This window comes from Astatotilapia calliptera, chromosome 3 (assembly GCF_964374335.1).
Source record: "Astatotilapia calliptera chromosome 3, fAstCal68.1, whole genome shotgun sequence".
Taxonomy (NCBI): domain Eukaryota; kingdom Metazoa; phylum Chordata; class Actinopteri; order Cichliformes; family Cichlidae; genus Astatotilapia; species Astatotilapia calliptera.
Window position 1 is genome coordinate 7,670,801 of NC_137424.1, and position 72,089 is coordinate 7,742,889.

At 42.7% G+C, this 72,089-nt stretch overlaps 1 protein-coding gene and 2 long non-coding RNA genes across 3 annotated transcripts; 2 read left to right on the forward strand and 1 right to left on the reverse strand.

Annotated features, from left to right (window-relative positions):
- The first annotated feature begins 8,055 nt into the window (after positions 1-8,055).
- Positions 8,056-41,363, forward strand: LOC145422825 (protein NLRC3-like). Its single transcript, XM_080294650.1, has 11 exons — positions 8,056-8,124; positions 9,113-9,238; positions 9,323-9,421; positions 9,491-9,604; positions 10,800-10,873; positions 14,256-16,053; positions 17,634-17,807; positions 17,984-18,157; positions 23,488-23,661; positions 40,333-40,379; positions 40,528-41,363. The coding sequence occupies exons 2-11, from the start codon at positions 9,150-9,152 to the stop codon at positions 41,061-41,063; spliced, it is 3,279 nt and encodes a 1,092-aa protein (XP_080150776.1). The 5' UTR covers positions 8,056-8,124; positions 9,113-9,149; the 3' UTR covers positions 41,064-41,363.
- An 11,737-nt stretch (positions 41,364-53,100) lies between these two features.
- LOC145424572 (uncharacterized) lies at positions 53,101-59,412 on the reverse strand. The gene is made up of 2 exons (XR_013905652.1): positions 58,539-59,412; positions 53,101-53,674 (listed from the first exon to the last, which is right to left on the reverse strand). It is a non-coding gene; the product is annotated as an uncharacterized LOC145424572 (long non-coding RNA).
- On the forward strand, positions 57,590-58,714 carry LOC145425053 (uncharacterized). Its single transcript, XR_013905748.1, has 2 exons — positions 57,590-58,386; positions 58,480-58,714. It is a non-coding gene; the product is annotated as an uncharacterized LOC145425053 (long non-coding RNA).
- Positions 59,413-72,089: the final 12,677 nt, after the last annotated feature.

The following is a 72,089-nucleotide window of genomic DNA, read 5'->3' on the forward strand; positions in this document are numbered from 1 at the left end:
CCGTTCTTTGGTGGTAATTAACAGTTTGTTCTTGTTAGCTAATTATGTCATTAAAGGTAGCAGCAGAAGCCTTGTGTTGAAAGCCCATTCACTCACACATTCACACAGTATGTGTGTGTCTGTGTTACACTGTGGACATCCCTTCTGTTGGAGCGCCATCTTGTGGCAGGTTTAAGAAATGTTCTTCTTGTAAATCCAAACTGATGCACCTCCATAGCAGACTGTGGAGGCTTTCAGTGACATGAAGACTTGATTTATACTGTCATATTCTCCTGTTACACAAAGCACAGCACGCTGAACATGGATGAACTGAAACTCCCAGCATCTGACTGAGGAAAAGCACAAATCATTCTCACACTGACTCCTGCTTGATTTTAGATTTGCTTTCAAATCCTCACACTTTCATATGAAGCACTAAATGGGCTCCAGACTGTTTATCTCAGCTTCCTGTCAAACACACTGCTGCTCACACCGAGGCTCAGTTTACTCCTCCAGCCTGGCTTAACCTGCTGTCTGTTAAAAACAGTCCCACACTCCTCTGTTTAATCCTTCTGATCAGACTCTTTGATTTTGTATTGTTTTTACCTGAAGTTGTGTTTTTGACATGGTTCTGTCTGTGAAATAAAGCTCACACACACACTGCTACAGTCCTTCATACACTTAGAAACGAAGCTGCTCCTTTCCTCAGTGCTGACACATAAAGAAGAGTTGCTTTTATATCCAACACGTCTCTGTTCCAGAAAACAGCTTCAGCAGCCTCTGAGTCTGAACTTGGAGTTGGTTATAAGCCACAGGCCTGTGTGCACAGCAATGAGGAAATATAATGCAGTAAGTGAAACATGGATGTGTGGAACAGATTATCCCAAAGGTTGATTCTGTTCATCTGGACGTTCTCAGTGAAACATTTGGTCTCTCGGTCAGGTGACTCCTTTAGTCTCAGCTGACTGCAGCTTTCCAAACCTTTGTCACTGGATCACTCACTTCATCTCCAACGTGTCCCTGACACAGACAGCTGGAGCCGTTACAGCAAAATCATTGATCATCGTTTTTAGAACATTAGCTGGTGTTGGTGGGCAGGCTAGCAGTGCTAATTGTTAGCACTAGTTCTGCTGCTCTCCTGGGCCCTGTTTCAGGAAGGGGTTAGGGTTTAGTGCAAACTTTGAGTAAGTATACCCTGAGTTAACGAAAACTCTGGGTTTTCGGTTTCACAAAGCGAGTTTAGATTAATCCTGAGTGAGTTACTATGACGACACACGCCGTGAAGCTAACCTGCCCCCTAGCAGGTTTACTTCAACTAACCCTGACCTTCTCCGCCTCTGTGTCGGAAACCTGACAGTAGGAACTGTCGGACATGGCGTGCCACTTCCTTGAAGAGCCAGTAGATGTTGAAGCCCAAATTCTCCGCAGAGCTCTCCACCGGGAGAGAGTGATCAGAGCGCGTTTGGACATTTTATCATTTCCTGATGATTTTCTGTGTGAACGTTACTGTTTCTCAGCACAATCTATAATTTATTTGAATAACATCCTCAGGCCTAATATTGCTCATGTGACACATCGTGGACATTCTCTCAGTTCATTACATATTATTTGTATTGCACTTCGGTTTTTTGCAAACGGGAGCTTTCTGTATAATATTGGTGACGCTGAGCACGTTTCCAAGGCTACCGTCTGTCGGGCAGTCAGGAATGTTACAGTTGCACTGAAACGTCTCCTGTACTCGTCTGTGGTGTTCCCCAGTCACAGACCCACAAGATTTATCAAAGAGGGATTCCACAAAATTGCAGGTATCAGTCTTTCCACAGCATTAATGTACAGGTACATAGTTCCCTGTAGCATTTCAAACTAACAAATTATTTCATTATAGTAATGGATGCTAATTTGTGTTCTCTGCACTGTGAAGATCATATGTGATGCTGCCAACATTATCACAAATGTGGAAGCCAACTGCTCAGCCTCTGTGAGTGGTGGTGGCGGAGGACCCCCACCTGTTTTTCGGGCCTGGTGGTGGTCAGAGGGCCCAGTGGCACCAGTGTCCGGCAGCCTCGCCTCTGTCGATGCGCCCCAGGGTGGCTGTGGCTACAAGCTTGCCATCACCAGTGTGTGAATGGGTGGATGACTGGATGTGTAAAGCACTTTGGGGTCCTTAGGGACGAGTAAAGCGCTCTACAAATACAGGCCATGTAATGGCAGAAACATTCTCTAGTGTAAATCCTGACTAGTTCATTAACTACAGATCAGTTTCAGTGAACATTATTCACAGAGGGATCTGAGTTCCTTATACCAGACTCTACAGAAACTGTAACACTGTACAGCTCTGCGACTCAACAATATGACAACAATGTAACACACACTAGAATCATCAAATAAAGCCCCACTAACCACTAGAACTAGAACTAACTAACTAGCACTGGACACTTGCATATTAGAGATTTCTACCACCATAGGAGGCGAGATATCATCCTTGAACCAGAGCATCCAGCCCTCAATTTCGGACATAAAAAGCGACGTGGCCAGGCATGATAACACTTTGACTGAACTGCAGGACTGTGCCTCGAACCACTCTGACACCATCGCCACTCTCCAGGCCACTGTGGAGCGTTTGTCTGCGGAGGTAAAGAAGTTAGATGAGAGATGTGGAGCTCTTGAGGCACTCCAGGAGGAATAATTTAAGAACTGCAGGAATACCAGAAGGCACAGAGGGACCCAAGATGACTGAGTTGGTTCACACCTGTTGACGGAGGCGCTATCTCTCGAGGAGAAGCCACTCATCGATCGAGCACATAGAGTGAATCGCCAGCGTCCCAAACAAAGTCATCTTCCTCGGCCCATCATCTTGAGATTGCACTACTACCACACTGGTGAGGAAATTCTGCTGAAAGCTGCAGAGAACAAGAACCTGATGTATAAGGGTTTTTAAAATAAACATCCTCCCAGATTTCCCTCCCTCTGTTGGAAACGCAGAGCCGCATTTGCAAATATGAGAGGAAGACTACGTGGGATGACCGGCGTCAGGTACAGACTGCTATACCCTGCAAAGCTGTTAGTGACCCATGGTGATGTGAGGAAAAGCTTTACCCATCCCAAAGAGACCGTAGACTACGCGGAGAAGCACCTCTCCCACCCACCTTCAAATGTATTAAAAGCAAGGATATATCTATATGTCTAACGCTGACACAGCACTGTGTTTCTTCTTTTCCCTTTATATTCCATGTAAAGGTGAATATGGAGCGTTTATGGCGATTTTCTGAATCTCGGGCAGATGAACTTCCCTGAAGTGTTTCTTGCTGGGTGTCGAGTGTTTGACCGACGCATGAAACGACACGTTTGTGAGTCTTTGTGAGTATTTATCACACGGCGTGCTGCGGGGAAAAGCCTGTTGTAACATTCATGTTTTAGCCCCTGACGGCTCTTTTTGGCTTTTCATCCCTAAACTCTCTGCATGCTCTTTCATGTGATTCCTTTTATTTTGAAAAGTCTCAATAGGATCTTGAGCTTTATTGTGAAAGGTTTATGTGGAAAATAAAGAAGCGGACGGCGGAGCCACGCGATGGTTTTGCCGGCGTTGTTGCTAACGAGCGTCCGTAGTGTGGTTATATTAAATATAAGAGAAAGAGAGAACTTTAATACAGACACTACAGTGAGCATCACAACCATGCAACATATTTTACACCATGAAACAAACGATGTTTCATATCATCATCTGATATATATGTTATATGGAACAGGCCCAGCTCAGGCTGCCTGTGATGCAGCACAGCGCCACCCTGTGGTCATCACTGCACTGGTGACACTACAAACAACAAGTACACAGGATGGACGGTGGCCCTGAGAGCTCACACACACTGCTGCTTCTAAAACACCATGAAACAGGAAAATGCTGTGAAAGCACAAAATAATCACAGTTCAAAGAGACAATAGTGACAGAAACAGAGGCTTCACTGGTGCTGAGGGAGAAATCCCAGAGAAGCTTCCTTCCTGCCAGTATACGAGCCCACCAACAGAGACAGGACCAGTTCATCCTCCATCACTTACTGTGGCTCACGTTCTCTTCTGTTGCTTTGCATCACAGACGCGTCTTTACTGGCTTCTTCTTCTAATTGCACTTAGAAACATGTTGTCTTTAACCTGTCACAGCTGCCCATGTGGAGCTGATTCATGTAGTCATGTGTCTGTGAACAGCCAATCACAGGAAGACTTTCAGAAGAAACTCAGAGGAACAGCTGAGATGTGCTGAGTGACACAAGAACTGACAACAAATGTTAAAGTTCAAATGGTGGTTTTGTTTGCAGGGACTGTGAGTGGATGGAGATCCTGGTCCTCCTCAGCTGTGAGTTCTTCCTCTGTCATGAGAACCTCAGGGGGAGAACATGTGCTCACTCTCAGCTGCTTTAACAGGAAAGAAGCTCTTTTAGATCAAAGCTGAGAAACTGTTTGTAACAGCGAACTCTGTCACCTTTCTCTCCTCAGCCTGCTGCTGGACAGGCCCATGAAGCTCTGCTGTAAAGGCTTCCATGTCCCAGGCTTCACCTTTACCTGCTGACCAAAACAGCGATGGGGAGTGGAGCAGCAGGTAGCAGAGGTGAGCCTCTTGTATGCAGCCTGTTATCTGTGGGACCAGGGAGCACGTGACACAGATGTTGCTGATTCAACATCTGTGTGACAGCTGGAGGAGCACAGTCTGCAGGAAACATCTGTGCATGTAGGAGACACCAAGGTTTACATGGTGGAAGCAGACGACTGACTCAAGCAGCCTCACATCACAGGCTGCTGGCTACAAGCACATGACCACAGTGACTGGTTTCACTGGTGTCTGTCCCAGTCTGTGGCAGAGATACAGGAAGTCACAGACAGCCTGCACACAGCGTTTCCTCTGGAGTGTGTTTCACACCCTGTTTGTGTTTCTCACTAACATGTTGTAGTTCTTCCTGCACACAGCAGCACTTTGATCATTTCTCCTGCTTTTCTTCCTTTTCTAGCTTTTATACACTGACAGTAACACAAAACTCCAAAGTCATCATTTGAGGAGCTTCTTAAGAGTTTCTGTGAGTTTAGTGAAGTCAGCCTCTCAACAATAAGTGTGTGTGTGTTGATTATCTAATGTTCAGAGAGGACTGCACTGATGTAGCATCCAGGTGAGCAGCTTATGAGCCAACAGGGGAAATTTAGCTGTATTATTGTTGTTTAAATGTAATAATTTATGATTTCATGTTCCAATATTTCACTTTTCCCAACGTTTTGTTATCATTTGGTCTGAAAACCATGACAAACAGCAGTGTTACAGTTGTTAGCATTAGCTGCTATAGAGCACTCAGTCACTGTATTGGTGTTAGCGACATGAACATATCTGAGCTAACTGTGTGTTCCAGATGTGCAGCAAACCCAACTGTCCCTGTGTTTTCCTGCTGTAGACATTATCCCCATGATGCTGACGTCCTCTGGTGGGACGAGCTCACACGTTTATGGATTCAGATGCTAACTGGACCAGACTGGTGTCAACCTTTGTGCTATAGAAGCAAATCAAAGAAGAACCAGTTGAACCTGAGCTGTCTGTAGTGGTGACACCAACACCATGTCACCTGCACATGCTGACCCAATCAGAAACCAGCGTTGACGCTGAGCCTCGGCTCTGTCTCAGGAATACCATGAACAGGCAGACCCTCTGCAGCAGGCTGACCTGTGACCTCTGAGACAGAGGGAGGAGTTTGTGTCAGCAGGGGGCGCTGCAGCATCGCCTGAGAGCTTTAAGAACAACAGCAATAAACAGGAAGTGAAAGTCACACTTCTGTTGTTGTGCGTCATCAGCAGACCTCCACCCTCTGCAGGAAGCTGAGATAAGAAGCAGCCAATCACAGAGCAGAGAGCATGTGACTTCCTGTTCCTGCTGTTACTGTGACAACAGCTCCTGGGACAGAGAGCAGCTTTCTAAAGAGGAAAGATGCTGCTGTCACCCCCGGGTGTCATGTGACCCACCTGATGTACCGATTTAAGACTGTAAGAACAATAATAACATGTTTTAGTCAGGTGATCCATGCAGAGCAGATCCATGTGACCAAACACAGCTGGATCACATGTTTCCTCTCCTGGAAACAGAAAGCCTTCATGTATAAAGGCTCATGTACCCACTGAGCCCTGCTCTCAGATCTGTGAGGCTTTAACAAACAACAGTTTAAAGTCATGTTTAGCATCTTCTGTCAGTGTGGAAGGTCACACACTTTCCTGAGTGTTGAACCCTGAGTGATGTGTTTACTGTCAGCTAGTTTAAATGCTGTAGGCTGCAGCCGTTGCTCTAACACTATAACTGTAACAGGGCTCAGTGCTGGTTCTAACAGGTTTATGCTACAAACCTATCAACCATCAATTTCACACCGAGCCTCGACTCTCACGGCCCGGTACCAAACGACTCACGGACCGGTCCGTGACCCAGGGGTTGGGAACCGCTGAGTTAACGCATGAGTAGTTCAGGGCTGCACGTCATTTTCATTGTTAATATCTTTGTGAAAAGCACATTGATGTGAAAATCTTCATGAGAGTCAGAGGCCCTACAACACGATTAAAGATTCATTCAAAAGAAAATCACAAGTTATTATCATCTTCAGAACATTTCATTAAACATTAGAGACAGACTGCTGAGTACATCTCATCTCTATCCAAACAACCTACAGTCCACAAACACATCATGAACCAGTGCTCTGGGCTGTGGTCTGTCCCCAGTTACATGGATCAGCTGGTTCCCTGGAGGTGACTGCTGCTGTGGTTTGGAGCGGATGAATAAACCTGAACTGAATCAGGTGTCCAGTTACTTTTGGTCCCTTTAAACCAGGCTGTCACATGTTCAGGATGTGAAACTCCTCCTCCTCAGTGAAAACGGGTGTGGGTCACAATCAGCCAAGGTCTTGGGTGAACCCATTGTGAGATCTAGCCCCACCCTATCATGTGATTTCCTGTGATCAAATGTCCCAGGATGTGAGTGGGCGTTAAGACGTCCATGTCCCTCTTCAAACAACTTAAAGAAGTCCAGACGCTTTTCTTTCCAAGCTCCTTCAACAACATCATTCATAGAACAGCTTCCAGCTTCTTTTGCTCGGCTACAGTTTGGATGGATTTGCATTTAAAGATGCAACAAGACTAAAATGGTTAGGGTCAGGAGGTCAAAGGTCAGAGCTCCTGTGGGTCTGAGGGCGGCCTCACGCTGGAGAAGGATGAAGGAGTCTGACCTGAGCCAGTGTTTGACATGAACACATCAGCACTGCTGTCAGTGAGCCTAACGACAGCCGTTAGCATCATTTCAGTGTTTCAGTCATAAAAACACTTCCTGTCTCTGTGGTGGTTACAGTGACATCATGCAGTTTGTGCTTTGACCTCCAGAGGGCGACAAATCAGCACAGACAGAGAGCTCCATTCAAACTTTGCTGCCATCAGGAATAATTCTTCAAATATAATCATCAGTGTTTGAGCAGCTATGATATCAGGGACAATCTAGACATGTGTGACAATACTGAACATGTCACATGACACACCTCAAACATCATGTGATCCACTCTCAGTCTGCACTTTCATTCATGACTTCAACAGGTTGAAATGAGCTTTGAAGAAACATTCAGTGAAATAAATCTTTCATGGATTCATGTGAGCAGCAGATGAACTTTGTACCAACAACATCTTCAATAACAGAGTCTGAATGAAGCTCAGGTGTTGATGCTGCTCACTGATTGGACGCTTGCTTTCAGCTCTGCTCTCAGTCTTTACTGCACAGGTGAAGGTAGAAAGTGTGACTGGATCTATAGACTGGAAACAGAGAAACATGCTGAACATTTGAAGCTTTGCAGCAGAAATGTTCATGTTACAAATACAGCAGAGCTGATCTGGGATCAGTGTGTTCACACCTGCAGCTACAACAAGGTTTCATGTCTCCACACGTCAGCATGTGAACTGTACTCTGACTCAGTCTGAGCAGTCAGACGGCATATTTTTAAAGTTAACACATCAGCACACACAGAGCTGAGCCCCTCCCACCTGTGCTGAGTTTCAGGTGGAGCCCCGCCTCCTTCCAGGAAGCAGCTCACCTGTGTGTCCGTGTTTAGTGTCCAGGTGTGGAGTGGAGCTTGTTGTTGGTGTGAAGAAACTGTAAGTTTGCTTTGTTTCCTCCTTTAACAGTTTGTCTTTAGGAACTTTACTGTTTGTTCAGCTCGTGTTTGATTTCTTCACACAACAAACTGTGTGTGTTTGTATTTCCGGTCTCTCCATTAAAGTCAGTGTGTAATGTTTCCTGGCTAACATCAGCTGTGTGCAGCTTAGTTCAGCACAAATCTGCCGCTCCATAGTTCACGGTAACGGACTCACAGCTGGACCAACGAGGCCGAGTGTGTCCGCCACTCTGAGCTACGTTCGTGTTTGTGTACTTGTAGTTTGTACTTTGAGTTCACTCAGAGCCCACAGAGGACGCAGCGTACGTGATGACGTCACAGCCCTTTACCTCCTTTACTGTCACTGTGATTAATATTTACACACGAGACACCTGCAGAGCTCTGACGCTAAGCTAGCACACAGCATGCTAACGCTAAGCTAACGCTAAGCTAACACTAAGCTAACACTAAGCTAACACTAAGCTAACGCTAAGAGTTCTTACAGACACGAGTTAAAAAGCTGCTTTTAGTTTGTGATCAGAGTCCAGGACTGAGAGCAGCAGCAGAGCTGATGGATGATGAATTACTGGATGGAAGAAGCTTCTCATTAGCAGTGAATCAGTGTGTGTGCAGTTCTCTGCAAACTCAGCAGGAAGAATTAGTGTGAAGCTTTAACTCTGCTGATCCTCTTTGAATCCTGGATCAGCTGAAAGGTTTAAAATGTTGTTCACACGTGTTGGACTGACTGAAGCTTCCAGTCACAGTGAATCAGTGTGTCAGTGAATGCATCGTGTGTGCTTCAGGCTCCATCTAGTGGACTGATAGCAGAGCAGCTGATGGCAGCTTCCTCTGCCTCACACTGCTGTCTGACTGCATCCAGCTGACACTGAGATGAAGCAGGAAAGAAGCAGCTGATATTTGGACAGCACACATGATGAAAGGAGGATTTCAGCTGATGTGCACATGAATGATTTGTGTTTCCTCTGCAGGTAGAAAGTGTGTGTGAGCTGATGTGAATTGAGCAGCATGGATCAGTGTGAGGACAGAGAGGAGGGAGTCCCTCCCTCTAAAAGCACTCTGTGTGGGGAACATGAGAGCCAGACCAAAGCTCAGAGGTGAGATGACCATCTCTAACTGTCCATGACTCTTCTCCATGTCACAGCTCAGCACTCACATCACTGCTGCATCATTATTCACAGGAACCTGCCTGGACCTCCACCCAGCTCTGTGTCCTGTGAAAGTAACTCAGTCAAAGATGCCATTAAGAGATTTGAGCAAAGACAGTCAGCTGAGAAAAGGTAAGCTAATACCAATAATATCAGCTGATATGTGATGAGAATTTTACTGAAGATTTATAACTTTTTCAGGATCCATCAGAGACTCAAAGCTGGACCTCCACCCAGCTCTGTGTCCTTACAGAGTGACCGGTCTAAAGGTCTTCCCATTGATTTTAAAGTCCAGCCTGTGTCTGCTGCAGAGAGGTGAGCTGTTAGCAACATGAACTCTTTGATTAAACTGCTTGATGTTGTTGGATATAAACTACAAACACGTCGTTCCCTCAGTCCCATTTAAACTGTCTTTTAAAACAAGCCTTTGGTTTCTAAACAACTGAAAACCCACTTCAGCAAACAGGAAGTGATCAGAGCGTCCGTCCACTTCCTGTCAGGCCCTGCAAACATTTCATATTGAAGAAAAGTAGCTGACATCTCACATTTTTACTCCACCACATTCAACCATTTTGACATTTTACAGCATGAAACTCTTGTCACATGACTCCTGTTATGTTATAGAGTCATGTGACCACCAGGGAGGGATTTGTATGGATGAAACACATTCAAATCAATCTGATTCATCAATGGAAACATTTTTGGTGTAAATGCAGCAACACTGAAAACGCTGAAGATAAAAACACAACAGATGAAATATGAACAAATCGAGGCTTTGAATACACGTGTGTGTGTTTGAGACACAGAGATAAATGGATTGTGTGTCTGTCCTATTGCTGCGTGAGGGTTTTATTGTAGATTTTGTGCGTGTACACTTTTGACCACGAAGGTGTTGAAAGGGCGTAAAACAGTTGGAGGCACCAGAGTGAACACTAGTGCTGTCAGTAGATTAAAACATGACTAATTAATGACACAATCTTCTGTCATTAATCCTGATTAATCACAATTACTTGATCAATAGCTGCAGTTACATTTTTCCAACTTTATATTTAAGCCTGTAACAGACGTTTACACCATATAATGAAGTCAATGCAGAATAAACACAAAGAATGTTAAACGCTTCAATTCAAAGAGACTTTGAATAGTTTTCAGTCTTTAACTCAGCTTCTCTGCTGTAAATACAACTTTGTAACAAACATATATACTAAAAGCTAAGTGTGCACTAATATATAATAATATATAATCTATATTACTGCTGTTAATGAAAATGTTTAATCAGACTCATCACAGGGTTACTGTGGATTCATTTGGATTAATCACCATTAAACATCATTTTTAATGTAAACGAATCAAATTTCATTTCATGAGCAAACAGACTCGAGAGAAAAGGGCAAATTTACACACTTAACATGTTTATTGAACATGTAAACATTGATTAACCTCCTGAATGAGCCGACCCCCCCAGGGACAGTCCTGCATGCTAATGATGGGCTCTGCTCTGTACCTGCAGGATTCTGTCAGCCACAAACTCCTCAGCTGATCCTGAATCTGAGCCCATCTGTCAAACCATCATTTTCTTCACAGGTCTGTGGAGGTGGCACTGATCCTGCAGCAGTCTAACACTCTCTGTCACTCTTCTTCAAGTCTTTGACACGAGGAACCAAAACTATGTCATTAACAACACTAACAGGTCTGCAGTTTGTCCACTTGGCAGTTGTGTCATCAGTGCTTTGCATTGTTGTGATATTTTAAGCTGGAAGTGCTTCGGTGAAAAGAAAATTCCTTCTGTCACGATGTGCAGAATCCTTCATGTTGGTCGGCTGGTCCGTCTTGTTATTTTTTTAATACTCAAACTTTCCATCGGGAGGTCAGTGTGTGTTTGTCATCTTCCATATTGAGCTGATTGGTTCAGCTGCCGTCACTAACAGATGTGCTGCACATCTGCACGTGTGCAAAGGTAACTCTACTCGGACAAACTGCTCGAAGTGCGTTGATAGAAACATTTCAGGGATTTTGAGTCGTTCTGCTCTCCAGATGTGTCGTGTTAAAGGTTTTTATCATGTTAATCATGATAACAGATGAACCCCTAACCCTAACCCTACATGTTAATTTTGACAGCACTGGTAACTCCTTTTTAATGTTCTTCTGTCAGATCATTGATTAGACTTGACTCCAAATACGAGACTCAGAAAACTCAAATGAAAACTCAAATCAAAGCAATGAGAAAAGGACTTCTTGTGTTAGAATGAAAACATATGGAAGTGGTCAGGTTTCAAACAGTCGTTGAATCTACTGCACAGTTACATTCAGGGACCTTTGGCCTCCTGAGAGCATTAGTTGATGGTTCATCACAGTTTTCTCAAAGTTTCCTCTGAGCTTCTGCAGCATCATCACTTCCATCACTGATGAAAGAAAGTTCATAGAAAACAGAAAATATATCTTCAGAATCTGAGAGTCTAAAACTTGACAGACTTGATTCAGATGAAGTTATTTGAGCAGAAACTCCTGGATCGTTATCCTGTGTTGATCTAATCCTTCATGGTTCCTCCACAGAGTGGAGCAGCAGAGCTCAGAGGTTCCCAGTGGTCAGTCTGCCCAGCAGCATCAAACACAGCTGGACTCCATATTTATGGTCTGTACATGTACAACAACTACTTTATTATTAATAATAATGCATTTATTTATAGGTCCCTTTCAGAACACCAAGGACTCTGTGGACTAAATGACCAAAAGAAACAAACTTTGAAATCAGATGGTGCAAATGTGATCACAGGGAAACGTTTTAAACATCGAGGCTTTAAACAGAAACCAAAGTGAAACAGTTTGTAGTCGAGATCAGTGGAGATGAAGCTGAATAACTGTTTCTTCAATAACTTTGAGCTCTTAAAAAAGAAAAACTAGCTGAAAGTCTGGCTGCTCTTATGAAAAGTACAGAGAAATTATGGGTCGCTCAACACTTGTGCACAATATAAGAGTTTAAATAAATCTAAAGAATAACTCAAAATCCTACAATCATACTGATAAAGTCATCTACAGCTAACTATCCAAGTGGATTTGTTTAAGACAGCTCCATCTGCTGGTGGCCCTCTGCAGGTGCATGAAAGGGGCGTGTTTATAGTGAAAGTAGTAGAGAAAGTAAACCCCACGGGAAGGAGGGAGGACTCTCAGCAGCTTCCAGCTCATATTCAGACATTTGACTTCTCACTGAAAGCAGCAAGTTTGAGTGTCTGTACCTTAGTTAGAAGAGATAACATGTCAGTAGTAATTAGAGTTGATTGAGCAATGCTGTCCTTGTAATGTAGTTTATGATTTTTATGGACAAGTCCAGTTTTTCTGTAGAGCCTCTCAACTTGGTGACAGCAGCAGTGGAAGTTCACGTGTAAACCAGAGCAGCAAATCAGGTCCAAATGTGTTGTTCACAGTGAGTGGGATCATCATTGGCTGCTATGTTAACCTCCTGCAGCAGGATGTCTTTGGTCAGAGAATGGATAGATCACTAAGTCATTGTTGAGTTTAGGGAGACAGTAGACAGTTGGAGGTTCAGCCAGTTGACACACAGTAGATAAAATAACTGAAGGCAGGAGCAGACACCTGTATGACTTTCCACCTCTCACATAGATTATTGTCCCTGGGCAGCGCCACAGGGCTGGTAGATGTAAACAAAGCTGGAGGAGAGGATTTATTCATCTGAGAAAAGTCACAGAGTTGTGTCTTGATGCTCAATCATCCAGGTACGTAAATCCCAAAAAGCTTGATTCTGTTCATCTGGATGTTTTCAGTGGGAGAAACGTTTCATCATCATCAGGTGACTTCTTCAGTCTCAGCTGACTGCAGGTTTCAATCTCATAAACAGGACATTTGTATGACTGAAACCAGCTCACTGAAGGAACAATGGGCTGGGAGGTCAGTTCATTGATCATTGGTACGCATATTGTCAGGACCATTGATCAATGGTTGTTGATCAATGGTCATGAGTCCAGTTCACAGAGAGCTGGGGAATGGCTGCAATCACAGCATGTAAGATGGTGACAGTTGTACCCTTAGGCCCCTCCTCCATTCAGAGATGGTCTTTCCTTTTCACATAAATGGCCTCCTTGACTCCGCCCTCAAACCAGCGTTCACATTTACTCAGGACCTTCTTGATGTGAAGTTCTTCTGCTTCCCTGGCTGCTGTGTCTGTGGGGATGGTGTTTGTTCTGTGTTGTTGTGTCCTGATGACGCCCAGTTTGTGCTCCAGTGGATGATGAGAGTCAAACCTTAAATACTGATCTGTATGCGTAAACAGAGTGAACCTTTAAGACCAGTTGTCTGTACGATCAACTCAGTCACCTGAAACATCTCCAAGTTTCTGGCTTTGATCATCAACCTGTTGGTAGTTCAGCTCTGAACACCAGTGAAATGTTTCTCCCACTGAAATCGCTGCATTCATATGAACAGAATCAACGTTTTGGGATCATGGAGTTGTGGACAAAGTCTCAGTTAATCAGATAAAGTCAAACCTATAATTGGTAAAGAGTTCGCGGATGATATGCCCCTTGATCGTAAAGAAGTGGACGTTGTGTGGACTAAAGTTCAGAGTGGTGGGTCATTCATAAAGTATTCTGTTCCAGCTGCTGGAGGACAACATCATCACTTTTGTGAAGAACGAGCTGAAGAAGATCCAGAAGGCTCTGAATCCAAATAAGCCCCAGTGCTTGGGGTTTCAGAGGGAGGATGATGAGCAGAGGAGAAACAGCAGAGAGGCATTTGTGAAGATCACAGTGGACTTCCTGAGGAGAATGAAGCAGGAGGAGCTGGCTGACCGTCTGCAGAGACGTAAGAGGATTAATCTAAAGATTTAAGCTGCTGGATAAATGAGAGACTTGTGACACCAGTGTGTTCAGTCATTTCTCAGTGGGTCAGAAATTGTCATCAGCATTTTGTAAAATATGATTGTTAAAGTTGTATTTTTATTATTATTATTCAGAACTTCCAGCTGCTGCTTGGCATCGTAACCTTAAGTCTAAGCTGAAGAAGAAGTTCCAGTGTGTGTTTGAGGGCATCGCTAAAGCAGGAAACCCAACCCTCCTGAATCAGATCTACACAGAGCTCTACATCACAGAGGGAGGGACTGCAGAGGTCAATGATGAACATGAGGTCAGACAGATTGAAACAGCATCCAGGAAACCAGACAGACCAGAAACAACCATCAGACAAGAAGACATCTTTAAAGCCTCACCTGGAAGAGACGAACCAATCAGAACAGTGCTGACAAAGGGAGTGGCTGGCATTGGGAAAACAGTCTTAACACAGAAATACAGCCTGGACTGGGCTGAAGACAAAGCCAACCAGGACATCCAGTTCATATTTCCATTCACTTTCAGAGAGCTGAATGTGCTGAAAGAGGAAAAGTTCAGCTTGGTGGGACTTGTTCATCACTTCTTTACTGAAACCAAAGAAGCAGGAATCTGCAGCTTTGAAGACTTCCAGGTTGTGTTCATCTTTGATGGTCTGGATGAGTGTCGACTTCCTCTGGACTTCCACAAAACTACAATCCTAACTGACCCTAGAAAGTCCACCTCAGTGGATGTGCTGCTGATAAACCTCATCAGGGGGAAACTGCTTCCCTCTGCTCGCCTCTGGATAACCACACGACCTGCAGCAGCCAATCAGATCCCTCCTGACTGTGTTGGCATGGTGACAGAGGTCAGAGGGTTCACTGACCCACAGAAGGAGGAGTACTTCAGGAAGAGATTCAGAGATGAGGAGCAGGCCAGCAGGATCATCTCCCACATCAAGACATCACGAAGCCTCCACATCATGTGTCACATCCCAGTCTTCTGCTGGATCACTGCTACAGTTCTGGAGGATGTGCTGGAAACCAGAGAGGGAGGACAGCTGCCCAAGACCCTGACTGAGATGTACATCCACTTCCTGGTGGTTCAGGCCAAAGTGAAGAAGGTCAAGTATGATGGAGGAGCTGAGACAGATCCACACTGGAGTCCAGAGAGCAGGAAGATGATGGAGTCTCTGGGAAAACTGGCTTTTGATCAGCTGAAGAAAGGATACCTGATCTTCTATGAATCAGACCTGACAGAGTGTGGCATCGATATCAGAGCAGCCTCAGTGTACTCAGGAGTGTTCACACAGATCTTTAAAGAGGAGAGAGGACTGTACCAGGACAAGGTGTTCTGCTTCATCCATCTGAGTGTTCAGGAGTTTCTGGCTGCTCTTCATGTCCATCTGACCTTCATCAACTCTGGACTCAATCTGCTGGAACAACAACAAACAACATCCAAGAAGTCTGAAACAGGAGAATCTGCAAAGAAACACTTCTACCAGAGTGCTGTGGACAAGGCCTTACAGAGTCCAAATGGACACCTGGACTTGTTCCTCCGCTTCCTCCTGGGTCTTTCCCTGCAGACCAATCAGACTCTCCTACGAGCCCTGATGACACAAACAGGAAGTAACTCACAGACCAATCAGGAAACAGTCCAGTACATCAAGGAGAAGCTCAGTGAGAATCTGTCTGCAGAGAAAAGCATCAATCTGATCCACTGTCTGAATGAACTGAATGATCGTTCTCTAGTGGAGGAGATCCAACAATACAGGACTTCAGGAAGTCTCTCCACAGGTAAACTGTCTCCTGCTCAGTGCTCAGCTCTGACCTTCATCTTACTGTCATCAGAAGAAGATCTGGATGAGTTTGACTTCAAGAAATACTCTGCTTCAGAGGAGGCTCTTCTGAGAATGCTGCCAGTGGTCAAAGCCTCCAACAAAGCTCTGTGAGTAAACATGTTGTCATCGCTTCATTGTTAAAATCATGGGAAATAAATCAGAAATGCTGAGTTCAAAGAGCACTGTAACATTTTTTTAAAATAGTAAATTAAATGATCATCAGTCACTCGGTAAATATATGGTAGTTTTAATGTTTCACTCCAGCATTTCTAAAACACACTTTGTTCTGTAACTCTTATCAAAGGACAATCCAGACCCAGCCTATAAGAACATGAGCTCTGATGCTTCAGCCCCTCTGACAGGTTTATTATCCTCAGCTTGTTCATTTGTCTCCAACTCCAGGAGTTTGGTTGTTTTATTCTAAAGCACAAACTTCACCTGCCAGACTTCACCTACATCTTTTTCTGATGTTCATAATTTAAGTTCAAGTTTGTATCTCACTTTCAGTGCACACTCTCCCTTTTTAAATATAAATCTCTGCTGTGCTGTCATGTTTTCATCCTGTATGGAGGGAGAAACTCGGTCTTCATTACTGAAATTGCCTCTAAGGTCGTGTTTCTTGTCAGTAACCATATGTAACTGTAAGGCTTCCATAACCAGTGTTATCACAGAATTACAGTGGGTTCACTCTGGGTCCTCTACAGTTTCTTCCCACTGTCCACAGACATGCAGTTAGGTTACCTGGTGATCTAAACTTCATGCAGGTGTGAGTGAGAGTGGTTGTCTGTCCCTCTGTGGGCTTAGTGGAAGAGACTGGATGGATCTCTGCTTTGTCTTTGATATATGCTGACAGCAAACATTCTCCATGAAGTCTGCATTTCAGCTCATCTCCTTTATACACACCTTTAACAGGAAGAGTTTTATACAGCTAGTGTTTAAAATCCAGTGTTATTCACAATACACAGGTAATGAGCATGATTATTGAATTACTAAAATTTTCTAAAATAATTGTTTTAGTTAATATTGTATGACTGTGTACACAGAATTATTAGCTCAGTAGGCAGAGTGGTCGCCCCATGATCATAAGGTCAGGGGTCGAATCCACCGAATAGTTACCTTGTGGTACCCCTGAGCAAGGTACCATCAAGGTACCAATCATGTGCACTGGACTGGTAGCACTCATAGTCTCATAGGTTTAAATACATTTTTAAAAAAAAGGGTTCAACATATAAACAAATTTAATTTGATCACATATATTGTTTTTTTTTTTTTGTTTTTGTTTTTTTCCTTTCTCTCACAGACTGAGCAGCTGTAACGTCTCAGAGGAAGGCTGTGAAAATCTGTTGTCAGTGGTCAGCTCCCAGTCCTGTAGTCTGAGAGAGCTGGACCTGAGTACCAACAGCCTGAAGGCTTCAGCAGTAAAGCTTCTGTCTGCTGCAGTGGAGAGTCCACATGCCAAACTGAATGTTCTGAGGTCAGATCAATTTGTATTATGTTTAGTTCTGTTCGTTTATGTGTTTGATGTTTGTTTTTGTTTATGTCTTTATCCAGTTATCCTTGTTTCATAGCATTTTTATTCATTTCAAAGTTAAACAGAAGTTTTACTAACCTGCTCAGCACAAGACAATAAGCTATTGCACCTTGATTACACTTTAACAACAATCTTTATTCATGTTTTTATCTTCAGACTTAACATCTGTGAACTCTCAGAGGAAAACTGTGAAGCTCTGTCCTCAGTTCTCAGCTCGCAGTCCTCTAGTCTGACAGAGCTGGACCTGAGTATCAGAAAGCTGCAGGATTCAGGAGTGAAGCTTCTGTCTGCTGGACTACAACGTTTAAACTGTAAACTGAATACTCTGAGGTCAGATCAGGGAACAGTTTGTTTTTAGAATTATTAATTAAAGTTCATACATATGATGTTGTATCTTAGTATGTTTATGTTTCCTTTAAAAATAGAAAGTCAACATTTAATGTTGTGAAATGTATTAACAAACTCTACATGAGTACTTGTTTTATAGATTGTCTTTTATTTTTCAGACTGAGTGGCTGTAACCTGTCAGAGAGAAGCTGTGAAGCTCTGTCCTCAGTCCTCAGCTCCCAGTCCTCCAGTCTGAGAGAGCTGGACCTGAGTAACTCTGACCTGCAGGATTCAGGAGTGAAGCTTCTGTCCGCTGGACTAAAGAGTTCACAGTGTGCAGTGGAAACTCTCAGGTCAGGATTCAAACTTTTCCACAGATGATCATTTGAAATGTGATTTATATTATTGTATAAACAGGTAACTTTTACAGCTGTCAAGTGAACTTTTATTTACATTTGAGTGGATAATTGGACTCTTAATTACTAAAAGTTGTTATAGTCATGTCTCTGTTTATTTAAAAAAATACTTCATGCACTGCCTAATTTAAAGATTTAGGCTCCTTTGGGCCCATAATATATATATTTGATTTCTTTGTGAATGAAATTAGGAGGATATTGGCGACTGCTGATTGGCTCGCTGTTTGTTTTTTATTCACAGTACTTAATTTTAAAGGCTGATTTCTCAAAATGAGATGTTTATCTTTTCTTCTACAACACGTGGAGCCACCAAATCTTCTTGCTTGATTTATTCATTACAGTTTGATTTAAAGAATATTAGACTCGTAACATAATAAATATATTTATTTCACTTCTTCTTGAGAGAAAGAAAGGGATGACTGGGTGAGCTCCAGTGGTTCATCCCAGCAGAGAGAGCGGCACACTGGGCTGCAAATGATCACAGTAGTAATGGCCATAGTTTGATAAAACAGGCAGTCTTACCCTGTAGATAATACAGGGTTCTGGTGCCGATGTGGGGGAGGGGAGTCGCCCGGTACTAACTACATACTACTAACTACCTCATCCAGATGTCTTCCCTACTAAACCTGATAAGAAGTAACTGCAGTAGCCTTATAGGTCAAATCAGTTTCACCTGTTAAAGTTAGCTCCACTATTAATTAGGGGTGGGGGAAAAAATCGATACTGTGTAGTATCGTGATATTTTGTTTGCTAATAATGTATCGATACAGGGACAGCAGAAATCGATATTTTGTTACAAACAATTTTTTCTCTGAAGTCAACATGCTCTGGAGTCAGAGCATGTTGACTTCAGAGCATGTTGATCCTTTTTCTGAGCAACAATCCTGACATTCCTTCACTGTCCAAATGTGTTTAACTTTTTTTTTGGCAGCAATAAACATGACAGTTTACTTATTTTAATTTAAGACATGTTTAATTTTAATTAAGTTTGAAACTTTTTTATTTAATGTAAAATTATATATTTTTTTAAATTTACTTTCAAATTCTTCAGTTGCTGAAGGGGCTGCATAGTTTTCATAAATTGCATAGTTCAGAATAGCTATAATTGTACCAGATGGTTGCATTCAGTTAAGTTGGACTAGACTGTAATACAAACCGTTCAGTTTGTCAACAATAAAACTGACTGAAATGAGAGAAAGACTGAGTGTGAGACTTTGATATTAGATAAAATGAATATTGATAAAGTTTACCTTTATGTGCAGAATTTAAATATCGCAAAATATTTTAAAAAATCGCAATAATATCGTATCGTGCGTTAAGTATTGTGATAATATCGTATCGCGAGTTGTATGGTGATTCCCACCTCTACTATTAATGGTGTCACTTGTTATTTCTGGGATGAGTTTAGTAGCCTGAACAGCTGCTTAAAGGAAAGTAATTAAATAATAAAAATAACCTAAGTCCGGGGGAACCTGCAAGAGCTGTTTGCACAAAGAATAATGCTCAGACTTTGAGGTTTTATCGTTTTACACAAGGTTTAAAAATGAATGTCCACAATTGAATTGCAGAAATTGTTATTGAGCTAATACTGATGTAGTTGTTATCTTTGGTAAGGAGAGGTTGGAGGAAGGATGAGCACAGTCAGGCCTAAAGATGCTCTTAATAATAATAATGGATTGCATTTATATAGCGCTTTTCGAGACCCTCAAAGACCCTTTACAATCCCACTACAGGGAGTGCAGAATTATTAGGCAAGTTGTATTTTTGAGGAATAATTTTATTATTGAACAACAACCATGTTCTCAATGAACCCAAAAAACTCATTAATATCAAAGCTGAATGTTTTTGGAAGTAGTTTTTAGTTTGTTTTTAGTTTGAGCTATTTTAGGGGGATATCTGTGTGTGCAGGTGACTATTACTGTGCAGAATTATTAGGCAACTTAACAAAAAACAAATATATACCCATTTCATTTATTTATTTTTACCAGTGACACCAATATAACATCTCCACATTCACAAATATACATTTCTGACATTCAAAAACAAAACAAAAACAAATCAGCGACCAATATAGCCACCTTTCTTTGCAAGGACACTCAAAAGCCTGCCATCCATGGATTCTGTCAGTGTTTTGATCTGTTCACCATCAACATTGCGTGCAGCAGCAACCACAGCCTCCCAGACACTGTTCAGAGAGGTGTACTGTTTTCCCTCCTTGTAAATCTCACATTTGATGATGGACCACAGGTTCTCAATGGGGTTCAGATCAGGTGAACAAGGAGGCCATGTCATTAGTTTTTCTTCTTTTATACCCTTTCTTGCCAGCCACGCTGTGGAGTACTTGGACGCGTGTGATGGAGCATTGTCCTGCATGAAAATCATGTTTTTCTTGAAGGATGCAGACTTCTTCCTGTACCACTGCTTGAAGAAGGTGTCTTCCAGAAACTGGCAGTAGGACTGGGAGTTGAGCTTGACTCCATCCTCAACCCGAAAAGGCCCCACAAGCTCATCTTTGATGATACCAGCCCAAACCAGTACTCCACCTCCACCTTGCTGGCGTCTGAGTGGGACTGGAGCTCTCTGCCCTTTACCAATCCAGCCACGGGCCCATCCATCTGGCCCATCAAGACTCACTCTCATTTCATCAGTCCATAAAACCATAGAAAAATCAGTCTTGAGATATTTCTTGGCCCAGTCTTGACGTTTCAGCTTGTGTGTCTTGTTCAGTGGTGGTCGTCTTTCAGCCTTTCTTACCTTGGCCATGTCTCTGAGTATTGCACACCTTGTGCTCTTGGGCACTCCAGTGATGTTGCAGCTCTGAAATATGGCCAAACTGGTGGCAAGTGGCATCTTGGCAGCTGCACGCTTGACTTTTCTCAGTTCATGGGCAGTTATTTGGCGCCTTGGTTTTTCCACACGCTTCTTGCGACCCTGTTGACTATTTTGAATGAAACGCTTGATTGTTCGATGATCACGCTTCAGAAGCTTTGCAATTTTGAGACTGCTGCATCCCTCTGCAAGATATCTCACTATTTTTGACTTTTCTGAGCCTGTCAAGTCCTTCTTTTGACCCATTTTGCCAAAGGAAAGGACGTTGCCTAACAATTATGCACACCTGATATAGGGTGTTGATGTCATTAGACCACACCCCTTCTCATTACAGAGATGCACATCACCTAATATGCTTAATTGGTAGTAGGCTTTCGAGCCTATACAGCTTGGAGTAAGACAACATGCATGAAGAGGATGATGTGGACAAAATACTCATTTGCCTAATAATTCTGCACTCCCTGTATTCATTCACTCTCACATTCACACACTGGTGGAGGTAAGCTACAGTTGTAGTGGTAGGTTAGGTTTTGCCCAAGGACAAAATGACCAAGACAGAGAGAGCTGGCTCATCAGACAGACAAGCTCATCTTGTAACCTACTGGTTCGCTGGTCAGCACACCAGCTGACTAGCGAACCGGCTAACTAGCACACTGGCTAACTAGCACACCAGCTAACTAGCACACCGGCTAAATAGCAAATCAGCTAACTAGCAGACCAGCTAACGGCAGCCACAAGCTGAAGGACGATTAAATGTAGTGGAGATATCAGAGATGACACTGGTGTGTCCGATTCACTCTTTAGCACTCTGGTCACTCCGGTGTGTCAGCCAGAACACCACTGAAGGCCAAATGATCCCAGCATGTGGAATAAAGAGCTTAAGGTTTGGTTTAAGACACTTTATTCTTTCACTGATTGATTCTTGCGGCTGTGATCATGTGTGTGGTTTCTTACAAAAAGGAAGTACACAATACAAATACATGACAAATAAGATGAATAGATAAGATACATATCCAGTTATATGCATACGTCGGTATAGCTAACATAACCATTGATAAGGTCAAAGATCACAGCACTATAATGCAGTAATGTTAAACACAAAGGTGTATATCTACATAAATCTGTCCTATCAGTGATCAGGGTACTGTAGTATACTTCCACTACATAAACTATAGAAACTAAACGACATTAGTGTGACTTTAAGTTACCATCAGTACAGATGAACTGATGGTAGTTGTACAAAATAAAGGCATTGCAATTATTGTGAAGGGCTTCCGGTTAAACTAAGATCAGCTGATTACCTCATAACAAATTGTTTGCTATAGAACGCAGCTCCCACTCTTCATTAATATCATGTACTGTAACTCCCAAGTAACCATGGTTACCCAGCCACGCCCAGTAGTCTCCAGAGAGACCAACAGCTGGTGCACGTTGTAACGCCGTGGCTTTCATAGTCTCTCCTTTTTCTACAGCTCATGTGTTCTTCTTGTGATGGTGCGTCTTGAGGGAGGCTCATACATGCCGTCATTTGTTGATCCTAAGAACGTTCCTCAGACCGACTTCTTCAACAACACTAATCGGCCTGCAGTTTGTAGCTACTCACTTCACTGTGGTGTTTGTTAGCTTGTCTTTCTTTGGTTTTATCCTGACTCCTCCCACAAGCTGATCCTACGTAGTCTGTCCAAGCCTCCCACCTCTGTTTGTTTGGGTGGTTTGTTTGCTGCCATCAACAGCGTGTAATGCATTTAAATGATACTTCAGACATGAAGTACTCCGACGATAAAAAACTCAACTTTGCTTAAAAATAACTTTAGTTGTATCAACACTGCCCTCTGGAATAATTAGACTTTGGTGACAAACTGATGTGATCTCCATGTTTCCTTTGTTGGACTGTGGGCGAGTGTCAGAACTGAATGTACTGAGTAACATGTGGAGTTTAAATATGTGTCAGTTCCAGTTTTAGAGCTCTAAAGTGCAGCTATCATGTTAGGAATATGTTAGGAATAGACAGGAACACTGAGCACACTGAGGTCAAATCTTTATTTATCCAGTTCATCTGTAGGCTGAGCTCAGTCCATCCATTTAGTGAAATGATGTTTAAAGGTCTCCTTGTTCTGTGAGCGTGCACAGATCCTGAAGCAGAAAGCCTGGGTTAACAGAGAAATGATCATCACTGTGATGATGCTCACCATCTCTGACTGGGATTTGAGGTTTTGTCAAAGCAGCAAAGAAAGCCTGGCTATGTTGGACTGGGTGTGGAAGCAGCTCCCAGTTTGAGTTCAGGAGACAGACACCCTCTCTACTTTGACGATCAGCTTCAAACTTTCCTTTTTGATAAAGCTTATAGTTAGAGCTGGATCAGGTGACCCTGAACCATCACTTAGTTATGCTGCTATAGAGATGGATAACAGATGGATTGTTGTTTTGTGTGTCTGCAGTCTGTCAGGCTGTCTGATCACAGAGGAAGGCTGTACTTCTCTGGCCTCAGCTCTGACCTCCAACCCCTCCCATCTGAGAGAGCTGGACCTGAGCTACAATCATCCAGGTCCCTCAGGAATGAAGCTTCTGTCGGCTGGACTAAAGGATCCAGGCTGGAGACTGGACACTCTCAGGTATGGAGAGAATGTCTGATATAGGAGGAAGAGCTGGAATCATTTCCTGTGTCTTTCACTCACTTCCTGTTTGTTTCCTGCAGATGAGACATGAACAATCACACATGCAGGAATATTTTCAGGGACAGACACACTAGTCTAGCTGGATAGTACATGGATATTTATGTAGGGGGTCTTCAAGGAGTCTGTTTGCAGGAACATTAATGATAACTGATAAGTCATGTTGAGAGTTTCATTAAAAGTAGACTTACAGTTAGGTAATATTTGGACAGAGACAACATTTTGTAACTTTAGATACAAGTATCAGCCATGTGTGTGTTTCCCATGCTGTATGTCCACAGTCACAGTGACAGTCAGTGACACTGACAGAAGGATGAAACAAGGCTGTGAATCATTTCAGTCTGTGTGTGTGACAAAGAGGCAGACAGGAGCAGCTAACATTTGGAAATGGAAGCTTACTGGAAACACTACATTCACGGCTGAATTCACAATAGATTTGTTCTCAAGTGCACATTTAGCAGCTAATGCTAATACTGTTTTCCCTTTGCTTTCTACAGCAGCTATTGCTAAGTAGGCCACTTTGCTCCGCTAAGGATTTGTGTGACCATGATGGAGACTCTGATAAGCTAATGCTGCTAAGCTAATGCTGTTTATGGGCCCTGTTAGAATCAATATTTCATTCTCATTCTGTTGTTTGAGAACAATATTAACGTTTCACATCATTATAACACAAGAGAAAAGGGTATTGGCATTAGCTACTAGTGCTTATTCACCTCAAATTACCTTTAGCTGCTAATGGCAGCCTACTTAGCATTAACTCCTCACTAATATAATGCTAATTTACATCAAATTAGCATTAACTGCTCATATTGTTATAAGGAAAGAGAAAACGGTATTAGCATTTGCTGCTAATAATTATTCACCCCTAATTAGAATAAGCCGCTAAAAGCAGCCAACTTAGCATTAATTCCTCACTTTGTTGTTACCCAACGGAAAAGAGTATTAGTATTAGCTACTATCATTTTTAATAAGTAAGAGAAAACAGTATTAGCAGTAGCGCATAATGCTAATTCACGTCAACGTAGTATTAGTTAATAATGGCAGCCTACTTAGCATTAACTGCTCACTAATATAATGCTAATTCGCATCAAATTAGCATTAGCTGCTCAAGTTGTTATAAGGAAAAAGAGAAAACGGTATTAGTATTAGCTGCTAATAATTATTCACCCCTAATTAGAGTTAGCCCCTAATGGTAGTCTACTTAGCATTAACTCCTGACATTGTTATAATGCAGGGGAAAAGAGTTACCATTATCGGATAATGCTAATTCTCATCAAATTAGCATTAGTTAATAACGGTAGACTTCATATCATTAGCTGCTGTCATTCTTACAAAGCAAACAGTATGAGCATTAGCTGTTAATCCTTTTTCATCTAAAATTAGAATTAGCCACTAATGGCGTATTGTTAAAAAGTAAGAAAAAACATTGTTAGCATAAGCGGATAATGCTAATTCATCTCAAATTAGTATTAGCTAATAATGGCACCTGCTTAGCATTAGCTGGTCACATTGTTATAAGGCAAGAAAATATGGTATTAGCATTAGCTGCCAATTTCTATTTACCTAAAATTAGCATTAGCCACTAATGGTAGCCTATAGCAAAAACTTCTTAATGCTAAATGAAGTTAATTAATGAAATTAAAGTAGTGTTAGCATTAGCTGCTGATATTGTTAAAAGGTAAGATAAAACATTGCTAGCAGCAGCGGATAATGCTAACACACATAATAATTAGCATTACCTAATAATGGCAGCCTTCTTAGCATTAGCTGCTCATATTGTTATAATGCAAGGGAAAAGAGTTGGCAAAAACAGTGTTAGCATTAGTGGATAATGCTAATTCACCTAAATTAGCATTAGCTAATAATGGCTACGTACTTAGCATTACCTACTAATATTGATATAAAGCAAGAAAATATGGTATTAGCATTAGCTTGTAATGCTTTCTCATCTAAAATTAGAATTAGCCACTAATGGCATCCTATTTAGCATTAACTCTTCACATCGCAAGGGAAAAATTAGAATTCAATAAAAAAAAAAGTGTTCACATTAGCTACTTGTATTGTTAAAAAGTAAGAAAAAACATTGTTAGCATAAGGGGATAATGCTAATTCACCTCAAATTAGTATTAGCTAATAACGGCAACCTATATAGCATTAGCTGGTCACATTGTTATAAAGCAAGAAAATATGGTATTAGCATTATCTGCCAATTCCTATTCACCTAAAATTAGCATTACCTGCTAATGGCAGTCTACTTAGCATTAACTCCTCACTAATGTGATGCTAATTCACATTAAATTAGCTTTAGCATTAGCTGCTAGCATCAGCCTACCTAGCACTAGCTGCTCACATTGTTAAAAGGGAAGAGAATACGATATTAGCATTAGCTGGTAATATTTATTCACCCCTAATTAGAATTAGCCACTAATGGCAGCATACTTAGCGTTAACTCCTCACATCGTTGTAATGCAAATGAGGCTAACTTGCATTAAATTAGACTGCTGTTATTAGCTAATGCTATTTAGCAGTAGCTGCTCACATTGTTATAAAGCAAAGGAAAACGATATGAGCATTAGGTTCTAATGCGTATTTGCCTTAAATTAGACGTAGGTGCTAATGGCAGCCTACTTAGCATTAGCAGCTCAGATGTTACAATGCTAGGAAAAAGAGTGTTAGCATTAGCCGTTCACATTGTTATAAAGTTAAGGGAAATAGTGTTAGCATTAGCTACTCACATTTTTAAAAAAAAGTAAGTGTTAGCATTAGTGCATAATGCTAATTCACATCAAATTAGCATTAGTTAATAACGGCAGCCTATTTAGCATTAGCAGATAATGTTGACCTTGGCCCACTGGAAAAGTTAAGAACTAAAGATTTAGGAGTGTTTCTCGATAGCTCTTTCTCGTTTGAGAAACAAATGAATTCTGTTATTAAAACCAGCTGTAAGGTTTATATTGTTGATTGTCATTTATGCTTAGAAATATTTACTCATATATGCTTAGAGTTGTATAATCGATTGCATAATGATAGAGGTTTGATCCTGAGTAGTCTGTAAAGACTCTGTGTGCCTTCCAGAGTGCTCTGGCATGCACACACCACTTGGGGCCATGAGAGAGGTCGTACCCTCTCTTACTGATTTATGGTGTAGGACAGGGGTCTCAAACTCAATTTAGCTGGGGGCTGCTGCAGGCAGAGTCTGGGTGAGGCTGGGCCGCATTAGGTTTTCCACAAGAAAGGCATGGTTAAAAAATTCCAATCTTCTCAAATCTCTTTATTTTTATTTTTTAACACAAAATATGAAAAATAAATAAACAAATTAAGAATTAATAAGAAAAAAAATCAATCTGTAATACATAAATAAAATAATAATAAGATATTTTTAGTCAGTGAACTTGTGTGTTTCTTTCAGTCTTCTATATCTGCTGTATTTAGATTGAAATGTCTGTATTAACAGTTCTATAACCTTCTTCTGAACATGAATGGAACACTGTAGAAAATGAACTGTTCTTCTGAACATGGCTTCTCTTGCCTACTCCTTGCTGCTAGAGACCTGGCAGCGTTTCCTCTCGCATAGCCGAGCCAGATTTGGCCTGAGGGAGGAAGCAGTTGCGACCCTCAGTATGTCTTGAAGATGATCATCCGTAAGTCTGGACCTGTACTTGGACTTATTGAAGTTCAAAGTGGAGAAGAGCTTTTGGCACAAGTATGTGCTACCAAAAAGGCACATGGTCCGCTTGAACATTCGGGAAAGCCGAGGGAAACTAGGGCTCAAGTCTCTCAAAAATTGTCCAAGCTTGTCTGCTTTTCCACTCACCTCCCTGAACTTTGCTTTGAGTTCAGAGTTGCACTGCAGCTCAATGAGCTCCATTTGAAGCACAGAAGGGGCATCTTGCACATCAAAGGAGAAGGGGTCCGCAAAAATGTGAAAGGTGGCTCTGTGTGTCTTGAAGTCAGCAAATCTGTGATCAAATTCCTCCTGTAGCCTCAAAATGACATCAACATACTCGTCAGCACTGAATGGTGTGCCTGCATCCACGAGTGCCTTGCATGCTGGGAAATGGCAAAGGTTTGTCTGAGAGAGCTGAGCTTTCCAGAGCGCCAGTTTTGTGGAGAATGCTCTCACGTTGTCATAGGCAGCACTGACAAGTTGCCCCTGGCCTTGTAACGTCTTGTTCAGTACATTAAGCTCATGTGTCATATCAACAAGAAAAGCTGAGTCCATGAGCCATTTGGGATCAGTTAGCACAGGAACACTAACTCCATCCTTCTCCATGAAGGCTTCACTTCTGCTCTCAACTCAAAAAGTCTCTTTAATACATTTCCCCTGCTGAGCCAACGTACCTCAGTGAAGTCGAGCACATCCCCATATTCTGACTCCATTTCCTCTAAAAAAGCTCAGAACCTTCGGTGCTTTAAGCCCCTGGATCTGATTTGGTTGATGCATTTCACAACAATAGACATCACATTGTCAAACTTCAGGCATTTGCTGCAAAGGACCTGCTGATGGATGATGCAGTGCAGAGCAATGGCCTCCTCCACGCCTTCCTCTTCCAGTTTGTTTTGTGCCACCAGTCCATGTTTCCTCCCTGTCATTGATGGCGCTCCATCTGTTGTTATTCCAACAAACCTCTTCCATGGCAAACCAACATTCTCAATGGCATCACACAGCTTGTAAATATCTGCTGAGCGGTGGTCTGGCCATGCATTGGAATTACTGTGAGCAGCTCCTCCATCACTTCAAAACTGTCATCAACACCACGGACATACATTGGGAGCTGGGCAGTGTCGGTGATGTCTGTGGTCTCATCAAGAGCGACTGAGTATACACTGAAACATTTGGCTTTCTCACACAGTTGGTCATAAATGTCACTTGACAGGTCAGAAATGCGATCTGCTGCGGTGTTGGCAGAAAGGCTGATGTTGCTAAACTGACCTTTCTTTCCCGGACAGACTATATTTGCAGCCTGCAATATGCACTTTTAGACAAATGCACCTTCTGTGAATGGCTTCCCTGCTTTAGCAATCATCTCACTAACCACGTGGCTCCGACTGCTGCATTATTCTCTTTGGTTGCTTTCTTGGAGAAATCTTGCTGCCTCAGTAGATCTGTTTTAAGACTGGCAACCCGGTTCGCTCTCTCGTCTCCCTGGTATTCTGCATCCAGCTCAGCATGTCTAGTTGTGTAATGACGTTTCAAATTGTATTCCTTGTGCAGCGCAACTTTCTCTGTGCAAATAAGACAGGTCGGGGTGCCCCTGTGCTCAACAAAGAAATATTGCATTTCCCACTTTTCCTGAAATTGTCGGTGCTCATCACCAACCTTTCTCTTCACCGCAGGCTTTGAAAAAGACATGTTTGGGGCTATGTGACATTTATAATTCTACTTGGTGTCACTGTCGCATTGAAGTTTCAATCAAGCGTTTAGCCGACGGACGGGGAACGTCTCAACGCGTAGAGAACGTCATTTCTGCTTCTTTTTCTTGCAACCGTAGCACGGCGATCGGCAGATAAAAAGCCGGTAGCAGTCTCCTTTGTTTTTACGCTCGATGTTCATGTCTTTCATGACGACACGAACACCGTGGCGTTTGCAGATGGTAGAAAGTGCAGGGATAGCGAGCGCAAAAAAGGCGACTGCTCACGGCGCCGGGCTGTTGTTACAGGAGAAAGAAGCGGAAATGACACCGTGACATATAACAAATAACATCAGCTGTTTCTGATGTTAGTTGTTTTGACTGCTTTTACATTATATTGAAATATATGTAATGTTCATGTTTGCTGCAATGCAAACGCAGTGATGCAAATAAAAACATGGAGCCACAAATTACGGTGCGACCCTATAATTAGTCCGGGTTACCGGGGACTGTTGTTGCCGATGAACAGGTGTCGCTATGTGACTGCAGACTAAATTGGGCTGCATTGAGTTCATGACTTTTCTTTTATCCCGCCGCCTACGCATCACTGTGAGAGTTAATATGAGATCTCTCTCTGTGGAAAAATAACTTTAAATCCCACTGACGTGTGTATAAATCTATATACGTATAATGTCCCGCTGGGCAGCAACTTAAAAAAACAACTTTTTTTGAAGTGTTGTGAACGCAGCGCGCTGGGGCGAATGTCGGCGTTTGCCCAATAGAAAGGAGGAAGCCAGCCAGGCACAGGAAAGAAAGAAACACTCCAGGGCAACGCTGCTGGAACTTTGACTCATTGAGAAATGTTTCCCTGCTTGCATCAAGCCCGGCTGGTGTCCCCTGAGATCCATATCCCACCCTGATTGGTGGGTTAATTCAGCTCCGCCCACAACACTGTAAAGTGTCATACATTATCAAACTAACATTACATTTTCATATTAAGGTGGGGCCAAAAACTATCGTCCTGCGGGCCGCAATTGGCCCGCGGGCCACGAGTTTGAGACCCCTGGTGTAGGAGGACACCTACTCTGTGTCTGGTTAAGTATAAGAGCCCTTTGTTAGGGGGACCGCTGGACTCTTAGCACCAGCTTTGGGGTCACAGGGTCTCAATAAAGAGCAGTGTTACGAGGGAGCAGACGAGAGCGACTGAGGTCAAGTGAAGGAACGGCGCTGTCACAGTTCTCTCCCTCATCAATTGTCTGGTTCCAGCGGTGGGTCTGTGCTAGACGACCCATCACCAGCTTTTTCCACTGGTTACCAGTACGTGGTAGAATCCACTTCCAGATCTGGTTGTCTTTAAATCTGTGAATGGATTGGCTCCATCTTATCTCTCTTTAACAAAAGAATCCAAGTGGAGCCCTCAGGTCTGCAGATAAGCAGCTTCTGACCAGAACTAGACGTAAAAACAGAGGTGAGCTTTATCGATGGCTGCAGCCAAACTCTGGAACAGTCGCCCTTCACATCAGGTCGTCACCAACACTGGACATTTTTAAAAGCTGGTTGGAAACACATTTGTACTCTGTAGCTTTCAATCCTGACCAGTCTTTATAGTCATTACTGTGTATGTTTCCTATTTTCTCTCTACTCTGTGCAGCACTTTGGCTCAAGCTGTTTTTAAATGTGCTGATAAATAAATGTAGATTTCTTTGAATAAAACAGTGGAGCCGGAGGACTTCCGGTAGACGGCATGTCGAAATAGTCGCTCTTCGCAGGGCTTCTACTTTTATCACAACTACTTGATAATTTCTCACTACCCGCAACAAAGTGTGGAGTTGTATTGGTGGTATTGTGTGTCTGGTGTCATAATCTGCCAAGATGACCAGTAGAAACACCAGGAACCAGGAGCAAAAAAGAGATGAGCTCGCTGCGGCTAATGAAGCCATCATGGCTATGCTAAAGACCACGCTGGACGAGCACAAAGCCTCGCTTTCGGCAGAATTCAAGACATCCGTTCAGCGACTTGAAAACAAGCTGGACAGCATCCAAACGACTCTCAACAACCATGACCAACGGATTACAGCCTTGGAAACTATGGCCACAACTACGAGCGCGGAGCTCCAGAACGTGGTGGCTAAGTTAGCGGTGGTGGCGGAGGATAACGAGAAGCTGAGAGCTAGGCTAATCGACGTTGAAAGCAGGAGCCGCCGCAACAATATTCGCCTCTTGGGGGTCCCTGAAAATATTGAATGGCCCAGGCCGACTGTGTTCTTTTCTCAGGTGTTTGTGGACATATTTGGAGTGGACGTTTTGAAAACGGCCCCGGAGTTGGATCGAGCCCACCGGGCACTGGTGGCAAGACCAGGCCCCAACGCGAAACCCCGAGCGGTTGTTGTCTGTTTCCATAGCTACCAGACCCGTGAGCTCGTTGTGCGCAAAGCTCGGGAAATGCGGGGTAAACTGAAATATAAGGACACCCCCATCCATATTGTCGAGGACTATTGCCCTGAGGTGCTGGAACAACGGTCCGCTTACCGCGGAGTTATGAAGGAGTTGTACGATCTTGGACTCAAGCCTCAGCTTCGCTACCCGGCCAAACTGTTCGTTATGACTGACGAAGGGAACCGGAAGCGACTGGCGTCACCAGGCGACGCTCGGAGCTATATCGCCTTACACCGTCCCCTGAGTTCTAACATTCTGGAAACCTGATCTGAGGGTCATGGTTGGATCCTGCCACTTCCATAGAAGGGCTCATGACATTTTAGTTTGATGTTTGGTACCTAGAGGACAGCATGGTTTGAGTAATTCTAACCTCATTGTTTTTTCTGTTTTTCTCTCATTTTCCTTTATAATACCCCTGTTTATATTTTGTTCTAATATCACTGTTGGCACGCTAGTCTGCTACGTATACATATATGTATATACTGTTTTACTTTATATAAACACACATTTTTTCATTATTATTGCCTCTCCTACAGTTTGATTCCTGCCATGTACAAATGGGGGACAACAATACCCCAGCCTGCCTTTTTTGTGCTTTTCTTCTGTCCGTTTTTGTATAGTAAGATACATCCTAGTTCCTCAATTTTTTCTAGCAGAATATTGACAAGGCATATTTTCATAGTGAGACCTTGCCGCCACAGGGAAGCAAGCCATTTGATAAGAGTTGTGATGGCGAAGTCTTCACATGGGAATGTTTACACCCTGCTGTGCAATGGACACTTGCAAGTTTTGTTTTCGGGGGTATCCAGGTCCAATTTATGTTGTTCGATCTGCATGTATGTATTGCCTTGTTTTATGTTTTTTCTGTTGTTGTTGTTGTTGTGTCTTATTTATTTTATTTTATTTTATTTTATTTTATTTACTTATTTTTCTTTCTGTTTTTTTTTTTTTTTTTTTTTCCCCTGTTCTGTTCACAGTCTACTACCTCAAATACAGACACCAGCTTTCCCCTGGCCACGGTCAACTTGTCAAACCAAAGACCTGTCTGAATATAGTAAGGTATGTCGAGCACAATCAATGGTCTTAGAATTGTCTCCTGGAATGTGAGAGGGGTGGGGAATGCAACCAAAGTTAACAAAGTTATGGCGCATTTACAGCAGCTTAAAGGAGATGTGTTTTTTCTTCAAGAGACACATCTCTGCAACAGAGAAGTGAGGCGACTCAAGAGAAACTGGATCGGCAATATATATCATTCCAAATTTAACGGCAAGGCCAGAGGGACAGCCATACTTATTCGTAATAATATTCTGTTTGAGCAACATAAAGTTATTGCTGATCCAGATGGCCGTTTCACATTTGTGTCAGGAAACTTGCAGGGCTCACTTGTGATACTGGCTAGCGTGTACGGGCCGAACTGGGATGACGACTCTTTTATAGCTAAACTTTTCTCTTCACTTCCAAATCTGGAAAACTATCATCTTATTATTGGAGGTGATTTTAACTTGGTTCAGGACACTCTGCTGGATAGATCGTCAACTAAGGCCTGTTCCCTGAATAAATCTGCTAAAACCCTAGAATTTTTCAAAACTCAGCTGGGGATTGTGGATCCATGGCGACATGTGAATCCCACTACTAAGGCATTTTCCTTTTTCTCTCATCCCCACCGTACATATACACGTATAGACTTTTTTCTTGTTGATATTAGGTTTCTCTGTAAAATTAGCCATTGTCAGTATCATGCTATCGCCATTTCAGATCATTCACCAGTTTCTTTTGATGTGGTATTAGCGACCCCGTCTCGACCCATTAAACATTGGAGATTTAACTCTAGCCTGTTGATAAGGGATGACTACACACATTTTTTGAGATCACAGTTCTCACTTTTCCTTGAGTTGAACGATTCTACTGAAGTGTCAAGAGGTGTATTATGGGAAACGTCGAAAGCCTACATGAGAGGCCAGCTTATAGGATTTGTGTCAAATTTAAAGAAGAAAGAGTTAACTTACACGTCCAGTTTATTGAATAAGATCAAAGATCTAGATGGCAGATATGCATCAAACCCAGATCCTAACCTCTATACAGAACGTGTGAAAGTTCAAGCCAGTCTCAATTTAACCACCACCGCAACAGCTATGGTTCAATTAATTAAGACTAAGCAACGCTTTTTTGAATCTGGCGACAAGGCAGGGAAACTTCTGGCTTATCAAGCCCGTGCCGAAGCAACCTCTAAGCTAATCCCAAAGGTCAAGTCTGCTGCTGGTGACATAATATCGGACCCAGAGGGAATTAATAAAGTATTTGTAAGTTTCTATTCCAATCTGTACACTTCAAGTTCTCCCCCTCTATCAGAAGAAACTCTCCAAAATATACATTTTCCAAGAATAGATAGAGATCTGACGAAAGGATTAGGGGGACCTATCACTGTAGTTGTCATGATCCTGGGTCCTTTTGACCCAGCGGTTTGTGTTTTCTCTTCGCGATTTTGGTTCTGTTCTTCCTCTGGTTAGTGTTTACTCTGTTCTGCCCGTGTGTTCCTGTATCTAGTCCGCGTTTCTTAGTTTGTGTCCTTTCATGTGTAAGTTCCTGTTTTATTGTGAAGGTCTGTGTCTTATGTGAGTGTTTTCAGTTTGCCTCCCTAGTCTCGTCATGTTAATTACTCCCAGCTGTGTTCCCACCTGTATGTAATCCCCCTGTGTTCTCTGAGTGTATTTAAGTTGTGTCTTCTGTCATAGTAGTTGCTGGTTCGTCTGTGTTGTTTCCCCTCGGTCTCCCTGTATGTATTTCCCCGGACCTCCCTGCACCGTCATTCCTGGTTTGTGTTGTTAGTTTACCCAGTTTAGGTTTCGGTTTCATGTTCACACCCCGTTGCTGTTTGTACCCACTGCTGTAAATAAACACTCACCTGCACCAGAGCTGCCGCCTTTTGGGTCCTTACTACAAATCCACATGGCTTGCCCCGCAAACCGTGACAGAACGAACCAGCCACCATGGACCCAGCGGCAGTCAATCCGTCCGAGGAGCTCCAGGATGACATCGGCTACAATGTGGAGATCCTCCTCGGGCTGTGGCTGGAGAATCCTCCGTACGAGCTTCGCCGCGCCGTGGAAGGTCGGCTACAACGTCTCTTTTCCGGCCTGCCATGGCTACTGAATTCACTTCCTCCGACCATACAGGCTTTTCTCCGGCACACACCTCACCTTCTCTCAGCCACTCCTGCCTCGCTGCCCGACTCGCCGGATGTGATCTTGCCCGGCCCGTCGGAGCCGGCTGCGGGGAGGAAACGCCGATCGCGCCGCAAGCGCGCCACCCCACAGCCGGACGTTCGGGCTTCTAAATCGCCGGCTGTGGTGAGTGAGGACTCTTTTTCATTTTCAGACTGCATGACTGTTCATTCAGGGGCTGCGTTTTGTGTGGCGGATGTCAACGCGAGCTGCTTATCGCCTGTGCAGCCACTCTCAGCTCGGTTAGCTCCCCCGCAGCCACTCTCAGCTCGGTTAGCTCCCCCGCAGCCACTCTCAGCTCGGTTAGCTCCCCCGCAGCCACTCTCAGCTCGGTTAGCTCCCCCGCAGCCACTCTCAGCTCGGTTAGCTCCCCCGCAGCCACTCTCAGCCCAGTCAGCTCCCCCGCAGCCACTCTCAGCCCGGTTAGCTCCCGCGCAGCCACTCTCAGCCCAGTTAGCTCCCCCGCAGCCAGTGCCACCCTCAGCTCCGTCTCCAGTGCCACCCTCAGCTCCGTCTCCAGTGCCACCCTCAGCTCAGTCTCCAGTGCCACTCTCAGCTCAGTCTCCAGTGCCGCCTGTAGCGCAGGCCCCAGTAGCTCCAGTGCCGCCTGTAGCGCAGGCCCCAGTGGCTCCAGTGCCGCCTGTAGCGCAGGCCCCAGTGGCTCCAGTGCCGCCTGTAGCGCAGGCCGCAGTAGCTCCAGTGCCGCCTGTAGCGCAGGCCCCAGTAGCTCCAGTGCCGCCTGTAGCGCAGGCCCCAGTAGCTCCAGTGCCGCCTGTAGCGCAGGCCCCAGTAGCTCCAGTGTCCCCTTCAGCGCAGGCCCCAGTAGCTCCAGTGTCCCCTTCAGCGCAGGCCCCAGTAGCTCCAGTGCCGCCTGTAGCGCAGGCCCCAGTAGCTCCAGTGCCGCCTGTAGCGCAGGCCCCAGCAGTACCGGTTCCACTCATTCACTCCATGCAGGGAGAAGATTTAAGGTCCAGTCAGGGAGTTTCTCGCGCTTTAGCTGCTTCAGGCACCGTTCTGCACTCCAGGGCGTCCCCAGAGGCTAGGTCTCAGTCCCCAGCTGATTCTGGACCCCTGAAGATTAAGCAGCCCTCAGAGAACAACTCCGTGTCAGTGCTGTCTGAGCAGGGCCAGTGCTCAGCACAGCACCCATTGCCTTCATGTCTGCCAGAGGACTCCATGCCTCCTGGCTTTGTGATGGCTTCTGCTGGAGGGTCCAAGGGGCCCGTCCAGCCTTCGTCTTGTGTCTCCGCTGGAGGGTCCGAGGGACCGCTCCGGCCGTTGTCTCCAGTCTCAGCTGGAGGGCCCGAGGAGCCCGTCCAGCCACCTGCTGCAGCAGCATCATCATCCTCGCCGGCTGCAGCATCATCATCAGCCTCGCCTGGTCCAGCCTCAGAGCCTTCAGCCTCGCCTGGTCCAGCCTCAGAGCCTTCAGCCTCGCCTGGTCCAGCCTCATCCGAGTCTGCAGCCTCGCCTGGTCCAGCCTCATCCGAGTCTGCAGCCTCGCCTGGTCCAGCCTCATCCGAGTCTGCAGCCTCGCCTGGTCCGGATCACCATCGCCTGAGTGGCCGCCGTTGCCTTCCGCATGGCCAGCCCCCGGACCGCCATCGCCTGAGTGGCCGCCGTTGCCTTCCGCACGGTCGGCCCCCCGAACTGTTTTGGACTCCTGTGCTGTCGGCCCCCCGAACTCTTCTGGACTCCTGTGCTGTCGGCCCCCTGAACTCTTCTGGACTCCTGTGCTGTCGGCCCCCTGAACTCTTCTGGACTCCTGTGCTGTCGGCCCCCTGAACTCTTCTGTTTTTTCCTGTGTTCTGGTGTGCTTCGTTTCTTTTGGTTTTGGGCTCGTTTTTTGTTTTTGTCTTTTGGCCTTCTGGTGCTCCGGTTTTGTTTTGCTTCGTGCCCTCCTTCCTGGGCCCCCGCCGCCCGCCCTGGTCGGGTTGTTTTCTGTTTTTTCTGGCTGTTTTGTTTCTTTTTGGGCTGTCTGGAGCCAGCCTTTGAGGGGGGGGGGGGGGGGGTACTGTCATGATCCTGGGTCCTTTTGACCCAGCGTTTTGTGTTTTCTCTTCGCGATTTTGGTTCTGTTCTTCCTCTGGTTAGTGTTTACTCTGTTCTGCCCGTGTGTTCCTGTATCTAGTCCGCGTTTCTTAGTTTGTGTCCTTTCATGTGTAAGTTCCTGTTTTATTGTGAAGGTCTGTGTCTTATGTGAGTGTTTTCAGTTTGCCTCCCTAGTCTCGTCATGTTAATTACTCCCAGCTGTGTTCCCACCTGTATGTAATCCCCCTGTGTTCTCTGAGTGTATTTAAGTTGTGTCTTCTGTCATAGTAGTTGCTGGTTCGTCTGTGTTGTTTCCCCTCGGTCTCCCTGTATGTATTTCCCCGGACCTCCCTGCACCGTCATTCCTGGTTTGTGTTGTTAGTTTACCCAGTTTAGGTTTCGGTTTCATGTTCACACCCCGTTGCTGTTTGTACCCACTGCTGTAAATAAACACTCACCTGCACCAGAGCTGCCGCCTTTTGGGTCCTTACTACAAATCCACACGGCTTGCCCCGCAAACCGTGACAGTAGTAGAGGTACAAGAAGCCATTAAATCCTTAAACACAGGTAAATCGCCGGGCCCTGACGGTTACTCTGCAGAATACTATAAAGTCAATTCTGATCTTATGGCACCGTTGTTGAAAGATATGTATAATGAAGCCTTTTCAAAATGTCAATTACCCAAGACTTTGTCCGAAGCTACTATTTGTTTAATCTTGAAAAAGGATAAGGATCCTTTGTTGTGCAGTAGTTACAGACCAATTTCTCTTTTAAATATTGATTTTAAAATACTATCTAAAATCCTCGCACTTAGGCTACAACGTGTTCTGTCACAAATTATCGCCTTTGACCAGACGGGGTTTATGGCCGGCAGGCACTCATATGACAATTCAAGACGCCTCTTGAATATTATCCATACATCGTGCAACTCAATTCCAGAGGTTGTGGTATCTCTTGACGCGGAGAAAGCTTTCGACCGCGTCGAGTGGAGCTTCCTCTATGAGGTGATGGATAGGTTTGGCTTGGGGGCTGACTTTATTCTCTGGGTTAAGCTACTATATTCCTCGCCATCCACCTGTATTCGTACTAACAACAACTTGTCTTTGCCTTTTCCACTTGAGAGGGGCACTAGGCAAGGGTGCCCTCTCTCACCCCTCCTATTCGCCATTGCTATCGAGCCTCTTGCAATATGGCTGCGTTCAGAGGATAGATTTAAAGGCATTACAAGGTTCGGTGTGACTCACAAACTGTCCCTTTATGCAGATGACTTGCTCCTGTACATTTCTGACCCTCTAAACTCATTCCCGGTGCTTTTTGACATACTGGACCAATATGGTACACTGTCAGGATATAAGGTCAATTATCAAAAAAGTGAGTTGCAACCCCTTAATTCCCTGGCCAGAGCTCTTCCCCACTCAATAGTGCCTTTTAAGTGGACAGAAACCGGATTTAGATATTTGGGTTTTTTTATTTCCTCTTCTATACATAAAATGATGAGGGAGAATTTTCTATCCCTACTAGAAAATGTTGGGAAAGATTGTGACCGTTGGACTTCTCTACCATTGTCAGTGGCAGGGAGAGTTAACCTGATAAAGATGAGTGTCCTCCCAAAATTCTTGTATCTTTTTCAACATGTCCCAATTTTTCTTACCAAGGCATTTTTTGACAAGTTAGAAAAGATTCTGTTACATTTCATATGGGGAGGGAAACAAGCTAGAATTTGCAAGTCTATTCTTCAGTCCTCTAAAAGTGATGGTGGTCTTGGTTTGCCCAATTTTAGACACTACTATTGGGCAGCTAACATACAAAAACTTTTACAATGGGTTCATAACGACCCCCCTGTAACAGCCTGGGTACAAATGGAAACTGCATCTAGCTGTTACTCATTATCATCAATACTCAGCTCACCACTCCCTTTTTCTCCAACCCTTGTTGGGGATAATCTAATAGCTAAGGAAACAGTAACTATTTGGCGACAGTTCAGAAAATACTTCGGGCTACTTGGACCGTCTTTGCTAACACCTTTATCAAAAATTTTTAATTTTGCACCTTCAAACATTGATGCGGCCTTTAATAGTTGGAAAGATAACGGACTTAGGACTGTTAAGGACTTGTATAGTCAGGACACCTTTCTATCTTTTGCTGACCTATCGTCCAAATACGACCTGCCTAACTCCAACTTTTTTCGCTATCTTCAGGCTAGAAATTTTGTAAAAACGCAGTTCCCTCACTTTCCCAATCGGCCTCCAGAAACAAATCTGGATATCATCCTGCAGACGAACCCTCATCAAAACAGACTGATATCAGCCTTGTATAAAATACTAGATGCTTTGGTCCCCAAATCCATTTCTCATATTAAGCTGAGATGGGAGGAAGAGCTTCAGACAACCCTGCCAGAACAGCAGTGGGATCGTGCTTTGAAATTGATTCACTCGTCTTCAATTTGTGCTCGTCATGCTTTGATTCAGTGTAAGGTGGTCTATAAAGTACACTATACAAACGCAAAATTATCTAAAATCTATCCAACCATCAGTGATGCCTGTAGCAGATGTGGACTATCGCCTGCCAACCATGTCCACATGTTTTGGTCATGTTCGAAACTGGGTGCATTTTGGAGGAATATATTCGACACACTTAGCCAAGCATATGGCCAGACTGTCCTTCCTAACCCACTCTCTGCAATTTTTGGCATTCCTCCTGACTTGAACTTATCTGGTCCCCTCAAACAGGCCCTAGCCTTTACCACTTTACTGGCCCGGAGGCTTATTCTGTTGAAGTGGAAGCTTCCCCACCCCCCAACTCATGACCATTGGGTGAGAGATGTACTCTTTAACTTAAAGCTGGAAAAACTTAGATTCTCTCTAAAAGGTTCTATTAGGGAATTTAATAAAATCTGGAAATCATTTCTCTTGCTGGTCGACACTATTACTTTACTTCCTGAGTCTGCAGTGAACTGAGCGAAGCTACATTATAATGTTTTTTTGTTTTTGTTTTTTTTAATCTTATTTATACCTTATCTATTTGTTTTTCCTTTTGTTTTGCTTGGTCCTTTCTCTGTTATTTGTTTTCTCAGTTTTTGTTTTGTTTGTTTTTGTTTGTCTGTTTGGTTACGGGGCGGGGGGAGGGGGGGGAGTTGTGGTTGTTGTTTTTTGGGGGTTATGCTTGTTATGTGTATGGGTCCTGAGGTGTTGGGTTTTTTTTTTGTTTTTTGTTTTTTCTAAATTTATTTTTTAGGTTTTTGTGTGTGTGTGTGTGCGTGTGTGTGTGTGTGTGTGTGTGTGTGTGTGGGCAGAAACTGGTTTTCTGCAGTGTTTTGTCTATTGTAGACCTGGTAGGGGGAGAATTTGGGTTGGGGGGTTGGAGGGTATAATGGACATACCACTGTTCTGAAATCAAGATGGACTTAGCTGTTGCTAACTTTGTATGTCATTGTTGAAATTAATAAAACAAAGTTGAAATAAAACAGTGGAGCCGAGCTTTGAGCTCAGTGTGTAACAGTGTGTGTGTGAGAGCCATGTAATGTCCATGTGTGCATGCTGACTGTGCTGCTCTGACCCCCCTCCTCCTTTCAGGGTGGAGCCTGCTGGAGTCCGATGGTTGAGACCAGGTCTGAGGAAGTGTAAGTGTGTTTTTAATGGGATTCATGAAAACAAAGCAGCACACATTCAACCATCTTCATCATGTCAGGAGTCATCATCAAAGTGTCAATCAATGAACAGATGATGGATCAATAACTGCAGCTGGATTGTGTTTGTTCTCTCCATCAGATTCCTGTCAACTCACAATCGACACAAACACAGTGAACACAGAGCTCCAACTGTCTGACAACAACAGGAAGGTGACACGTGTGGAGGAGGTTCAGTCATATCCTGATCATCCAGACAGATTTGATGTTTATCAGCTGCTGTGTAGAAATGGTCTGACTGGTCGCTGTTACTGGGAGGTCGAGTGGACAGGAGATGTTTATATATCAGTGAGTTACAGAAGCATCAGAAGGAAAGGAGACAGTGATGACTGTTTGTTTGGATTCAATGATCAGTCCTGGAGTCTGATCTGCTCTGATGATGGTCCTCAGTCTGTCTGGCACAATAGAATAAAAACATCCATCTCCTCCTCCTCCTCCTCCTCCTCTGTCTCTAACAGAGCAGCAGTGTATGTGGACTGTCCTGCTGGCACTCTGTCCTTCTACAGAGTCTCCTCTGACACTCTGATCCACCTCCACACCTTCAACACCACATTCACTCAAACTCTTTATCCTGGGTTTATGTTCTTGTTTCCTGGTGGCTCAGTGTCCCTGTGCTGAGTGGAGTGTAAAGAGTGTCTCCTGTTACAGAAACACTCTGACTGTTGAACAGATAGTTCAGTCTGTACATGTCTGTCTCTTTCACTCACAAACACGTTTTCAGATTCATGGATTCAATCAGTTGATGTTTGAAACTCTTCTAAATGATTCCTTGTAAACTTCTTCAGTCACAAACAAACAGGAAGTGATGTCACATGTGTTCCTGTCCACACAGCAGAATGAGTCTATTGCTGACAGTGATGTACAAACAGAGTGAGCATTTCTGAGGCCCAAAATAAACTGAGTAGTTCACTGAATGAACAATGGACTGTGAGCTCAGTTCCTTCATCATTAGTATGGATTATATATGTATATGTATTATATTAGTATCATATATATCAGGTGCTGCTGCTTTCAGTCATTGTGCAAATGTGCTGTTTGTAAGCTTGTAAAGCTGCAGTCAGCTGAGACTGAAGAAGTCACCTGATCAGTGAGCAAACGTTTCTGAAAACGTCCAGATGAACAGAATCAACCTTTTGGGATCAGCCAGCAATGCAGCATCATTGTTGTTCAGCTTCAGAGGTTTGCAGGAATGAACTGATGACCAGAAACAGCTGCAAAGTCCAAGAAAATACCAGCTGGAGTTCAGCTGCATTTGAAGAAGTCAAAGAAAAGTAAGGATGGCAAAGGGCGACGTTTTCTTCCAAAGAGCTGCAAACATGGTCGACGCCTCATTAGAAGAATCATCTGGACATTTGTGAGGAACTCTAACCAAGAAAGCAACGTCACACAGATCCAACAGACAGTTTCCATGACTGCAAGTGTTGAGTGGAAAAATGCTACATTGCATTATTGCATCCTCTCACCACAGGAGGCGCTGTTGGCACCACTGATTGCTGATCAGCTGTTCTCTGATGATCTGATTGATACTGTGAATAACGGGACTCACTGAACTCTGTGACACAGTGAAGATTACAGAGTTGAACTTCAACATCTGACTGACGTCACACAGACAGAAGGATGAACCAGTGAGGCACAGAACACAGTTACTGGAGATACTGGATCAGCTCCATGTGAACCTCTGATGGAGAAGCTGCTGAGCCAGAGAAACATCAGGACATGACAGCAGCTGCACTTATCTAACAACATGTAGCAGAGCTGATCTATGTTAGAGGATCTATCACAGCAGCTGAAGCCAAAGTCCAACACTGGATACCAGCTGAGCCTGTGCTGAGTGTAGTGTTACAGGAAAAGGGCAGAAACACTGGTAGCTCCCAGTGATGCTGACTGGGGCACAGAGCTGAATGATGCAGCATCAGGACACTGTTTCAGTCTGACTGACAGAGAAACCTGTAGCTGTATCTACATGTGAGGCAGAGGCCACACAAGCAGCTTTCTATGTTTCACAGTGACTGAGATCTTCAGTGGGGGTGGACATGCTCCTGTACAGACCTCTGAGGAGAACCAAGGTGCAGTCAAAGAGTCCAGTCTGTCCTCACAGATGTGAACATGTGCTTTCATCAGGTCTGCTGTCAGCTAGCAGGCTCACATCAGAATCACTGTTCCTGAAAAACACAGTCTGTGTGACATCATCAGTCAGCTGATGGTCCCAGATCTGAATGGTTTCTGTCTCTACTGAGGAAGTCAGAGAATATCACTGAGGTGTGGATCAGGTCTGAGTGAGCTGTGGAGGGACAGCTTTAAACAGTCCACAGGTCTCACGTCCTGCTCAGTCTGCTAGCAGATACCTCGTATTGTTCCAGATGTGCTGACATCAGCAGCAGCACAGCTGTGTGATACCATGAATCTCAGTTATCGATCCAACACACAGTAAATACAAAGATCAGGATTTCTGAGAGTAATCATTATGAGTCTGAACACATGATCACTGAATGTTAGTCTCCACAATAATAAGCTAACACAAGCAAACACAGCTTTCAGCTCTTATTTTGAAACTGGCTTATTTAGAGAGCTGTGATGTGAGCGTGCCTGGCTCTGAGGCACTTGGGTCAGCCTCTGTTGTTTAGAAGTGTTACAGACTGTGAATGACACAGACCTGTCAGTTTCCATGTTTGTCTGTAACACAGCTCAGGGGCTCCATGCTGAACGCATCCATCCAGTGTTATTGATCCAGGACTGATACCAGCATTGGGATCAATACTACAACACACAATCACATGTGTCCACGTGATGCAGTTTGAAGAGCAATCAGATGTCTCTGTATGAGGAGGCGGGGTCACAGGAGGTTCACAGAAACTCTGCAGCAGCATCATCAGCTCACATGGAAACTTTGATGATTCACTTCTGTGGTGTTTTTACAGAAACACGTCACAAAATTAGCTCCACCGGTTTTGTGAGCTTTGAGTTTCTTGTCTTCATCCTGGATTCTTGTGTTGCTGTTTTTACACACAGCAGATATTTCCTGGTTGCTTCCTTGATGACCACATGAAGCTTTCTGAAGCTTGGATTGAAAACGCTTCATTACTCAAAGCTTTCCAACACAGGCCTCTGTGCTGCCATCTGGTGGACAAACATGTGAAGTGCAGCGTGAAGCTACAAATGAAACTGCTTCAGCTACGTTTATATATAACATACTATAACCTATATAATGTGGAGATCAGGGAAATTATTTTGTTGCTACTGTTAATAATCATCATCATTACCATTGCATTAATAATATAATCTACAGCATTGATATTGCATTCAGATGTTTAAACATTTTGGTACCCAGTTAGCCTTTACTACAGGTGCAGTTATAACCACTTTAAACTGTTGAGTTGAATCTATGATCTTAAATGCTTTTGAATGCTTGTTATAATCTTAAGTGTGTATGGGCTGATTCTGAGGACACTCTGTGCAAAGTCTTGACAGGAAACTGCAGGTTTGCAGAGCGTGCTTTTGCAAAAGTGAAACTAAAAGCAGAGTGTAAGTGCAGCTTATTCTGAGGAGCTGTTTGGATGATGCTATTTGAATAACCAGGTTGTTCATTATTATCTTTTATACTTTTATATTCTTTTATTAAGCTTCTAGTAGAGGTTCTTGATTAAAACATTTATTCAATATACTACATATATAGTTTTAGTAAACTGCTAACACATGTGAGAGTGGCCTCTGTTTGACTGCGAGTGTTAGTAGGTGAGAGGTGACACAGAGTGCCAAGTGAGGTCGTGACACACACACACATAGTAGATACATTCAGTTATAGGTGAGAGGTTAATCATGTTTGCTTGCAACTGCGGGCGTGCAGAAGTGGTATCTTACTGCAGAGCATGGTCTGTGGTTTTGGAGAAGCGGCAGTCAAAAGGTTGACAGGAAACATCTGCCATGAAGATAGAGACAATGTTCTTTTCAAACTGTGTTAAAAGTCATTGTGGTTTTGATCTGACGTATGTATGTATGTATCTGTGTGACGTTGAAGGGGCGTCATTAAATTCAAACCCCGATGGTATAAAATATCTGTTTATGCTTTGATTAGTCGGAGATCTGCGCTGTCTGCGTACGGCGCTGGTCCCCCCACGCCTGTGTTCATTAAAATCAATTGTTTGACCAAGCTCTTCTGGACCTGGTTGTTTGTACTCTCCTTCCTCAATATTTGAACCTTAACAATAACTATATGTATAGTGTATTATGTAGGTGTTAGAGCTGGGGGTAGAACTGCTGATGGCCTGGTTGTTATTCATGTTCCCCATGGTTCACCAGCTCTCACACAACATCAGCACCAATGATCCACGTCCTTATAAACCTCTGAATCAGGTCCTGAAGCAGTGACGTCCTGAGTGAAGACCTCACTGATCACATGACTCTGGTCACCTGGACTCAGTGTTTCTGAAGCAGTGTGCTGGGTTTTTAAAAATACGTGGCTGCTGCCTGATGTTGGGCCCACAGAGGAAGACGACTCACTCGCTCTTCTTCACTTCCTCCTTAAACATGTGGAAGGAGAGCAAAGTGCTGCCAGACTCTTATTTCTGACAGGAACAGAAGAAACCACAGCAAACTGGTCCAGTTCTTCATCTTCATCACAATCTGTTTATTTCTGATGGTGTCTTCAGTCTGAGGTTTGAAGTTTCCATGTCTGTGTGATGTGTGGTGTGAAGGCTGCTGGTTAAACTGGGACTCACTGTTTAAAGCACTGAGTGCTCATAGAGAGATGCTCCATGAGTCCCAGTACAGACTACAAACATGGTGGAAACTTAGCTTTGATATCCACACACTCTGCACGTCTGTGAGTAACTGTGATGAAGATGTGCAGAGATCTGTGTCCAAACAGGAGAAAGACTGTAAAGACTCTGTGCTTCTAACAGCCTCTGTTAACATATGTGAGGCTGTTTGTTGTTGTTGCCATGGAGCTTTTCACTGTTTGGGTCAGCAGGTCATGTGATCAGGTTTGTTCTGCTGGACGATGGTTCAGTGTCAGGTTTGTTTGCATTCATCAATAAATATCTAAATCAATCAAAGACTCCATGTTTGTTCTTTCATCATGTGACCTCTGCTCATCCATCTCTGTGTGTATCAGGATACATTTGGTTCATAATACACAGAAAAATCAGAGTTATTACCTGTAATAAATGTGAAAGATTCCTGCAGTGATAACCAGGCAGGACTGAAACACATCCAAGCTGTCACCACGGTAACAGCACCGCCCATCCACAGGTGAGGGGAGGAGCAAAAAGAGGGACTTTGACCATTTTATACTAAAAACACTCAACTAATGTTTCTAATATGAAACAAATAAGCCCACATTAATGTGAGCGTTTATTAAATAATAATAATGATGATTTCCTCCTGATCTCATTTCCACAGCAGAGAAAACTGTGGTGTATATTGAGGTGGAGGGTGTGGTCTGTGGCTCAGGTGTAGAGTGAGGGTGGGGTGCACCACAGCAGCATGCTGGGACTGCTGAGGGTGGAGGAGGGAGTGATGATGACATCAGAGCTGCAGCACAGAGACCAGTGAACACACAGTCTGTTCATCTTTGCATAGATACAATATACAGCACAATATTGAATGACAGACACGCTGTGGGAGCTTCCACAGATACACTGACGTCAGCATCCAGAGTCCTCCTGCTGCTCCCCCCTCAGAGCCCCGTGATCAGCACCAACACATTCAGTTAGATGACAGAGTCCAGCTGCAGCTAGAATCAGCTCCCCTCTGTGAACAACAGCACAGCGTCAGTGTTTCACACTCAGTGAAAGGAGGAAACAGCAGAAGAACACCATGTGTGCTACGTTTCCCAGGACACACTACAAACTGCACAAATACAGAGCAGCACGTGGAAGGACCTGGAGCTGCATTTACAGAGCTGCAGACAGCGTGATGTCCTGTATGGACAGGTGGAAGGAACCAAGTCCTCAGCTGGAACACTCGTGTTTGTCCACAGACAGGAAACACAGCAGGAAACTTCCTCACAGAAGTGCAGCTCATGGATAACACACTTCCTGTCAGTCAGAATGAGGCTGCAGCCAAACACAGAAAGGTGTTTTTGTCCAGATGAGCCCAGAGAAGAAACACGAGTGTTCACAGACATCAGAAGCTCAGAGAGGTGAAACATGAGGTTGGAGTCCTCGTCAGCATCCAGAAGAGCTGCTGTGAAACCCTGAGTACTCATGACAGACTCTGATGGCACAAACACATCATGATTCAAACAGAAAGACAAACATGGAGCTCCTGATCCTCCTGCATGAGAACAAGCTGACATGAGCGCTGTGTCTGAGAGTGTCTCCCTGTCACAGTGACAATAACACAGCTGCTGCTCACAGTCATTAAACTGACCTGAGGTCAGCTGTGCTCCTTACATATGAACCATGTGACCTCACATCAGTGCTGTGGATGACTGTAGTCATAGAAGAGTAGAGCTGTAGCAGGTGGTGTGAGGAGGAGGTGGTGTATTCTAGTTAACGCAGTACTGAAACACTCCAGCAGAGGGCGCTGTTAAGTCCTTATTGTAACACAGTTACTGTGTGCAGTTAGACTTCATACATAATCTGCACTTATTTCCATCAGACATGCTGTCAGTAAATGATTGGTTTCTATTGATTCTACTTCCTGTTGACTCGTTTGATGACAGTGAAACAATCACAGCTGATTGTGTGATGATGTAAACTGTCACTGTTACATTCAGTGTGTGTGACATAATGTTAGTGCAGGCTGATAACAGCCTGGTTCTGTTAGAAACACATGAACGTGTCCATAGATCAGTGTGTGTTTAACATGAGAGCTTCAGCCCTGCTGATGTGTTAAATAAAGACATGCAGGAAAACTGATGAGACTCTGAAATAACTCTTTATATTTATAATGTAACTCTGCATCAAAAGAACAACAAAGGATCCCAGACAGGTTTCTGTGAACAAAGACCATTCTGATGTTTCTGTGTTTCTAACACTTTGACATTATTAGTAAACAGACTGCAGTGAGCAGCATTTATAAAGAGCTTCTATATAAAGATATGACAGCTGTTTGACAAGTTTATCACTCTGTGTTTGGACCTGATCAGTCCAGCTGTTTACTTGAAACATGTTCATTTACCTGTTCTGTTATATTCATGTTCTTGTCTCTGTTGAAAACACATTTTAATGTCCCTCAGATTTTTCTCCCAGATGAATAAATATAAAAATGACACAAACTGACTGCAGCTACTTTTTGTCCTTTCTGTCAAAAACCTTCATGTGACTCATGAGAGACACGTTTCAGCTGTTTGTGACAGATCAGAGGCCAACAAGTCATTTATAACACTTTCCATCATTGTTTAAAGTTCTCAGTGTTTCTGTGTTGCTGCGTATAGGATCTCCCAGCATCATCACTGTGCTGTCCAATCATTGTGTGCGAGGTTACCCTTATAGTGCGATGTGTGTTTGCACAAAGAGAAGCATGTGTGTCAAATATAAATAAGCACAGAACAGAAACAGCTGCTCGTTTCTTCTGTTTAGAGTCAAGTTAGTGTTTTGTGTCTTTGTTTGAGGCCTGATGTCGAGCAGAGGTGTGTGTAACTGCACTGCTCTGTTATATGTGTGAAGTGTGTGCTTCTCTTCAGCATCATCTTTGTCACTGCTGATTCCTTTGTGTCATCATGTGTTGAGAAGAGAGAACAGTTATAACGGAGGAGCAAAAGGAAGCCCTGAAATCTGCATCAACAAGGAAGTGTTGGCTCACCAGTGATCCCAGCAGAGCCACTGGTTTGGCTCCAGTTGTTCTAGATTCAATGATGTTGTTGCTACAGATACATGTCAGCATCTTTATTGAATTTAATATGAAGCAGAAATGGTGTCATTAGGAGAAGAAGAGGAGAACAAGTCCGGCGAGGAGGCAGCAGCTCTTAAAGATGAAACAGCAGCTCAGCCCTGAGCTCAGAGAGCTGCACATGAAAAAGCTCCTCAAGCAGATCCTGTCAGAGGTTTGTCATCAACAGGAGGAACTGTTCACATCATAGGATGAAGATGCTGTCAGCTGGATGAAGAAGGTTATTTAATGCAAACGTTCACACTGAAGTCAAATTGTTGTCGTGTTGAACAGATTCATGTACTGATCGTCTCCAGAATGTTAGAAGAGCTTCAATGAATCATGAGAAACAACTTACAGCTGCACAGCTGTGTCAAACACATCTGTGTGTCATTGTGGGATTGTTGTGTTTCTACATGTGACACACGTCTAAAACATGCACACAATCTGAACACAAACAGGGACTCATGTGTTCCCACAGCCAGATGCTGAGAGCCATTTCCTTGTAGTCCTGTGTCTACATACATGAACCATTAGATGTTATTGGAATGATTGTCAGCTCTGATAGTTTCATGTGTGTTTAGCTGGACGCTGTTTGATCCTCGACATGTTTAAAGGTGTCCAGTCCTGAGACACTGGGGCTGGAAACAGCTGTGATGTCATTGGACTGTCACACAGACAGAAGTGCATGAAGTGAGCAGCCGAGGAGCCGCTGATGTTTTGGATTCAACAGCATTTGAAAGGTCGACACAGACACATTTGCACACAGAAAGCTGAATCTGTCATATGCCACAGTGAACTCACTGTTCAGTGTTTTTCAGGAAGCTTCTTAACTGCCTCTGCTGCCAAACAAGCAGCTGATGTCCTTGAGAAGAAGCTGAAGAAGTCTTCAACAACAAATACAGGAAGTGGACTTTCAAATACTAGATTCACTTTAGACTCACAGAGAAATGACTCAACCAGCTGTGTTTGACTATATGAAAGGTCAGTGTGTGTCTGCACACAGACTGTTGTGTTGGACTGTTATTCAGTTGTCTGCTGAATGTTTTCAAATGTCTGCATCTCAGCTGTGATGAGGCTGGGGGTCATGGGAGGCCACCGTAGCAGCCTCTTCAACATCATGACATCATCATAAATGCTGCTGGACTGTCTGATGGGCTGACGGTGAAAAAGCCGTCGGGAAGGAAACAGAAGACATTTCAGAGGCTGCAGCAGATTTCTTTGATTCGGGGCCTTTTTCAGCTTTATTGGACAGAGCAGTGAAGATAAGTGACAGCAAAGCAGAGAGAAAGGGGGCGTGGCCCGGGTCAAAGCCAGGCCAGCTGCTCTCCACCTCGTGGTCACCTGCTCATCCTAGTGAGCTCCACCAGCAGCCCTTTCACACACTTTACACAGTCAAACACTGTGTGTGGACCTCAGCTAACAACAGGCTACATTTAAGTCTGGACTACATGCTTTTATATTGTTTTTATTCCATCAGCAGCTCAACATCATGAGCAGCTTTGACATAAAGACATCAAACTCAAGCTGACTTTAAACTACTTTTTAGAGATGGCACGATACCACTTTTTTATGTCCGATACCGATATCATAAATTTGGATATCTGCCGATACCGATATGAATCCGATATAGTGTATTTAATCAACAAAACTGTTTTTTAAATATCTTGCTGCATTTTGTATAAGTTCATACTCAAGTTTAAAACAACAACTACACTAAAGCTATTCTGTTATACCTGTATACAAAAAAATATTTCATAGTTCAGCAATACTGATCAATCTAATAAACTTAGACCTACACCATCCTCCCTATTCTGGTATTTTAAAGAGTACTTAGCGTAAATATTAAGCAACCTAACTAATAGGGTTCCAACTCCCAGCAACAACAAAAATAAATAAATAAAAAATAGGGAACCACCCCTCACGCTCCACCTCATGATGCTTAATCGACGTAATCAACCTTAATTTGATGCAGTGTGAAAAAAAATGCACAGAAATCAATTATTTTTCAAGAAATATTAAATAGATTCAACATCTTTCTTCAACAAAATTGCAGACTGCACAGATGGTACCTTCCCAAAGGAAAAAGTACTATAGCTTACTAGGGTATATTAGACTTAATAGTTACTATATACAGTAATTGACTTCTATTCATTTTACATCAAATTAAAACTTTGGGTGTCAGATAATTATTTATTAAAAGCTCGACATTTTAAATGAGAATAAGAAAGAAAAGTATGTCTTTGTGCCCCCTTTTCCCTGTTAATGCCCTATCGGCCCCCCTGGCTAAACTTTGCTAGATCCGCCCCTGCACAGTTACCAGCCGTCAGCTACGTAGAAAAAGATCCTGGTGTAGAAAGTAATATTAAATAAATTCTAACAACAGCTGATCAAGCTTAAACGTGCTGCTGTTGTTCAGCCGCTGGTTTCCTCTTTCTGGTGCAAAGTGGGCCAAAAACAAACAAGAGAGATGGACTCGCGACAGAAAAGCCGATCAGCTGATCATTGATCAGTTTCATGATTGAAGTAGCAGCAAGAGAGGCAGTCGCTTGTTAAGCTTAACGTGGGAATGCTTTACAAACATTCAGAGATGGACTTACACACTTGCTTTACTTCTCTCGGGATAACTTTGTCGGAGATGAAATGCCAGGTTGCTAGCGAAGCTCCACATGCTACCCAGACCACCGACAGGTCCCGCATGCCACAGCCGCTCTATCACGTGATGCATACTGCTCCAACGTGCTAACGTTCTGAGGTGAGTTACGGCGTGTTGCAAGTTTTGTGAGGTGCTTTCGTGATATTTAATGGATCGGATTACATTTTTTATTTTTCTCCGATATCCGATCCAGTAATTTAGGTCAGTATCGGACCGATACCGATACGTAATATCGGATCCGTCCATCTCTAATACTTTTAATACAGGGGCTCAAAAACAACAACATCTTTATTATATATCAGGACACAAAGTCATTTCATCTCAAAGGGAAACAGCTTTATTTGGAATAACCAGCACTATCAACTGGTTTGGGATCTCCACCAGTTTCATGTCTTTGCAGCTTCTCCAACAAAGTTCCTGTAAAATCAGCATGTTTGTCTTTATTGGTTTGATAGTGATTGATTATTCAGTCCCAATCTGCTGTCATCTAAAGAACAAAATGATGTTTCTATGAGTCACAAAGCTCCAGATGTTGTCGGCTTCACAAAGAAAACAAAGAACTTAAACACAAAGTGTTTGGAGCCAAAATGTTCCCAAGCTGCTCTTTTTGAAATGGCAGAGGTACAGTGGTGTCTAACAGCACACTGTGGAAGGCAAACATGTTATTGTTGGATGAAACTTCATGAATCCTTTGTAGATTTGAGCTGTTGGAGCCTTTCTTTTCTCTTCAGGTGTACAGATGCTGAGGAGGCAGGTGAAGCAGGTGGAGCTGTTGTGATGCTGCAGAGGGTGTGTCTTAGTAACTCTGTGAGGCAGAACTGGATCCAACATTGTGGATGTGTTGATGTTGGAGCCATTAAGAGTCTCTGGCCACACTGTAGGATTTCCCTTTGATCCACTGTGGGGGCATTTTGGAGTCTGTCAGTGAAACTCTTCATGTTTGTGTTTGACTCCAGTTTATAGAAACAGAGAAATGTGTCATGCTTTTGTTCGGCCTCCACAAATACACACATTTGTTCATTGGTTGGACTTTTTGGAAGGAGACACATTGAAAACCATGTTAATAAGATCTTGTTGTTTCCTGTGGATCCGACACAGAGAGTGGACTTCAGACAGAAAGCGTGGAAGAGATTTTAGAGGCCGTGTGTGGCAACAGGAAGTTTCTGTGTGTTTGCTGATCTTACATGTGGAAAACAACACGTGATGTTTGTGAAGTTCTACAATGATCATTGTTCTCACAGCATTTTGAATGGGAACAGTTCAAACTGGGAGTAGTGGGAGTTATTTACTGATTGAAACAAGCTGAATGTTTCTGTGACGATGAAGATCAGCAGCTCAGCCGATCAATGAACTGACATCTATCAGTCGTTTCATGAGATGAAGTCATCAGCAGACATTTGTTCTGACTGTGTGATGAATGTCAGAACGTCAGGGCTCTGCTTTAGTCACTGCTTGATGATCATTGGCTCATTGTTGAATCCAGGGCCCAGTCTGACCTCTGACCTTTGCTGCAGGTCTTCTGTGTTATCTCCACTTTCATGTCTGATCTTCTGCTGTATCGTCCAAAATAAACATCTGGATCATTTCCAACACTTCAGCAGATCTTTAGTTTGGGCAGTGCAGCACAGAATAACACATATTGTACTATACTGCCCACTTCCTGATCTTATTGGATCTGTGTGTGAGGTTGGTGAAGGAAACACATGTTTACTGAGTGAGTCGCTGCCATTAGGAACTAGTTTTTATATCACAGCCTGGAAATCACACAGGACCATTTCTGCAAGTGAAAAGTCGTCATTGGAGGAAAATGATTGTGTAGTTTGTGCGACTGAAGAATTGTCCCAACTACATGTGCTGCTGACCCTTGACCTTTTCTTTAGGTGCACAGAGGAGTCTGTGGGAACATCCAGAACTGAGGCATCTTGTGTACAAACGTGTTCAGACCAGATGTCAAATGATGTCAGATGTCATCCGTGAATGGATGCAACTGTGGATCGTTCCAATAAAATGAGGCAGTTTTGTAAGTACAAGCCCACTACAACCCATCATCAACATTTTAAATTACATTATACATCTTCACTGATATAAAGCACCACTATTTTAACCTGATTCACTTTTTCCACCCTAACAGTTCATTCCTCAAATCAAACAAGATATTTGACCCTAAAAAAATGCATCAACAAATAATTTTGTAATAAAATATTTATTCTTCAACTTTTACAAGTGAAATCAAACAAGTGTGTTTAAGAGTGAAACCAGAGTGGAAGCTGCTCATATAGAGTCCAACCCAGGCTAAAGTAAGCTGAGTAGAGCAGCACCATCAAAGTGTCGGCTCTCTGAACACGGTGCAAGATCGCCATCTGCAGGACAAAACTAGTTTTTCTCGCCCTCCTCGTCAACATCAAGATGATGTCATCGTACAGCAACTGATTCCCTGTCCGTCTGGAACAAAGCATTTACATTAAAAAGACATTTACAGAAAATACAAACACCAACAACACATCTCATCATCACATGATATTTTATTATTTATTATATTATATATTTTTATTGTACCATCAACATCAACAAATACCAGCATATTTTCTTTGAGATTGAGTAGAGTGGACCTTTCCCTTGGTTCACTTCCTGCTCGCAGCATCAGCTGACCTCTGACTTCCTGGTTAAGGTCTCTCAGCGTTGACTGGAATATCAAATCGGACTCACACCATGTTCTTGTAATGTGGTCATGTCTGTCAGCTGTTTGAAGAGCATCTCTGGCCTAAACACAATAGGAAGAACAACAACATGGCTAAAAAAAACAACACATTTCCATATTAGATGAAGGGCACCGTAACTGGAAATGGTAACATTCATCTGATGCTGCTTTGGATTTATCTTCTGTTTTAGATCAACTTTGATCACTTCGAGCCATCTTAAGTCCGTTTGTTCTAACTTCTCACTAACATCTCGTATGATTTCAGATCCCTGCTGTTCCCCAGCTGCCCTGTAGGTTTGTGCTTTGACCTCCAGAGGGCGACAAATCAGCACAGACAGAGAGCTCCATTCAAACTTTGCTGCCATCAGGAATAATGCTTCAAATATAATCATCAGTGTTTGAGCAGTTATGATATCAGGGACAATCTAGACATGTGTGACAATACTGAACATGTCACATGACACACCTCAAACATCATGTGATCCACTCTCAGTCTGCACTTTCATTCATGACTTCAACAGGTTGAAATGAGCTTTGAAGAAACATTCAGTGAAATAAATCTTTCATCACAGGATTCATGTGAGCAGCAGATGAACTTTACAAAGAATCAGTGGATTTATCTTCTGTTTAGATCAACTTTGATCACTTTAGATCAACTTTGATCACTTCGAGCCATCTTAAGTCCGTTTGTTCTTCTCACTTCTTCTCATGATTTCAGATCCCTGCTGTTCCCCAGCTGCCCTGTAGGTGGCCTCAGTGTGTCTCACACCATTTACAGATGATTACAGGTCGTTTACAGTTCAAACAGGTCCAACATAAGAAATATGCAGAAAATATCCTGCTATAACAGTTTGGGTCAAAGTGCAGATGTTCCAGATGTTCTGAGTCTGTCTGTGTTTCATGTTAACATGTAGATGTTGGACCAAAGTGAAGCTTTTTGATGTGACAGCAGGAATGTGAAGTGTAACTCTGAGCTGTAGGAAATGAAACTAAACGGACTTTTTCTCCTTTATTTATAGGAAAGTGTAGGAGAGCAACAGATGAACAAGCGTTACTGTAACAGGAAACATCAGAGGACCTTTATGTTCATCATCATCACTGTTTCCTTGTTCTGTCACAAACACACAACACTTCCTGCTCTCTCTCTGATGGATCTGATTGGCTGTTTCATTCCCAGGAGGTCAGGGCGTCACACAAACAGCTTTAACTGCACAACGACACACTTTAAATCATCTGCAGACAAACCTGTGTGTTTGATTTATGAAGAAATAATAAAGACGTGTGTACAGCTGTCCATGAAGCAGCTTCTCACACAAACTCTGACACTTCAGCCACTTTAATCCCTGCAAAGCTGCGTAATAAAGAGCTGTGACTGCTATGAGCTGCTGATGATGACTGCATGAAGCTCTCAGCTGAAGCTTCTTTCATTTATTTTAATGTTAATGTCGCCTTTTTAAGTCTGTGTGAGGATTTTAATGACACACATTAAAGGAGCTTCTTTGATTAGAACCAAATTCATGTTGATTTTCAGCCTGAAATGATAAAAACTTTAATAATTCTGTTTATAATCATCAACCTGGAGACTAATGAAAAGTATAATAGTGAAAAAAAGCCTTTATTATTTGAGTAATGCCTGAATCTGCTCAGAGACAACACAGAGGTGTTGATGACAGTTTGACATTAACTGAATTAAAAACAAAGTGCTCTTATTGTGAAAATCTGCCTCCTACTTCTTTAAATCATTTTTATGTATTTTTTAACCTCACAGTGAAACATTGAGGCATTAATCTGACACAGTTTGATCAGCAGCTGTGTTTTCACTGACGTTTCACTTTGATTTGTTCAGACTGAGCAGAGAGGATCTGTTCTCTGTGTGCGCACTGCTGAGAAACACAAGCTCATTTCTGCTGTTTCATGAAAAGTGTTATGGAGGAACAAGAAGTTCAGCCTCTAAACTCTCAGCGTGAGGACTGAGTGAAGAGTTTCAGAGCAGAGAGTTTTGGCTCACAGCTTTTAGCGTCTACACAAAGAGACGATTACGCACTTGATCTGAGAACATCTCCACCTCCTACAAACAAACTCTCCTACGAGCAGCTGTCACAACCACAACAGGCAGAAGACTGGATTTCTTCAGGTCAGATTTCATGCAGTTTGCATAAATTGTGTGTCACAGACTTTGTAGTTCACATTTGTGTGACTCGTTTAAATCTCCTCCTCCTGAAAGTGAAACTCTTACAAACACATCAGGCCACAACCTGCTGCAGGTTAATGATTGATCTGAAGGCAGCTGACCTTTGAGCAGGAACTTGTGAGTCTTTTATTGTGTTTAGCACTGCCAAGTGCTGGCCTCTGCTTCCACCATCACATTTACACTGGTAGGTTCAGCACTGCTGCCTGCTTCAGACTGAATCCAGCAGCACAAAGACACAAGTTAATAAAATCAGCATCTATTCCTTTATCACTGCTTTGTTACAGAGGAGAACAACGCTCCAGTAACGCGTAATCCCATTATTTTTTTGAAGTACCGAGTAAAGTAAGGGATTACTATTGCAAAAACAGTAATTAGATTACCGTTACTTTCCCGTAGGAACGCTGCGTTACTGCGTTACTAAAACCGTGATTTTTTTGCGAGAATGTCTCATGACAGTGACGTAAGCGAGTGCGCCGTTAGTGACAACAGCTGTGTGCAGATCAACAATGGATCACATATCGAGTGCAGAGAGAGTATGAGCGTGCAGCGTTTAAAGCGTGGAAGTACTGACCTTACTTTGAGTTTGATTCCATAAAAGTGACAAAAACATTAGTGTCCGCTGTGCGTGGGAAGAAAACTTCTTTTTACAGCGAAAAAACCCCTAAACTTCCAACAAGCACCGAGCATCTACGACGTAATGGGAAACTCACAGAGAAACTCGCGGATTCTTCCACTGACCGCGGCACACCTGCACCAGGGTAAACCTCCGCCTACCCCACTCCTGCTTTACAGGTGAAAATAGAGCAACAGGACCGCTGAGTCTTTGACTTTATTTATTTTCTGCTGTGTTTTACTTGCATCTATTTGAAAGACTGAGTGTAAACACAAAAAATATTTTATTTTATGAGCTGGAATGTGCAGAAAATAGGTTTAAATGTTAAACTAATTTCTTCCAGTCAGAGAATGTTGCAGATAATTACATTTTTGCTTGATGCATAAAGTTAAAAGATTAAAACTAATAAAACAAGTTTTAAAAAGAGACTTTTCCATTTGATTACATTTTGTATGATGGATTATGCAGAAAAAGTAGAATTGGGCTGAAAGATCTATCGCTTTATCACCTCTTCAGGTTGGAAATCGTGTTTTTAAAAAGTAACTAAGTAATTAATTACTTTTGAAAATAAGTAATCAGTAAAGTAATGGGATTACTTTTTTTGGGAAGTAATTAGTTACTGATTACTGTTTTCAAGTAACTTGCCCAACACTGGACAGAGTGTTGGCTTCATCACCGACACACGTCACCACATCAGGAAACAGCTGGTTCAGTGAGTATTTAAGGTTCACTGCAGACAAACTGGAGAAAAACGAATCACATGAAACATTTGTTACTGGTTTCTGACCTCGTCGTAGAGACTCACATACCTGTGTTCTGCTATCAGTGTGATCACATGTGCTGGTACAGTTTGCCAGGTTGACCCATGTAACCTCCACTATCCTGTAGACGTGGAATATGTTTCACATATGGATCGCTTCATTACTCGACTATGACTGTGTGCTTCACAGGTGCTTACTGAAGTGCTGCTTTACACAAAACCAGACAGTAAAAATAAGAACTGCAGGTCCAGACCACAGGTTTATGTGTTGATAATGATGATGTGCAGTCACTCATTGTCACAGGATACTTCCTGCAATGATGCTACAGGTCACGCAGTTCTGCAGAAGTGGAGGAAACAGATGCTTTTCCTAACAGAGACACTTTAATGACTTAAAGAATCTAACTGACACACAAACCTCAGTTTGTCTGACATTCATGAGAGTAAACTGCTCCTGAATGTTCTGTTAGTTCACTGGATGATTGCTCCTGTTTACCTGACTTCAAATGTAAAGATCCCTGAGACAAACTCTCACGAGTTCAGCGGCGACACGATCGCACAACCAGCCGCGACGTTAAAGGCCGACGCGCTCACTACCTTTGGTTACAGCTCTCAGCTCACACGACATACACAAAAATAATGACAACACGAGTCCTCTGTAGGACGTCACTGTGGTTTACTGACAATGTTCTCAACAACAGACGCACAACCCTGGTTTGGTCTGGTTATTTGTGTTGTACGGCTTCGTTGGTCTGACGAGCTTTTAGGGATGTCAGCAGAAGGATTTCACGTGCTGAGGTCATATTTATGAATCAACCTGAACAGCTAATACTTTACCTCTTTATTTTATAACACATATGAACACGTTATAGTAGATTTGTGCAATGTGTGTTTCACGTCTTTATGGGCGTATAGATCTGTAAACAGGCTGATGGGTGTGTGTCTGTTTATTGTAGCGGTGCAGAAATGTTAAAAATGATGATAATAACAACACTTCTCACATCAGGCTACAACACAAACCTCCTGATAGCTGCAAACACCAAAACCCCCAACGACAGGCACACAAAGAGCGAGCAGGGACCCACCCTGCCAGCATGTGAGCCTCCTACTACGACTCACTGTGGAGCAACACAACACCAGGAGACGGAGGATATGAGAGAGGATACAACTGCTGTGGGGGAGCAGCCACACACTCCACAGGAGACGACGGGGTGAGAGATGGTTCGGTGCTCCTAACATCATGTGGACGCTCGTCTGCACATAAACAAACCTCACCTAACCCCACCTCCTTTCTCTTTTTGCAGGGTGGGGTGCTCCATCCTTACACACTTTGCACCACGTGGCTCTCCATCTATTCGTTTACCTTCTTGGGTCTCTTCCTCCTCTGTCCCAGCCCATTGAGGCGATCGCTGGGGTCCAGCCTGTAGTGGGAGTGGCTGTCCTCGCTCATCCTGTCCCCGTCCACTCCGGGTTATTCCTTTCTTCTTTCTGTCCTCTGAATCGAGCTGACCTCTCTCCTCTCTGGTCCTCGCTCTCTGAGCCGGCGGAGCATGAGAGAGAGGAGTGGTTGGGGAGAGGGAGGGGAGACGAGCGAGGGAGGGAGGGAGCACAATGGTGTTGCCATGGCAGCAGCTGCCACCAGTGTTTATCTGGAAACGTCGCTGGCAAACCAGAATAGTTGCCACACGTTGCCACACTCGCACACACGGCAGCCATACGTTTGTGTGCGACCTGCCCGTGGCTTCCTCGTTACAGACACACCGAGAGGAAACGCTCAGACACAAGGCCGAACATGAACGAACACTCGTGTGTGGGAGGAACAGGGCACAGACTCCACGCCGTCGTTAAAGATGGCGTGTGTGCTAAACGGAGCTGTGCGCTGATCGATCAGTCAAGTGAAAAAAACAAAGGAAGCTATCTGGATGGAGTTTGCTGCTCCCACTAATCAAAGAGATGCATCACAGCTGGAGCTGATTGATGCACGAGCCACCGTTTGCACAATCCCACCGACTCCACGCTTGTGTTTCCTTTCTGCACCATGTTGTTAACACTGACCCCACACTGTGTTCATGAGCTAAAGAAATCAGGATGATTGATTGATTTCACTGACTCGTCTGCACAAAGCATTTTGTAGGTTACAGCATGAAACGACTGTAATCTCCACATTTACACTCACAGTTTCTGTTTTACTCTCAAACTGATCAATAACAGCTTTCCTGTGTAACAAACACACAAAATAAAACAACTGTACCACCAATCAAACACAAGGAAAACTAGAAAAATTTGCATTTCCTGCGAAAATGCAGTGTGGATGCCTTAACGGCTGAAGATATCTGCTGAAAAAAGCTGAAAAAGTTGAAGAAAAAAAAAAAAAAAAGATGCCCTGAGCAGGATTCGAACCTGGCCCTCCTGATCAAAGGGCAGCTATTTAGCTCACTGAGCCAAACACTTTCTCACAAAGAAAAGGTGGAGAGATTGACAATTGTGCTAGCAGAATTTGGGCAAAAAAAAAAGGGGTGAAAATTCTGCTGAAAAGAGTTCCATCAGCAGAATTTCTGCTGAAAAGAGGTGAATGAGCAGAATTCTGCTGAAAAGAGTTTTTTTCTGAAAACAGCAGAAAAAACTGAAAATTTTGCTGAAAAGAGTTGAATGAGCAGAATTCTGCTGAAAAGAGGTTTTTGCTGAAAAAGAGCTGAAAAAGTTTGGATTTGTGCTGAAAAGGGGTTAAAAAAACAGAAAATTTTGCTGAAAAGGGGTGAAAAAAATGAAATTTGTGTTGAAAAGAGTTTTAAAAAAGTTTAACTGTTAAGTGAAAGAAATGTTGCCATAAGCTGGATTTGAACCCAGGCCTCCCAGTCTGAGAACGGATGCTTATCTCACTGAGGTAAAACACAGCTCAGCCCATCATGCAAAATCAGTGACCACATTGATAATGTGTTCCATTCATTTCACTGGTCAAAAGTCATAACACACATCAGCAGAAATAGCAGAATTTTTTAAAGTTTAAACATAGCATTTCTGCTAAAACTTAGTATTTATACTAAATAATATTTTTTTCCTGCCAAATCATAGCATTTGTGCTGGAACACAGAAAGTTCCACCAAATCATACAATTTGTACTAAAACATTATTTATGATTTAGCAGAAACATTGGGACTTGGTAGAAATACTATGATTTACATGAAATACTTTGACTTAGCAGAAGTACTACAATCTAGGAAAAAAGTACTAAAGCATAGCAGAAATTCTATCATTGAGCAGAATTACTAGGATTTAGAAGAAATACTAAGATTTGGCACAAACACTGATGTGGCTCAAGAACCTTTATTGTGCAGTTATACTATGATTTGGAAGAAATACTATACTTTGGCACAAATACTATGATTTGGAAGAAATACTATGTTTTAGCACAAATACTATGATTTGGCTCAAATACTATAACTATCCTCGGTCAGAAGGAGAGGCTGACATCCAGGGATTAGATTACCACAGGTGGAGTTTATTGCGGTCAGATGGATGGTACAGGGAGGTATGGCATACAGTAGGAGGATGTGGAGAGGTGATATGGTGTGGTTTCTATGATTAAGAACAGGGTATGCATTACAACATGCATACAGATTAAAGATTAAGAAAACTGGTAACAAATTCCTCCACTACAAATCAGTCTGATGCCACTTTTTACAGGGTTCCCGTTTACTAAGGCACTACCCAAAAGGCGCCACAAGAGGGCACTCCAACACAAGAGATGACCTATTTACACTGATGCACTTAGTAAACAGCCCCTACTTAGCCACTACATAATACAGTGATATTACAGTATACAAATTCACACGAATACTATGATTTGGCAGAAATACTATGACTGAGTAGTAATACTATAACATAACAGATTTCCTAAAAAAAACTATTAAATTGCAGTAATTCTATGACTTGGCAGAGATACTACGTTTTAGCACAAATACTATAACAACGCAGAAATACTATGACTTAGTAGTAATACTATAACATAACAGTTCAATGTTCTTGCACAAATACCACAATATGGCAGAAATACTATGTTTTAGCACAAATACTGTGATTTGGTATAAATACTATGATTTGGCACACATACTATATTCCGCAGATACACTATAACATAACAGATATGCTACAACTTAGTAGTAATACTATAACATAACAGAATTATTATTTGGGCACAAATACCACGATTTGGCAAAAATACTATGATTGGGTACAAATACTATGATTTGGCAATAATACTGCATTTTAACACAACTACTGAGATTTAATTGAAATACTATGATTTAGAAGAAATACTATTACTCCATACAAATACGATACTTTGGGACAAATACTATGTTTTGGTTCTAATACTATGATGTGCAACAAATACTATGATTTGGCACAAGTACTATGATTTAGTACAAATACTATGATTTGGCAGAAATACTATGACTTAGTAGTAATACTATAACATAACAGATTTCCTAAAAAAAAAAACTATGAAATTGCATTAATTCTATGACTTGGCAGAGATACTACGTTTTAGCACAAATACTATAACAACGCAGAAATACTATGACTTAGTAGTAATACTATAACATAACAGTTCAATGTTCTTGCACAAATACCACAATATGGCAGAAATACTATGTTTTAGCAAAAATACTGTGATTTGGTGTAAATACTACGATTTGGCACACATACTATATTCCGCAGATACACTATAACATAACAGATATTCTACGACTTAGTAGTAATACTATAACATAACAGAATTATTAATTGGGCACAAATACCACGATTTGGCAAAAATACTATGATTGGGTACAAATACTATGATTTGGCAATAATACTGCATTTTAACACAACTACTGAGATTTGATTGAAATACTATGATTTAGAAGAAATACTATTACTCCATACAAATACGATGCTTTGGGACAAATACTATGTTTTGGTTCCAATACTATGATGTTCAACAAATACTATGATTTGGCACAAGTACTATGATTTAGTACAAATACTATGATTTGGCAGAAATACTATGCCTTAGTAGTAATACTATGACATAAAAGATATACTATGGTTTTGCAGACATACTATGATTTTGCACAAATACCATGATTTGGCACAAATGCTATGATTTAGCAGAAATACTATGATTGGGTACAAATACTATGATTTGGCAATAATACTGCGTTTTAACAACAACTACTGAGATTTGATTGAAATACTATGATTTAGAAGAAATACTATGACTCCATACAAATACGATGCTTTGGCACAAATACTGTGATTTGGCAGAAATACTATGACTTAGTAGTAATACTATAACATAACAGATTTCCTAAAAAAAACTATGAAATTGCAGTAATTCTATGACTTGGCAGAGATACTACGTTTTAGTACAAATACTATAACAATGCAGAAATACTATGACTTAGTAGTAATACTATAACATAAGAGATATACTATGGTTTTGCAGACATACTATGTTTTTGCACAAATACCATGATTTGGCACAAATGCTATGATTTAGCAGAAATACTATGATTGGGTATAAATACTATGATTGGGCAGAAGTACCATGTTTAAGTACAAATACTATGATTTGGCAGGAATACTCTGGTTTAGCAGAAATACTCTGATTTAGCAGAAGTACTATCTTTTGGTAGAAATTCCTGCTAAAAGGTACTATTTCTGCGTTTTAGCAGAAATACTGTAATTTGGCATAAATACTATAATTTGGGATAAATACTATGATTTGGCACATATAATATATTCAGCACATATATTATAAAATAACAGAAATATTTGGCCCCAAAACCATGATTTTGCACAAATACCATGATTTTGCAAAAATACTATGAATTGGCAGAAATACTTGATTTAGCAGAAATACTATGAGTTGGCAAAAGTACTTAGATGTAGTAGAAGTACTTTGCTTTAGCAGAAATACTATGATTGAGGAGTAATACCTAAACATAGGAGAAATATTGATACACAGACACACATACACAGACAGTAAAGGGAACAGGAGCTGTGGAGAGTCTGGGCTTGGTATATGTAGGTCAGTTAAATTAGCTGCACCTGCTGTAGTCAGCCCTTACACACACAGACACAGAGAGAGGTGTGAGTTTTCTTCAGTGTATTTCTGACATTCAGGATTCCCCTCGAACAAATGGCCATAATTTCCTAACCGTAGAGGCTAGAACGGTCATTCAGGCATCGTTTTATTCAGAAGAGATGGGGGAATCTTCAGGTCTTCATAATTCAGAGATAAAACATAAATTCTTAAAGATATATGACTTGTAATACACTGTAACTGAGTAGAGGCGAAGCAAAAACTGCCTTGACTTGCGCTCAAACAACCTTTGGTAACTCTAAATCTATATGGAGCATCAAAATCATTCTTTCACCGTAAGAAACAGCAGGCTTTGGTGAACAGTCATGGAAATTTTCAGGGCTCTGTGGAAATCCATCAAAAAGATATGACGAGAGAAAAAAGTGGTTCATTTCCAGAGATTGAAATCTGATGAAATCTGAGCGAGGGACAAATTTCCTACCCTCAAACAAGTCCAACTCAAATCCAAATCCAACATCTAAGCTGTTTGCATGCTCTCCCCATGTCTGGGTCCTCTCTGGGTTCTCTGGCTCCCACAGTCCAAAGACGAGCAGTTAGTGGGGTTAGGTTGATTGGTGTATGTGCCCATGAGTATGAGTGTACACGGGTGTTTCTCTGTGTTAGTGACAGTCTGACAGAAGGCTGCATCCCTCAGCCTCATGTGGGCTGTGTAGCCCCTTTACAACTGCAGTGAGAGCTCAGACCTGTTTCTGGTGGGTGGTGGACTCCTCCAGGGCTTCCCCTGATTCCCCTTCTGCCACAGAAGACTGTGGCCTCAGAAACTCATATCTGCTTTTTGCAAATGAAGCGAACCTGTTGGCTTCATCAGCAGGGGCGGATCTAGAAGGGTGGCATGGGGTGGCAAGTGCCACCCTAAAATGATCCCTTGCCACCCCAAGTGCCACCCCAGTTTTGCATATGACAGTGTTGTTTATTAAAATAAGTTTAACAGTTTGAGCGTAGTTACAGTCAGCAGTGAATATAAATGCTAGAACTGGATATATTCCATAGTGTCCCCCCCTCCACATTAACAAATGGTTCAGCCCATAGCAGGACGGCTTTCTTCTTGTTTTCAGTAGCAAGCGATGCTTATGATTGTGCCAGAGCACATTTTGAACAACACCATGGGAATTTCTGATTTTACACAGGTGGGTGGATGTTACACTGTGGAAATGAAGGAAGGTCAGTGCTATTTTAAATGGTTGTAGAAAATGAAAAAACAGCAGGTGTATTGGCTGCATTTTTAGATAAATAGTTGTATCTGTTTACAAAATGTACAATTTATATTTGCATTTCAAGTTATAAACATTTACCCAACACGTCTGTGGTTTTTTTACAGTAAAAAATACTGCTAGGATTTTAGGTTCTTTGTGTGATTTCAGATCAGTAATAGTTACATTAATAGTAATAGTAATACTAATGCAGTATGTCAGTGAAAAAACAACTAAATTCAGTTGAGCTGAAAAGATACCAAACAAAGCAAGAGGAGGAAAAAATAAAATGAAACAATCTGAGGGTGAAATACAAACGTAAACTCAAAGGAGTCACAAATGTCCGGTTGTGTTTCAGACCTCAGAGGGTGAATCCAACAAATCATGAAAAATGAGGTTTACATGTTTGTTCATGACAGTGCAGATTTCTGACATTTTGTGTAATTTAAGCTGCAACAATGTGACAGTTTTCTAACAAAAACAGTGAAACTTAAGTTAGACTTGTGTTTGTAAATGAAGCGCCCCATGTTGTGTAGCTTTCTGGAGTTTATACTTATTGGGCTACATATGTATTTAATATACAGGCTGTACAGTACATAACATCAAAACTCACATGTTTCATGTAACTAAAGTGTGTAATCATGTGGGTACAGACAATAATTAAGTTATAGACTATATTTATATGAAAAACGTGCATACTTACTGCATTTGAATCATTTTAACCACATGTAACCACCTGCATATGTGTTTGGGGGGAAAAGGCTTTGATTTTGCCACCCTAAGAAAATTTCTCTAGAGCCGCCCCTGACCATTTCACAGGATTTGCATTTAAAGATGCAACAAGACTAAAATGGTTAGGGTCAGGAGGTCAAAGGTCAGAGCTCCTGTGGGTCTGAGGGCGGCCTCACGCTGGAGAAGGATGAAGGAGTCTGACCTGAGCCAGTGTTTGACATGAACACATCAGCACTGCTGTCAGTGAGCCTAACGACAGCCGTTAGCATCATTTCAGTGTTTCAGTCATAAAAACACTTCCTGTCTCTGTGGTGGTTACAGCGACATCATGCAGTTTGTGCTTTGACCTCCAGAGGGCGACAAATCAGCACAGACAGAGAGCTCCATTCAAACTTTGCTGCCATCAGGAATAATTCTTCAAATATAATCATCAGTGTTTGAGCAGTTATGATATCAGGGACAATCTAGACATGTGTGACAATACTGAACATGTCACATGACACACCTCAAACATCATGTGATCCACTCTCAGTCTGCACTTTCATTCATGACTTCAACAGGTTGAAATGAGCTTTGAAGAAACATTCAGTGAAATTAATCTTTCATGGATTCATGTGAGCAGCAGATGAACTTTGTACCAACAACATCTTCAATAACAGAGTCTGAATGAAGCTCAGGTGTTGATGCTGCTCACTGATTGGACGCTTGGTTTCAGCTCTGCTCTCAGTCTTTACTGCACAGGTGAAGGTAGAAAGTGTGACTGGATCTATAGACTGGAAACAGAGAAACATGCTGAACATTTGAAGCTTTGCAGCAGAAATGTTCATGTTACAAATACAGCAGAGCTGATCTGGGATCAGTGTGTTCACACCTGCAGCTACAACAAGGTTTCATGTCTCCACACGTCAGCATGTGAACTTTACTCTGACTCAGTCTGAGCAGTCAGACGGCATATTTTTAAAGTTAACACATCAGCACACACAGAGCTGAGCCCCTCCCACCTGTGCTGAGTTTCAGGTGGAGCCCCGCCTCCTTCCAGGAAGCAGCTCACCTGTGTGTCCGTGTTTAGTGTCCAGGTGTGGAGTGGAGCTTGTTGTTGGTGTGTGAAGAAACTGTAAGTTTGCTTTGTTTCCTCCTTTAACAGTTTGTCTTTAGGAACTTTACTGTTTGTTCAGCTCGTGTTTGATTTCTTCACACAACAAACTGTGTGTGTTTGTATTTCCGGTCTCTCCATTAAAGTCAGTGTGTAATGTTTCCTGGCTAACATCAGCTGTGTGCAGCTTAGTTCAGCACAAATCTGCCGCTCCATAGTTCACGGTAACGGACTCACAGCTGGACCAACGAGGCCGAGTGTGTCCGCCACTCTGAGCTACGTTCGTGTTTGTGTACTTGTAGTTTGTACTTTGAGTTCACTCAGAGCCCACAGAGGACGCAGCGTACGTGATGACGTCACAGCCCTTTACCTCCTTTACTGTCACTGTGATTAATATTTACACACGAGACACCTGCAGAGCTCTGACGCTAAGCTAGCACACAGCATGTTAATGCTAAGCTAACACTAAGCTAACACTAAGCTAGCCAAGAACCCAGAGTGAGGTTAAAGCTGAGTAAACACTGACCTCAGACCAGCACCGTGATAAAGTGAGCTGCTGCTGCTGAACTTGAACAGGTAACAAAGTGATGAGCAGTCAGGCTGCAGGTTTCTACCTGTTCATGTTTCATTAAACATTAGAGACAGACTGCTGAGTACATCTCATCTCTATCCAAACAACCTACAGTCCACAAACACATCATGAACCAGTGCTCTGGGCTGTGGTCTGTCCCCAGTTACATGGATCAGCTGGTTCCCTGCAGGTGACTGCTGCTGTGGTTTGGAGCGGATGAATAAACCTGAACTGAATCAGGTGTCCAGTTACTTTTGATCCCTTTAAACCAGGCTGTCACATGTTCAGCATGTGAAACTCCTCCTCCTCCGTGAAAATGGGTGTGGGTCTCAATCAGCCAAGGTTTTGGGTGAACCCATTGTGAGATCTAGCCCCACGCTATCATGTGATTTCCTGTGATCAAATGTCCCAGGATGTGAGTGGGCGTTAAGACGTCCATGTCCCTCTTCAAGCAACTTAAAGAAGTCCAGACGCTTTTCTTTCCAAGCTCCTTCAACAACATCATTCATAGAACAGCTTCCAGCTTCTTTTGCTCGGCTACAGTTTGGATGGATTTGCATTTAAAGATGCAACAAGACTAAAATGGTTAGGGTCAGGAGGTCAAAGGTCAGAGCTCCTGTGGGTCTGAGGGCGGCCTCACGCTGGAGAAGGATGAAGGAGTCTGACCTGAGCCAGTGTTTGACATGAACACATCAGCACTGCTGTCAGTGAGCCTAACGACAGCCGTTAGCATCATTTCAGTGTTTCAGTCATAAAAACACTTCCTGTCTCTGTGGTGGTTACAGTGACATCATGCAGTTTGTGCTTTGACCTCCAGAGGGCGACAAATCAGCACAGACAGAGAGCTCCATTCAAACTTTGCTGCCATCAGGAATAATTCTTCAAATATAATCATCAGTGTTTGAGCAGTTATGATATCAGGGACAATCTAGACATGTGTGACAATACTGAACATGTCACATGACACACCTCAAACATCATGTGATCCACTCTCAGTCTGCACTTTCATTCATGACTTCAACAGGTTGAAATGAGCTTTGAAGAAACATCAGTTCAGTGCTGAAATATTTAAACGCTGCAGGAAGAACAACAACAAAGTGATGACGGATGTTTGTGCTTCAAACAGGAAAACCAGCAGAAATAAATCACAGCCTGCCAGAGGTTTGGAGTTTCCGAGGTGCAACTGAACGCAGCACAGTGTTCCAATGCTCCTGATTGTCCTCAAACGTCTCTTTGGGTGTTTCCTTCCTGCTCAAAGTTTAATTTCACTTCCTGAACTTCGTGGAGTGGAGCTTGTTGTTGGTGTGTGAAGAAACTGTAAGTTTGCTTTGTTTCCTCCTTTAACAGTTTGTCTTTAGGAACTTTACTGTTTGTTCAGCTCGTGTTTGATTTCTTCACACAACAAACTGTGTGTGTTTGTATTTCCGGTCTCTCCATTAAAGTCAGTGTGTAATGTTTCCTGGCTAACATCAGCTGTGTGCAGCTTAGTTCAGCACAAATCTGCCGCTCCATAGTTCACGGTAACGGACTCACAGCTGGACCAACGAGGCCGAGTGTGTCCGCCACTCTGAGCTACGTTCGTGTTTGTGTACTTGTAGTTTGTACTTTGAGTTCACTCAGAGCCCACAGAGGACGCAGCGTACGTGATGACGTCACAGCCCTTTACCTCCTTTACTGTCACTGTGATTAATATTTACACACGAGACACCTGCAGAACTCTGACGCTAAGCTAGCACACAGCATGCTAACACTAAGCTAACGCTAAGCTAACACTAAGCTAAAGCTAAGCTAGCACTAAGCTAACACTAAGAGTTCTTACAGACACGAGTTAAAAAGCTGCTTTTAGTTTGTGATCAGAGTCCAGGACTGAGAGCAGCAGCAGAGCTGATGGATGATGAATTACTGGATGGAAGAAGCTTCTCATTAGCAGTGAATCAGTGTGTGTGCAGTTCTCTGCAAACTCAGCAGCAAGAATTAGTGTGAAGCTTTAACTCTGCTGATCCTCTTTGAATCCTGGATCAGCTGAAACGTTTAAACTGTTGTTCACACGTGTTGGACTGACTGAAGCTTCCAGTCACAGTGAATCAGTGTGTGTCAGTGAATGCATCGTGTGTGCTTCAGGCTCCATCTAGTGGACTGATAGCAGAGCAGCTGATGGCAGCTTCCTCTGCCTCACACTGCTGTCTGACTGCATCCAGCTGACACTGAGATGAAGCAGGAAAGAAGCAGCTGATATTTGGACAGCACACATGATGAAAGGAGGATTTCAGCTGATGTGCACATGAATGATTTGTGTTTCCTCTGCAGGTAGAAAGTGTGTGTGAGCTGAATTGAGCAGCATGGATCAGTGTGAGGACAGAGAGGAGGGAGTCCCTCCCTCTAAAAGCACTCTGTGTGGGGAACATGAGAGCCAGACCAAAGCTCAGAGGTGAGATGACCATCTCTAACTGTCCATGACTCTTCTCCATGTCACAGCTCAGCACTCACATCACTGCTCCATCATTATTCACAGGAAGAAACAAGGAACTAAACGTAAACATGAACCTGAAGCCAGCTCTGTGTCCTTAAGGAGTGACTGGTCTGAAGAGCGCTACATTTATTTTAAAGTCCAGCCTGTGTCTGCTGCAGAGAGGTGAGCTGTTAGCAACATGAACTCTTTGATTAAACTGCTTGATGTTGTTGGATATAAACTACAAACACGTCGTTCCCTCAGTCCCATTTAAACTGTCTTTTAAAACAAGCCTTTGGTTTCTAAACAACTGAAAACCCACTTCAGCAAACAGGAAGTGATCAGAGCGTCCGTCCACTTCCTGTCAGGCCCTGCAAACATTTCATATTGAAGAAAAGTAGCTGACATCTCACATTTTTACTCCACCACATTCAACCATTTTGACATTTTACAGCATGAAACTCTTGTCACATGACTCCTGTTATGTTATAGAGTCATGTGACCACCAGGGAGGGATTTGTATGGATGAAACACATTCAAATCAATCTGATTCATCAATGGAAACATTTTTGGTGTAAATGCAGCAACACTGAAAACGCTGAAGATAAAAACACAACAGATGAAATATGAACAAATCGAGGCTTTGAATACACGTGTGTGTGTTTGAGACACAGAGATAAATGGATTGTGTGTCTGTCCTATTGCTGCGTGAGGGTTTTATTGTAGATTTTGTGCGTGTACACTTTTGACCACGAAGGTGTTGAAAGGGCGTAAAACAGTTGGAGGCACCAGAGTGAACACTAGTGCTGTCAGTAGATTAAAACATGACTAATTAATGACACAATCTTCTGTCATTAATCCTGATTAATCACAATTACTTGATCAATAGCTGCAGTTACATTTTTCCAACTTTATATTTAAGCCTGTAACAGACGTTTACACCATATAATGAAGTCAATGCAGAATAAACACAAAGAATGTTAAACGCTTCAATTCAAAGAGACTTTGAATAGTTTTCAGTCTTTAACTCAGCTTCTCTGCTGTAAATACAACTTTGTAACAAACATATATACTAAAAGCTAAGTGTGCACTAATATATAATAATATATAATCTATATTACTGCTGTTAATGAAAATGTTTAATCAGACTCATCACAGGGTTACTGTGGATTCATTTGGATTAATCACCATTAAACATCATTTTTAATGTAAACGAATCAAAGTTCATTTCATGAGCAAACAGACTCGAGAGAAAAGGGCAAATTTACACACTTAACATGTTTATTGAACATGTAAACATTGATTAACCTCCTGAATGAGCCGACCCCCCCAGGGACAGTCCTGCATGCTAATGATGGGCTCTGCTCTGTACCTGCAGGATTCTGTCAGCCACAAACTCCTCAGCTGATCCTGAATCTGAGCCCATCTGTCAAACAATCATTTTCTTCACAGGTCTGTGGAGGTGGCACTGATCCTGCAGCAGTCTAACACTCTCTGTCACTCTTCTTCAAGTCTTTGACACGAGGAACCAAAACTATGTTATTAACAACACTAACAGGTCTGCAGTTTGTCCACTTGGCAGTTGTGTCATCAGTGCTTTGCATTGTTGTGATATTTTAAGCTGGAAGTGCTTCGGTGAAAAGAAAATTCCTTCTGTCACGATGTGCAGAGTCCTTCATGTTGGTCGGCTGGTCCGTCTTGTTATTTTTTTAATGCTCAAACTTTCCATCGAGAGGTCAGTGTGTGTTTGTCATCTTCCATATTGAGCTGATTGGTTCAGCTGCCGTCACTAACAGATGTGCTGCACATCTGCACGTGTGCAAAGGTAACTCTACTCGGACAAACTGCTCGAAGTGCGTTGATAGAAACATTTCAGGGATTTTGAGTCGTTCTGCTCTCCAGATGTGTCGTGTTAAAGGTTTTTATCATGTTAATCATGATAACAGATGAACCCCTAACCCTAACCCTACATGTTAATTTTGACAGCAGTGGTAAATCCTTTTTAATGTTCTTCTGTCAGATCATTGGTTAGACTCGACTCCAAATACGAGACTCGGAAAACTCAAATGAAAACTCAAATCAAAGCAATGAGAAAAGGACTTCTTATGTTAGAATGAAAACATATGGAAGTGGTCAGGTTTCAAACACTCGTTGAATCTACTGCACAGTTACATTCAGGGACCTTTGGCCTCCTGAGAGCATTAGTTGATGGTTCATCACAGTTTTCTCAAAGTTTCCTCTGAGCTTCTGCAGCATCATCACTTCCATCACTGATGAAAGAAAGTTCATAGAAAACAGAAAATATATCTTCAGAATCTGAGAGTCTAAAACTTGACAGATTTGATTCAGATGAAGTTATTTGAGCAGAAACTCCTGGATCTTTATCCTGTGTTGATCTAATCCTTCATGGTTCCTCCACAGAGTGGACCAGCAGAGCTCAGAGGTTCCCAGTGGTCAGTCTGCCCAGCAGCATCAAACACAGCTGGACTCCATATTTATGGTCTGTACATGTACAACAACTACTTTATTATTAATAATAATGCATTTATTTATAGGTCCCTTTCAGAACACCAAGGACTCTGTGGACTAAATGACCAAAAGAAACAAACTTTGAAATCAGACGGTGCAAATGTGATCACAGGGAAACGTTTTAAACATCGAGGCTTTAAACAGAAACCAAAGTGAAACAGTTTGTAGTCGAGATCAGTGGGAATGAAGCTGAATAACTGTT

What these genes read in the sequence shown, in the direction of transcription:
- LOC145422825 (XM_080294650.1), top strand. Translation starts at nt 9,150, where the DNA reads ATGGATCAGTGTGAGGACAGAGAGGAGGGAGTCCCTCCCTCTAAAAGC. An exon ending in AGCCAGACCAAAGCTCAGAG is followed by an intron (nt 9,239 to 9,322) that starts GTGAGATGACCA and finishes CATTATTCACAG; the next exon opens with GAACCTGCCTGGACCTCCAC. An exon ending in TGTGCAGTGGAAACTCTCAG is followed by an intron (nt 18,158 to 23,487) that starts GTCAGGATTCAA and finishes GTGTGTCTGCAG; the next exon opens with TCTGTCAGGCTGTCTGATCA.